Here is a 60948-nt window from a genome sequence, read left to right as displayed (position 1 = left end):
TCACTTTAAGAACAATGTGCATAACTTTTAAATTGTAGCCTAAATAGTTTATACTTATACAAATAAGATATAAGTTTAACGTGAAGGACATGTATCATCCAGTGTCTTACGGTGTATGGTCTTAAGTCACAAATAAATAAAATGTTTGCTAATTTAGTTGTTACAGCACATGTAAAATTATTCAGAGGCCATATGAGTAGGATGGCCCCTACCTGGGGAAACTATGGATGTATAAATTATATCAAAATTATGATTTGTGTAATTGTAAAAGTCATCAATATTAAATAAATTCTATTTAAAATTTTGCATTCCTTTGAAGAATAATTGAATAACTTATGACCGACAACTTATGGCAGAATACCAGATAAAAGAGATTAGTCTGAAAGGTAAATGTATTCCATGATTTATTTACAGACATTTGAATATTTACATATTTTAATTGAAGATATGAAGATAGTAACACCTTAATTCAAATGTAATAATTTCACTCAATTATGCTATGGATTTTATTGAAAAGTGTCTAACATGTACATCTAAGTAATTGATTTATTGATTATATGAAGTATCAAAAAATAAAAAATAAATGACATCTCCACTCTGGGTGAATCCAGGGGGGCATCTTCCCCTTAACGGTCTCATTTGAACTCTAACCCAATGGTTTTCAACACTGTTCCTGGAGGACCTGGCTGTGCATCTAATCTTTCTAATATGTACAATTTCCTAAATAAAATACTAGTGTGATATTATTGTTGTGAAACTCATTCAGGATATTTAAACATCATTTTGATGCTTTTAAAACATTCAAAATCACAAATGCATCGAATATATGACACTTAAAGAATACGTGGCTAATGTAAACATGGGGGCGCAAGCCTGTTAAATCCAGCTGTTTTTTTGTTCTCACCAATGATAGCTCCATGTCATCCCAAATGAAAAACAATCACTTTGTTGCATACAATCATAAAAGCATATAATATATTTGGGCAGGATGAAGGTAACCCGTTTTTCAAGTTTTGGCCTGTAACACACAGCCACAACACTTCACAGCATCACAAATTACTCTATTATAATCTAGCAGCCGCTTGCACAGGATAACGTAAACAACCTAAACACTCCAGACATATGTGGTGTATTTGCAAAACTACAGTGGCCAGGATGGGACATGTTCGATTCACTTAGTTGTGATTTGTGGGGACACAGCATGGGCCACAACATATTAATGTGAGTCGATTGAATGAATGTGGCTGACATTAATTTAATTTGTACTCTTATATTATTCGTATATTACCTAAATATTATTAAATAGCATCAGTAGCCTTGAATCAAATAGTGAAATTTGTGTCAATTTCAGTGTTACCAAATCTGTGGTTTTCCAGTGGAATTGGGTTACTTTAAAATTGTTGCCATGGGTGGGTTATCTCATGGCTACCAGAAAAGAATGTAATTTCCTCAACATAGGCCACCTCATATGAGTGGCTACTACAAAAGTGAACCTAACATGCTCCCTCCCAGTCACCACACTAAACATGTATGCGAAAGGTTGATTACTTTTAACAATAATTTTGATTACTATTAACAATATATTTCGACTTGCTATATCTGGGAATTCAACAGTAACTATATTCTCAGAAGCAGCAATGTTCAATTAATAGCATTAAAGTCTGATAGCATTATATTTAAACCAACTAGTAAATCTTTTTTCTTTCTTTCTTTCTTTCTTTCTTTCTTTCTTTCTTTCTTTCTTTCTTTCTTTCTTTCTTTCTTTCTTTCTTTCTTTCTTTCTTTCTTTCTTTCTTTCGCAAAGCAAACTATGCCCTGTTGAAGACAAGCACTAGGCATTGTGTATTCACCTCTTTTTCATGCTGTAGATTTGTAGTAGCCAAGTGCATTGCATGATTGACAGTGAATTGAATGCTACAATGGTTTTCACCCAATGAAACCAAAACAGACGGCAACATAACCCTCGCATTCACTCAGTTATGAATGACACCATGGCATACAGTCATTCAAGCAAGCCAATGATTAAAACTGTTTAAAAGAACCATTTTTACAACCTACTTTAGCTTGTGAAGTGTGTCCGCAATCTTAGAAAAAGCATGATGCATATTTGCAACACAGATAGTCTCACAATACTTTTACAAATACGCCACAGATATGGCAGGCTCCAAAGAGATGTGCAGTTGTTTACTATGCTTATACTACATATCGCCCTCCATCGGGCCCTCTGGGACCTCGCTTTGCACTTGCATTGGCATTAGTAGAAGTGGTGCTGGTAAACTCCTTGGAAGAAGATTTGTGTTTTCTCCTGGGAGAAGTTGCCATAGGGGGCATGTTTAGGATTCCTCCAGGCTCAACAATAGTGTTGATCACTAAAGTATGGCAAAGACAAAACACAAATGGATATTGGAAAAGCCCCAAAATGCGTAACATTCATTAGGGGTCAAAGTTTAAGATAATGCTAATAAACTCACCCTCCAGTTGTCTCTGGACTCTTCGCAGTTCTTGGAGAATAGATGAGATTTCCTGCTTGCAAAAAAAGGTAAATAGATTACAAAATCTCTATTTTGTAAGACATTGTCTTTAATCAGAACAGAATTTACCTTATTAGATGTCTTAAGGATGGGAACCTCATTTTCAGCATTGATTTTTGCCTCTATTTCCTCCCAGACGTCAGTCTTGTTGTGAAACAGAACTCTAAAAGAAACAATATTTGTGGTACTATACAGACTAAACACCTTGGGCCTCATTTATAAAATGTTGCATAGAAACTGTCCTAAATTTAAATCTAAGATCATTTCTGAAACGTGTGTACGTGTGATTCCAAAAAATGAACGTACGCATCAAAAAGACACGCTCTTTTGCATGTGAAATCTATAAATTGCTAGTTATTTTGAAATTGTGCGCCGCTAAATGGTTTTTAGACCTCCGGCTAGCAAGCGCCAAGATAAAGAATTTGAGCAAGGCCGAAATATGGGTCCAGCTAAATAATGCTGAATCGTTGAACTTTAATGCCCTGTAATTATGCTAACATGTTTTTTAAAAAGCATGCAGGCTGTTTTATTTTGAACAAGTATAGCCTTTAAGGTTTTATTTTAATGTATTAATTTTTTTATACATTTTATTTATGTTTGCTGCATGGTTAAGGTATGCTAAATATCAGTCAAATCTGAATTGAGAACAACAACAAAAAAGAAACTGCTGGTTTACTTTTATATATACACTCACAATAAAAATAAAATATTGTGCTTTAATTAACTTGTGCATTCTACACTTTTTGTTTATGTATTAAAATTTTGTGTAAGCCTATTACATGCACTACACACACACACGCATGCACGCACACACGCACGCACGCACGCACACACACACACACACACACACACCTGGACTTTTGGACTTTTTAAAATGTTTTTAAAGAAGTCTCTTCTCACCAAGGCTGCATTTATGTTATACATAAAAAAGGTTTTTTTTTTTTTTTTTTTTTAAGCTGTAATATTATAAAACTTTTTAGGATTCTTCTATGAATAGAAAGTTCAAAACAACAGTATTTATCTGAAATAGACAGCGTTTGCAACATTCTACTACCCTTCAAATGTTTTGGATCAGTAAGAATGTATTTATTTTTTGGGGGAAAGAACTTAAAGTATTATTTAAGTTTATTTATTTATTCAGCAAGGATACATTATATTTACAAAGCTTTACATTTCATATAAAAGCTGTTTATTTGAACTTCCTAATCCTAAAAAAAATGGTTTTCAACATTGATAATAATCATAAATGTTTGTAGAGCATCAAATCATAATTTTAGAATGATTCCTGAAGGATCATGTGACACTGAAGACTGGAGTAATGATGCTGTACATTCAGCATTACATCACATAAATAAATTACATTTAAACATATATTTAAATAGAAAGTTAAATTGTAAATTAAATGGTTAAACTATTTCACAATAATAATGTTTTTCCTACATTTTGGATCAAATAAATGCATAGAGAATTGAAATAGATTTAGCTGTCAGGATAAATAACTATTAGGGACACTAACTATTATCAGGATAATAGTAATAATAATAATAATAATAATAATAATAATTATTATTATTATTATTATTATTATTATTATTATTATTATTATACTATAATTATTATTTCTGCTTATAGATTTCAAAATACCTGCGTACTCCGACTCTGCCACAGGGAAAAGTGCGTATGTCTGCTCAGACTCTGATGTGGCTGTAAGCACTTTTCCAGGTCAAAGTCAATTTTTATATTTATTATAAACTTTGCCATGTATTTTAGAGTACACACACTCTAAGATCAAATCTGTGCATATGCACGTTTTATAAAGGAGGCCCCTGTACACTTTGTTTGTGCATTTTGATGTTCTTTGTTTTAAAGAACATCATGTTTTTTAAGGTCTATTCACTTTGAAGCTATCTACTGTATATGCTAGTGAATGCCTAAAGGGGGACAAAGTCAATCTTTAGTAGATGCACAGTCTCTTTTGTGTGGTAAAAATCCCTTAATACCCCCTGCAACATCTAACAAGTTCATTATGGTTATGATGTATCTATTATTGACCTTTAAATAGGAAATATTTTACTTCATACTTCATTTTCTCTGCTAGTTGCTCCGTGTTCTCTCTGATAGCCTGGGAGAGCTGGGAGACTGGGTTCAACATAAGATTGTCCAAAATTACCTGTGATTAAATTAAGAGTTAAAGGTTAAAATAAATAAAAAATTATGCAAATGTAGTTTATCTATACCGTATCTGAGAGACACTGCCATTGGCTATGCAGGTTGTAACACCCTGAGCAAATGACTAATGGATCAGTTTATTAGTGTAATGAGCAAAGGATTTGACCAAATTTGACCTCTTCACGGTTCCAGGGACGCCGTCTGGAACTGTCATGGTCGTTCATATTTGAGTCCTGGTCTATTGGACTAGTTGAGCCTGGAGGAACCTTTTGATAGTTCAGACTTGCCTCGGGTATATGCTGTACCAGCTGCAGATTAATATGGGATGGGAAAGCACCAGTAAGAACATGTGGACATGACAATGGCAGGTTAAATTTTAATGCTAACAGATAAACATCTCTGAGCTCAGATTACATTTGAAGCTTCAGAGATAAAACTCTGGGTAAATATCTGTATGATCAAGCCAATTCAATTGTGAATAGCAAATGGTTATATGTTCACAGTCAACATAGCTACTTTGATCCTGATTCCTCCATAATATAACTGGACAATCTCCTTAATATGAACATTTTTGTGAACATACAGCCTTAAGAGTGAGTTTGTAAGTGAGGTTCCATGCATTAAGGAATTCCCTCATGCAAATAAATCAGTGAGACAGCAGTTTCAACAACAGGTTGGCAAAGGTGGACATCAGACAGCTGTTAGTACATTATTGGGTCACAGAGAAAGTATTTTAATTCTGGTCAACACTTGGTGATAATGAGTGATGAGCTCAGCACCTGAGGTAACAGGAACCTCTGTAATGATGCATATGGTCTCTGCACAAAAGAAAACATATACAACAAAACGTATGCAAAAATACAAACAAAAAAACCTTTTACCTTAATCCTTTTTGGACACAGTATAATTATCATGCGGTGTACCATGCTACTACACCATGACTCCAGACCGAGCATGCTTGGTTACTTTTGACTTTAGCATTTTATCTACTATCATTTTATCTTTCTCCTCATTGTGCTAATGAGTGTAACACAAACATTTGCATCATATTCTGCTTCATACCAAAAGGTAGTGGAATGGGCCAGTATATATGATGGGATGTCATTTAACCGAGCAAACAAACTTTAGGAATACCTCCTCTCTGGTTGAGATAGTGGATGCAGGGGTATTTGGCATGGAGCCTGGGGAAGTGGTAGCTCCTAGGCCTGAGGATGTATGGGAGTCACCATCCCCTGCTACATCATGGATTTCACGAGCAAGAATGGCAAGATCTTTGGCCAGGTCTTGACTCAGCCTAAAGGATACAAGTATAAATGGAAAATATTAAAATAAAATGCATCCATAAACACATTACACAATGCATATTGCACCACAACATCAAAAAAAAAAAAAAAAAAAAATCTAATAACCTGGCAATCTCAGCACTATGAGTAGACCAATTCTGGAAGTGTTCATTCTGAGTTTCGTCCTCTTCTGTTTCCAAAGAGCCACATTTTAGCCTCATTTGAACAGTCTTCTGTGGTGTCTGTGTCTGAGTTGAAGCTGAGGCATGGGAGCGTTTTTGCTTGGAGTTGGAAATAGTCTCAAACTCCTCCTCTGAGGTAGAGGAATAGTCTGAATCCTTTTGTCTACGGTGGGAACCTCAAGTTTTAAACGAAAAATAGGGAAATGTTTACATTTCTAATCAAAGTATCCTTTTCGTAATATGAAACAAAGTCACAATATTGTCAGTAATAAGGAGAAATTGCAAAGTTATGCCACTCCAATGATCTTGTCTAGAGGAACAGTATTTAGAGATTGAAGAGTATGGACAGATACTCACCAGCTGTGCTACTGTTTTTAACTTGGTTAGAGCGGGTACGAGTGGAGGAGTGTTTCCCTACTGATGCAGCCCCTTTGCTGGAAGCCTGCCTCACCTCACTTGAAGCCCCTTTCCTTGCACTGCTACTCGCCTCTGTAGGACGATTAGAAATGCCATGCTTGCTTGAGGTGGATTCATTGTCACTTGGAACAGTGAAGGATCTAGTGCGTTTCCGAGGCATGGCAAGAATGTCCAGCCTTGAGAGTTTCTTGCTTTCAGCAGGAGTCTTACTATGGTCGGAGCTCTGCGATGCACGGTCCGTCTCTGCACCCTCATTGTCTGAGGCCTCACCTAGTCGAGCTCGGCGGAGCATGGAGGCACGGGTTGGTCTTGGGGCTGAGAGGCTATTGGATCGGGTCAGCACCTGATGGCTTCCTTTGGTCACCTTACTGGGGTCCTCCTTCTGCACAGGTACAGTGATTTTTTTGCGACTGTTGGGCCGTGAACTTGACTCATGGTCAGAAGCAGCAGATTCATGCCACAGCTGTTGACCATGCTGACTATCCGAAAGGTCTAAAGAACCACGGTTACCAGCACTGCGACGAAGCTGGAGCCGACGACTTATTTCAGCTTTACTGGTATTATCTGCAGAGGCATGATTTCTGCGTTTTTCTGATAGCCGTTCACGGGCTGTAGGTTGCCTTGCTTTGTCTTGAGCAGGTAAACTAGACGATGATTTCTCCTTACGCAGGTCACTTGCAGATGTGCGCTTCTTAATTGCAGTGACAGGAGCATTTTTACTGCTGACCATGCTTACAGTACTGGCAGTATCAACATCTGAATCACCAGACAGGGAGTCCTCTTGTGCAGGAGAGCTTCCTGTTTTTGAGCGTTGACTAGACCCATGTAACTTCTCTTCGGGTGATGAAAATGATTTTTCTGCTTGTTTAGGAAAGGGAAATGTATCTTGGACAGTTTCTTCTGTATCCAAGCTTCTCAAAGCAGGATGACTAGAGATATGTGGTAGTTTCTTGACTTGAATGTTGTCACTTGGCCTATCTTTGGTAAAACTCTCCTGTCGGACAAATGATGTTGAGGTCTCTTTGGTGGGCACCACATCCCGGTTATGCTCCTGAAGGTTCGGGGCTGACGAGTTGGGCTTCACTGGACGCCTTGATTCATGGCCACTCAAATGTCGTATCAAGACTGTGGTTGGAGGTATCTTGGAAGAGCAGTCTCTCTCTGGCTGCGAAAGAATTTGAATTTTGGATGCATCTGACTTGCATGGACCATCTTCAGAACCAATATAAAATGAGGTGGGTTTAGGAGTGGGTGGTGGCATCTCTCTTAAACCTCTAGAATTATTTACATTTTCAGAAGGTGAGGGTGAATATCCTCTCTTTTCTTGGCTCCTTCCACTCCTATCAAGGACAGAGCTGTCATCTGAACGACTGGTGTCACTCAGACTGTCTGGGTCCACATCATCTTGGACACATAGCCTCTGAGTGCAGTCCTGCTGCTGTGCTAATCTGGAACCTTTCTCTGGTGGTTCATTGTCCAAGTTTGTTTCATGCCGAATCAAGATACTGGGTGTTGTGTTCTCCAGTTTTTCTCCTGGTGGAACCTGAGGAAGCAGTCGTCTGGTCCTGGAACCCTGACTGCCCTCTGATTCTGGCATATCCATGCTTTGACTAATCATTAATGTCACTCTATCATCTTCAAAATAGAAAAGAGTGAAAATAGTTATTTTGTTGGCTATTCAAAATAAAATCGAAATTTGTATCGAAATGCCTACTTATTTAAACTCTATTTGTGATTTTCAATGAAAATACCTCTGTCTGCAATACCTCTGTCTGCAGGCAAATTTTGGGGTGGAATTCCCATAGATCCTTGTATAGCCCCAGGATCACTATAAGCATCTGCTAGGCTGGCCCAGCGTGAGACCCATTTAGGACCTCCTACACCAGGATGTGCCTAAATCACAAAGGGCAACAACCAATAATCATAATTGCATTAATTGTTCACTATTCACTGACACTGTAAAGGTGACATTTCAGTAATGAAGGAAAGCACTGTTGTCAGAGCAGTACACAATTACAATACCTGCAGTGAGATGACTTGGTCCCCACCAAGGCACTGTGATGATGTCGACATTACATCAGCTGCCATACTGTGGCTATGACTAAAGAATAGTTGTTCATCTTTCCCATCATCAATCACAGGCCTATAAACTCCAAGAGTCTGACCACTATATTCTGGTGCATCTAAAACGCCAAACACCTGTGAAATGTGAACAAATATAATTTACCATATTCCTCAAACACTACTCAAACATTGTTCAGACCATATTGGTCAAACAGGTAGTGCACCCCAAATTCACACCAGCGGTTGAAACAGAAATTAAAATTTTGGACAACTCGAACATTGTACTCAGTACAATGATTTGAAAGTCAGACAGAGCCACAGCTGTTCACTGTTAAATAATATCTGTATAGTAAACTGGGATAAGAAAATTTTACACCAATAATAATAAACCATCTACATATTTCTTTCCCAAGAAAAAGATTTTAAAAAAGTATTTGTCACCTGGTCAATCATACTTCTAGCTTCCTCCACTTCCTTATCTTGTGACTCTGTCTCAATTGTGTAGGTACCAGCATCACTCAGACTGTCCTCCTCCTCAGTTCGTATCACCCTTGAGCCCTTAGTTTCAACACCACTAGCTAATAGTGGTGACAACTGGGGCATAGGTGACCCAGCTGAGCAAAGTGGTGAGGCACCAGAAACTGGACCCCTTCCAGGTGCTTGAGAAGAGTAGGAGACGGGGGAGGAAACTTGAAGAAGAGACTGGGATAATGCAGGTAGTTGAGAAGGAGAAGATGGGTAAGACACAGATGAGGGTTCAGATGGCTCTGCTGGGGATGGCAAAAAATTGTGTGATGGGGACATCATCACAGCTGGGGCAGACATGGGAGGTGGGGAAGTCTTTCCTGTATCCTTCAAGAACTCTGCAGCAAATTCCTGAGCAAGACTGGACTTCTTGCCCACACTCCCAAAAGGCTTTATGGTGATAGCTGGTGAAGAGCGAGATGAGGTCCCTAATAAAGATGTGCTAGTCCCATTGTCTTCTGTCTTCTCTCTCTTCAGTGAGCTTGATCGCTGTGAACCTCCATGACTTGAACCTTTTAGTGGAACAGTGAGTTGCTGTGTTGGAGGAACATGCCCATGCACAGATGCTGGTCTTTCCCCATGAGCCAGACATTTGCGTCTCTCTAGTTTGGCCTTCAATGCAGAGTAGGAGTCAGCATGTGCAGAGTTGTGGGTAAAGGACTGTGACCGCTTCTTTCTGGGATTATCATCAAAGAATTCAATAATGAAAGCCTGCTGGGTGTAAGGCTCTGGGGGAATGGGCTTAACCTCTGTCTGGTGAGGAGAAGAGGCTTCTTGTACAGGATGAGCTTCACTTTCATCAAGATCACCTTGATGGTGTTTGTGTGGTGAGATTGACTGAGGGTGGTGAGTTTTTTGCATTGAGACAGACTGCTGGGACAGGATTGATTCTGTTGGTTCAGATGTATTTGACTGAGCTGACTGGTGTGACTGTACAGATGATTGTGATTGCATTGAATGATGTGACTTGCTGCGTTTTCCTTTTATTACAGGGTCTTCTGAATCACTCTGGGTTCCATCTTCATGATGGTGTCCTATTAAGAGTACAAATATATAGTGTATGTTATTTCTGTCAATCTAATGCATGTGGTGCAAAAAAAATAAAATTATGTAATGTGTAATAACCCCTGCAATTAATCATTTATTGTAGCCTATATGCCAATTATATAATCAAAAGTTTTGCTAAAATGGTGACAATTAACACTTAATTGAATCTTCATGTTTTTTTTGCGAAGACAGCTAGCTTGCCTTGCTTAGACCTGTATATGCTTATTTCTTTTAATTTTGATGATTATAATTGACAACTTAAGAAAAAATTCAGTATCTCAGAAAATTTGAATATTACTTAAGACCAATAAAAAGAAAGGATTTTTAGAAAGCTTGGCCAACTGGAAAGTATGAACATAAAACGTATCAGCATGTACAGCACTCAATACTTAATTGGAGCTCCTTTGCCTGAATTACTGCAGCAATGCAGCATGGCATGGAGTCAATCAGTCTGTGGCACTGCTCAGGTGTTACGAGAGCCCAGGTGTCTCATAGTGGCCTTCAGCTCTTCTGCATTGTTGGGTCTGGCATAATCATATCTTCCTCTTCACAATACCTCATATATTTTCTATGGGGTTAAAGTCAGGTGAGTTTGCTGGCCAATTAAGAACAGGGATACCATGGTCCTTAAACCAGGTACTGGTTGCTTTGGCAATGTGTGCAGATGCCAAATACTGTGAAAATTATCTCCATCTTCATAAAGTTGGTCAGCATGAAGTGCTCTAAACTGGTATACGGCTGCGTTGACCTTGGACCTCAGAAAACACATTGGACCAACACCAACAGATGACAGGGCACCCCAAGCCATCACTGAATGTGGAAACTTTACACTGGACCTCAAGCAACGTGGATTGTGTGCCTCTCCTCTCTTCCTCCAGACTCTGTGACCCTGATTTTCAAAGGAAAAACTTATTTGTATACGTCTGAGCATAGTGGTCCTTGAAGCACTGACTCCAGCTGCAGTCCACTCTTTGTGAATCTCCCCCACATTTTTGAATGGATTTTGTTTCACAATCCTCTCCAGGGTGCGTTATCCCTATTGCTTTTCACTTTTTCTACCGCATCTTTTCCTTCCCTTTACCTCTCTATTAATGTACTTGGACACAGAGCTCTGTGAACAGTCAGCCTGTTTTGCAATGACCTTTTTTGTCTTGCCCTCCTTGTGCAAGGTATCAATGGTCGTCTTTTGAATTTGGGATTTTCCTTAGTTGTCAGTTATAATCATCAAAATTAAAACTAAATATATAAACTTTTGAAATATATCAGTCTTTATGTAATGAATGAATATAATATAATATAATATAATATATCATTATATGACCAGCACCTGTAATTTTTATGTGACCCGTCACGGAAACCAGTGACACAAGTTGGCACCTCACTTTCGAGCAAAGAATAGACGCAGCAAAGATTATCGAAGACGAGCTGAACCATGGCAGTTACACAGAAAAAATGTTTTTAAGTAAGAAGCTGGATGCTTATGAACAAGCACTCACTGATTCTAAAGACAATCTAAGTGACGATGAAAGTGGCATAAGACTGAATAATATCCATAATCTACAACTGAGCGAAAAAGAGGAATAATATATCGGACTGGCGTCAGATGATTTGGACCGTAAGATATCAGAGGCTATATCGATAGTAACATTTGACAGGGATAAAGACAGAGAAATTAGGAAATCCGTAACTTTGACTGTAAATGCTACACAAGCAGAAAAGAGAACTCTGCATGGGAGACAGCCCTATAGCCAGAAATTTGTCCAGGCATTATGTTTCTTATGGGTAGAGTTTACATAAACATCAAAGTTTGTCATTTTGTGTTCATTCTCTTACATCTCATGTTTAGACCTTCCATACCTACTTATTGTTTTAATTGTAATTGTTAGCATTGTATCACTTGCCAAAAAAAAAACATTACTATAGTGGGCTTTTAGATGGTAATGTTAGTATCTGCTATCCTTTATTATTAATAGCATGCAGTCCAATTTTTCCTGTTGCGTCTGTCGTTGCTATGCAACCATTCAGATTTACAGGGTGGAGCTTAACAGGGGTATGGCTTATCTAATTGAGATGTAAATGAGCCCTATTGAGGGCTCATTTAGAGGCTCATTTAGGCTCATATTAAATGAGCCTCTAAATGAGCCCTCACCCTGTCACTCCCAGCAGGTGAGAACAAAATCTTCAGAGGCCGTTTTCTCGCTTGTAAACTTTTTTAAATGCCTACCTTCAAATGGCCGCAATGATCACATCGTTGGAAAGCTTGGAGACTACACTTTCAGAATCTTGAATAACTCAAAATGCCCTAGAACCGACTTGTGTCCCTACTTTCCGTGATTGGTCACACACACACACACACACACACACACACACACACACACACACACACACACACACACACACACACACACACACACACACACACACACACACACACACACACACACACATACACGTCTATATTACCAAGAGGGGACTATCACTCTACACTATCCAAGAGGGGACCTGTGTTTCTAGTCATTTTGAAGAAACAAAAATCACATACAAAATTTTCTTTTAAGGTCCTTATTCATAATATAACTTCAAATAAGCATTTTTTTATTTTTTTAAAAATATGCCAAGAGGGGACCTGAACGATGTCTACCTATCCAACAGGGGACCTCCATAGACTCTAATGGAGCTGTGTGTGTTTGTGTGTGACCGATGTCTACCTATCCAACAGGGGACCTCCATTAGTCTGCAGTGGAGCTGTGTGTGAATGCGAAGTGAGCTGGCAGTCAAGTCTATATATATATATATATATATATATATATATATATATATATATATATATATATATATATATATATATATATATATATATATATGCATTTGGCATATATATATATGCCATCTCCACCATTACATGTCTTTACAAATAAATAACATAAATGCAGTTAAGCTTCGTACAGACTATATAATGTGTCAAGTAATAATATGTCTTTTTATAATAACTGTGTTCTTTTGAATGTACTGAGAAGTATTTATTTGTAACCTAAAATATACTTTAATACTTTAATTTATTTTTAAATATATTTATTACACAGTCGCAATAAAGTTACAAGATGTAACATCAAGTAACACACTACACTTAGTTAGTCCACAAGACTTCTTGTGCTTTAGTATGTTAGTCAACACATTAAAATAAGTTAACTTGTTTACACAGGCATCTGGTATCACAATAGGCACACACACACACACACACAAACACAATATACCTTAGACATAATACCTAATACATTACAGAAAAGTCATTTCTTTAAGAAATTCATTCTCTGTTGTGTCTTCATAATTACAGTATATGATCAGTCCACATCTCTCATTTAAGATTATTGTCAGGTACACCAATGTATTTACATTATTGAATATTACAGGTCATTATTGAATAGTGATTACGTTACACACACACTGACTCAGGTCCCCTGTTAGATAGTAAATCACGACGCCTGTGTGTTTGCTGTGACATTTCTTATAATCACAAACACACTGTAAAGATTTAGAGTTTTTACAGCAATAACTGAGTTTAAATGGTTAAATCAAGCAGAAATAGCTCTGTAATGTATTAAATGCAGGTCATTATTGAATAGTGATTACGTTACACACACACTGACTCAGGTCCCCTGTTAGATAGTAAATCACGACGCCTGTGTGTTTGCTGTGACATTTCTTATCATCATAAACACACTGCAAAGATTTAGAGTTTTTACAGCAATACCTGGGTTTAAAGGGTTAAATCAAGCAGAAATAGCTCTCTAATGTATTAATTGCAGGTCATTATTGAATAGTGATTGTTACACACACACTCACTCAGGTCCCCTGTTAGATAGTAAATCACGACGCCTGTGTGTTTGCTGTGACATTTCTTATAATCACAAACACACTGGAAAGATTAAGAGTTTTTACAGCAATACCTGAGTTTAAAGGGTTAAATCAAGCAGAAATAGCTCTCTAATGTATTAATTGCAGGTAATTATTGAATAGTGATTATGTTACACACACACACTCACTCAGGTCCCCTGTTAGATAGTAAATCACGACGCCTGTGTGTTTGCTGTGACATTTCTTATAATCACAAACACACTGTAAAGATTTAGAGTTTTTACAGCAATACCTGAGTTTAAAGGGTTAAATCAAGCAGAAATAGCACTCTAATGTATTAATTGCAGGTAATTATTGAATAGTGACTACGTTACACACACACTGACTCAGGTCCCCTGTTAGATAGTAAATCACGACGCCTGTGTGTTTGCTGTGACATTTCTTATCATCACAAACACACTGTAAAGATTTAGAGTTTTTACAGCAATACCTGAGTTTAAAGGGTTAAATCAAGCAGAAATAGCTCTCTAATGTATTAATTGCAGGTCATTATTGAATAGTGATTATGTTACACACACACACACTGACTCAGGTCCCCTGTTAGATAGTAAATCACGACGCCTGTGTGTTTGCTGTGACATTTCTTATCATCACAAACACACTGTAAAGATTTAGAGTTTTTACAGCAATACCTGAGTTTAAAGGGTTAAATCAAGCAGAAATAGCTCTCTAATGTATTAATTGCCGGTCATTATTGAATAGTGAATATGTTACACACACACTGACTCAGGTCCCCTGTTAGATAGTAAATCACGACACTTGTGTGTTTGCTGTGACATTTCTTATAATCACAAACACACTGCAAAGATTTAGAGTTTTTACAGCAATACCTGAGTTTAAAGGGTTAAATCAAGCAGAAATAGCTCTCTAATGTATTAATTGCAGGTCATTATTGAATAGTGACTACGGTACACACACACTGACTCAGGTCCCCTGTTAGATAGTAAATCACGACGCCTGTGTGTTTGCTGTGACATTTCTTATCATCACAAACACACTGTAAAGATTTAGAGTTTTTACAGCAATACCTGAGTTTAAAGGGTTAAATCAAGCAGAAATAGCTCTCTAATGTATTAATTGCAGGTCATTATTAAATAGTGATTATGTTACACACACACACTGACTCAGGTCCCCTGTTAGATAGTAAATCACGACGCCTGTGTGTTTGCTGTGACATTTCTTATTATCACAAACACACTGCAAAGATTTAGAGTTTTTACAGCAATACCTGAGTTTAAAGGGTTAAATCAAGCAGAAATAGCTCTCTAATGTATTAATTGCCGGTCATTATTGAATAGTGAATATGTTACACACACACTGACTCAGGTCCCCTGTTAGATAGTAAATCACGACACCTGTGTGTTTGCTGTGACATTTCTTATCATCACAAACACACTGTAAAGATTTAGAGTTTTTACAGCAATAACTGAGTTTAAAGGGTTAAATCAAGCAGAAATAGCTCTCTAATGTATTAAATGCAGGTCATTATTGAATAGTGAATATGTTACACACACACTGACTCAGGTCCCCTGTTAGATAGTAAATCACGACGCCTGTGTGTTTCTCTCCTCAACCCCCACAACCCCCCACTCACAATTTACATTTCAATAAGGGAGACTTGAAAAACCAGTTTGTGAACCACAGGCCAATAGAGCTCAAACTACCAATGTGGCAGAACCCTTCTCAAATAAACTAGAGAAGATGCTGGGATTTGCCCTGTCAAATTAAATTAAATTACAGTTTTTACAATCGCTAGGCCACATTTCTCAATACTTTGGTCATTTTCAAAATCCTTCACACAGTTCTCCAAACCAACTTTCTGCTTCACATCAGTTATTTCACATTCAAAATCCACAAAAACCAACAAAACACTTCATTCATGTCTCAAATCAAGTGCCAATGATCCACAGTTTAGCTTGCACAGACTGAAGTTGTGATCACTGTGTGAAGAGTTGAAAAATTGAAAAAGTGTGTTTATTATTGAGAAATGTTTTGTAAAAGAACATTTTATATCACAGCTTAACTGTGGATCAACATTGCTTTAGCAAAAAATGCATTCAATGGCAACATCTTTCAATTTACCTGAAATCTTTTCTCACTTTGACACAAACACAATCAAATCTTTGTTCTACAGGCCAATTCGCACATCCTTACATGCTGTTTTCAAAAGTGTTAAACTTATGGACAAAACAATAACATTATACAAAACTGAATGAGACAGCAATTTACAACATGTATACAGTAACACTGTAATGCAATTTATCCTGCTAAAAAATCAAACACTATCAAAGCAACTTTGATGAAACTGAACACCAACACAAGTGTTAGGCCATTACCATCCATTCAAAAGAGGAAACTTAGGAATAATGTTGTACTGTACTGTAAGCATGCAGTGAATTATAAGCAGCAGAGAGTGTCATTCTAGTTTTGTAAAGAAATTTTAATTGTATAATGTTCCTGATGTTAGTGTTGATGTAAACCTGCGCTGCTAGTGCTCTGTAAGAATGAGTTGATTTGTAAAAGTAAAATTAACTGCTGTGAAGCTGAAAGTTGGTTAGCAAATTTATAAACTCCTCACTCAGTTCTCCTAAAGATTGGGAAATATGTCCTAGCGATTGTAATTTCATTTCATCATGTAATTTCAATTTATTTTTGGCAGTGTATTTGGTCTAGGACACAGGTAACAGTAGTGAGCTTCTTTGTATCACCTGTGAGAGTCTTCATGCATTGAAATGTAAATTACTGGTGGGGGGTTGAGCAGCAAACTCAACACACACACTATTCTCTATTCCAATTTCAAGAACATATCTAAACCACTAGCCCAAACACATTACAAGTGAAAGCACAAATAAATACAAAAGATATGATCCACATGAAATAAACAGTGCTTTTCAGGACGGTCTCTCGGTAGTTGTAATATAACACTGTATTGTCCTCACTGTAAAAAAAAAAAATAATTTAAAAAAAAAAAAATATATATATATATATATATTTTTATAAGTTAATAATTTTAAAGTTACTTTTTCTCAAAGTGTATGTTCACTTAACTGAACCTACTATGACATAAGCAACTATGTTTACTGGGATACTTCCTATTTTTTAAAAAATAATTTTGTATTAATTTTAGCATTTTAGTTTAGCATTCGTGGACTGTCAGAGATACAGCTTTTGGGGCGTGTGCTTCAGGTGTTCACCCATATAGCACGTGAGTAATAAAGAGCCTTCTGAAGCAAAGTGGCATGTTTGTGTAAGAACAATGTCCATATTTTAAACTTTATAGACTAAACAAACTATTTTTATTGAAAGAAATTGTGTTTTAGTGTTATTATGAAAAGAGTAACCCCTGACGCTAAGTTTTGTTTAGCTCTATCTTCTCTCTTCTGCGTTTGCCAGTGCACATACGTCAAGGATTCATGGGTGAAGAAGGGTTACTCTTTAAAGGACAACTCCGGTGAGAAATGACCCTTGGGGTAATTAATAGATGGTTACCGAGTAAATCGTTCTCTGGGATGCGTTTTCATGGAAATCAAGTGTAAAGAGTTTTATCTCTAAAAACAGATTTGAGTGACGAACGCTGTGCTAAGTGATGAACTGTGACTTGGAATCTCATATGGGCCATTGTTTCCGGAAGAAAGCACTGAACGCAGTAGAGAAAAAAAAAGAAAAAAAAGTCCATGTTATTAGATTTCACAAACTTAATTCCTATCAATCAGCACACTTAGCACAACGTTCGTGGCTAGACTAGTCGAGACTGTTTTCCAAGATGGCTGCAGTCTGTAGACGTGTAATGGACTGTCTTTATAATGTACCTTCTTATTAAACCGTTTGTACTCTAACAAGTTCTCAATGCTGCGGTTTGCATGTAGGGATCCTCATTATGCTGCCTTGTTAGTGTGAGGTTATTTTGAGCCTTGTTAGCGGTATTAACTAGCGATTTAATTTCACTTATTCCATGCCCCATAGACAAACATTATAAGCTTATCTGTGTTTAGAGATAAAACTCTTTAAATTCGATTTTCATGAAACCGCATCCCAGAGAACGATCTACTCGATAACCATCTGTTAATTACCCCTAGGGTCATTTCTCACCGGAGTTGTCCTTTAAGCGCAATGTGATTCATGTGGCACTGAAAACCGAGAGCTAGTATTTTAGTCTATGGATCAGTTACTGTGAGGATCAGTTATATGATGGTTAGATGCACTTTTATGGACCGACAAGGCACTGGCATTTTAAAGCTGGGAAGAGCCAGGACTTTTTTAATATAAATTTAAATAACTCAGATTTTATTCATTTGAAAAAAGAATGTCATATACACTTGGGATGACTTGAGGGTGAGTAAATCATGGGCTAATTTTCATTTGTAGGTGAACTAACTGCTGTAAACTGGGCCCACAAACACAGTAGATCCACACAACCCCCCACACAATTTACATTTTAATAATAATAAATAAGGGAAGACTTGAAAACCTAGGGCCCTATAATTTCCGCGATCACGGAATCGCGGACGGAATCGCGGAATTGGCATATTAACGCGGAATCTGCATATAAACGCGGAATCTGGTGTTAACGCAGATTTCCCCGGAATTTTACATATTTGTAATGAAATTCTGTGTCGTGTGGGTGGAGAACGTATGTCTGAGGAAAGTGCAGACCGGGGGAAGCAAATCTTCGCGACACAAGCCCTCCCGTCATTTCAGCTCGCCCTTCAAAACAATGAAAGTATGGCGAAGTTGGTCTCCACGGCTCTGCTTTCGGCAGCGAAAAAGTTAAGAAACTCGACGCTAACGGCGGTTTCACACTGCACGCGCAGGCGGCGCAGAAGCTTTCCGTATGGAGAGCGTGAGCCGCGCTCGTGTATTGCACAGACAGACAAATATTGTCCATTCTGTCAGATTTTCCGGTGTTCTGCTCGACCCCTGTCATCTCGTGCTTTGATTTATAATGGGCACATTAGACAGCAATGCATATCTGCTGCAAATGCGACCGTTTTCCCCTCTGTTAGTCTGTTCCAAACATGCATTTAATTTGCTCTATATGGGTAGTTTACATGATAAGTAACCTTAAAGTTAAAATTAAGCATCTAGTTTTAATCATTTAAAGGGGCCTTTGAAGTTGGGGAAAAAAACTTCTGGCAGTGTTGTGTTTTCGTGTATTTTTATTTTTCACAGCTCTGGATATCATAATGGTGATTGTTAAACACACAGAACAATTCACTACATGATTTCATGGTGCAATGTTTTTTTTTAATGTTAATTTTCAAATTTAAATGTTTTACTTAATAGTACTTAAGAGTACTGTAAAATATGATTCTTATGATTTTTTTTTTTTTTAGTTCTTTTTAAAAAAAAATTACTTGAAAGAAAAAGCTAATGGAGCACTTTCATTTTAACTTATATAAACTATTATAATTTATTTTACCGGAAAGTTTAAAGCTAATAACCATTAATATTTGAAGTATTTGAAGTGCAGTGTTATGTCAAATATCATATTTGTCCTAAAAAGTAAATGTGATGTTTGTTACCTCGATAAATTTAAGGTCATTCCTATTTTTTGTTTTATGTTGTATTATATTAACATTAAAAGCAAACTCTTTTTTCACCAAAATTACAGTAAAGGGTAAAAAAACTGAATTACCAAACATTTTAACGGAACAAAAGGAATCTGCAAAAATTAAAACGGAAAAAACGGAATTTGGGAAAAAATAAAACGGATTTTATAGGGCCCTAAAAACCCAGTTTGTGAACCAAAGGCCAACCTAGAGGAAAGGAAAATCAAACCTGAGATCTCCTTCTCAACTCACATCTTTCTCCTAGACAGAAATGAGATCAAGTGAACATCAAATTGAGACTTAAGGCTAAGTCTCCTGCTTCTCACATGTTTATCCTGAGACAAAAAATGACATTCTCTCATGTTTATCTCCACTAAAGTTTCATAAGAGATCTCAACAACATCACATACTGTGCTCTGATTTGTCTCCTTGGCTAGAGAGACTGGATTGCTCATATGTGTCTCCTCTAAAGTTTCAGAAGGGATCTCAACAGTATCGCACGCTGTGCTCAGAATTTTTTCTTCAGCTAGATACTCTGGAACTCTCACTTTTGTCACCTCTAAAAAGTTTCATAAAAGATCTCAATAACATCACACAGTGTGCTCAGAATATTCTCCTTAGTTAAAGTCTCTGGCACTCTCAAATTTGTCAAACAAATGTTGGTCACTTTTTCAAAACTCTTCACACAGTGATCACAACTTCAGTCTGTGCAAGCTAAACTGTGGATCATTGGCACTTGATTTGAGACATGAATTAAGTGTTTTGTTAGTTTTTGTGGATTTTGAATGTGAAATAACTGATGTGAAGCAGAAAGTTGGTTTGGAGAACAAGTTTTGAAAATGACCAAAGTATTGAGAAATGTGGCCTAGTGATTGTAAAAACTGTAATTTAGTTTAATTTGACAGGGCAAATCCCAGCATCTTCTCTAGTTTATTTGAGAAGGGTTCTGCCACATTGGTAGTTTGAGCTCTATTGGCCTGTGGTTCACAAACTGGTTTTTCAAGTCTTCCCTTATTGAAATGTAAATTGTGAGTGGGGGGTTGTGGGGGCTGAGGAGAGAAACACACAGGCGTCGTGATTTACTATCTAACAGGGGACCTGAGTCAGTGTGTGTGTAATGTAATCACTATTCAATAATGACCTGCATTTAATACATTAGAGAGCTATTTCTGCTTGATTTAACCCTTTAAACTCAGTTATTGCTGTAAAAACTCTAAATCTTTGCAGTGTGTTTATGATGATAAGAAATGTCACAGCAAACACACAGGCGTCGTGATTTACTATCTAACAGGGGACCTGAGTCAGTGTGTGTGTGTGTAACGTAATCACTATTCAATAATGACCTGCAATTAATACATTAGAGAGCTATTTCTGCTTGATTTAACCCTTTAAACTCAGGTATTGCTGTAAAAACTCTAAATCTTTGCAGTGTGTTTATGATGATAAGAAATGTCACAGCAAACACACAGGCGTCGTGATTTACTATCTAACAGGGGACCTGAGTCAGTGTGTGTGTAACGTAATCACTATTCAATAATGACCTGCAATTAATACATTAGAGAGCTATTTCTGCTTGATTTAACCATTTAAACTCAGGTATTGCTGTAAAAACTCTAAATCTTTGCAGTGTGTTTATGATGATAAGAAATGTCACAGCAAACACACAGGCGTCGTGATTTACTATCTAACAGGGGACCTGAGTCAGTGTGTGTGTAACGTAATCACTATTCAATAATGACCTGCAATTAATACATTAGAGAGCTATTTCTGCTTGATTTAACCCTTTAAACTCAGGTATTGCTGTAAAACCTCTAAATCTTTACAGTGTGTTTGTGATGATAAGAAATGTCACAGCAAACACACAGGCGTCGTGATTTACTATCTAACAGGGGACCTGAGTGAGTGTGTGTGTAACGTAATCACTATTCAATAATGACCTGCAATTAATACATTAGAGAGCTATTTCTGCTTGATTTAACCCTTTAAACTCAGGTATTGCTGTAAAAACTCTAAATCTTTGCAGTGTGTTTGTGATGATAAGAAATGTCACAGCAAACACACAGGCGTCGTGATTTACTATCTAACGGGACTCGACTCAGTGTGTTTGTGTAACATATTCATTATTCAATAATGACCTGCAATTAATACATTAGAGAGCTATTTCTGCTTGATTTAACCCTTTAAACTCAGGTATTGCTGTAAAAACTCTAAATCTTTACAGAGTGTTTGTGATGATAAGAAATGTCACAGCAAACACACAGGCGTCGTGATTTACTATCTAACAGGGGACCTGAGTGAGTGTGTGTGTAACATAATCACTATTCAATAATGACCTGCAATTAATACATTAGAGAGCTATTTCTGCTTGATTTAACCCTTTAAACTCAGGTATTGCTGTAAAACCTCTAAATCTTTGCAGTGTGTTTGTGATGATAAGAAATGTCACAGCAAACACACAGGCGTCGTGATTTACTATCTAACAGGGGACCTGAGTCAGTGTGTGTGTAACGTAATCACTATTCAATAATGACCTGCAATTAATACATTAGAGAGCTATTTCTGCTTGATTTAACCATTTAAACTCAGGTATTGCTGTAAAAACTCTAAATCTTTGCAGTGTGTTTATGATGATAAGAAATGTCACAGCAAACACACAGGCGTCGTGATTTACTATCTAACAGGGGACCTGAGTGAGTGTGTGTGTAACATAATCACTATTCAATAATGACCTGCAATTAATACATTAGAGAGCTATTTCTGCTTGATTTAACCCTTTAAACTCAGGTTGCTGTAAAACCTCTAAATCTTTGCAGTGTGTTTGTGATGATAAGAAATGTCACAGCAAACACACAGGCGTCGTGAATTACTATCTAACAGGGGACCTGAGTCAGTGTGTGTGTAACATAATCACTATTCAATAATGACCTGCAATTAATACATTAGAGAGCTATTTCTGCTTGATTTAACCCTTTAAACTCAGGTATTGCTGTAAAAACTCTAAATCTTTGCAGTGTGTTTGTGATGATAAGAAATGTCACAGCAAATACACAGGCGTCGTGATTTACTATCTAACAGGGGACCTGAGTCAGTTTGTGTGTAACGTAATCACTATTCAATTATGACCTGCAATTAATACATTAGAGAGCTTTTTCTGCTTGATTTAACCCTTTAAACTCAGTTATTGCTGTTAAAACTCTAAATCTTTGCAGTGTGTTTGTGATGATAAGAAATGTCACAGCAAACACACAGGCGTCGTGATTTACTATCTAACAGGGGACCTGAGTCAGTGTGTGTGTGTATTGTAATCACTATTCAATAATGACCTGCAATTAATACATTAGAGAGCTATTTCTGCTTGATTTAACCCTTTAAACTCAGGTATTGCTGTAAAAACTCTAAATCTTTGCAGTGTGTTTATGATGATAAGAAATGTCACAGCAAACACACAGGCGTCGTGATTTACTATCTAACAGGGGACCTGAGTCAGTGTGTGTGTGTAACGTAATCACTATTCAATAATGACCTGCAATTAATACATTAGAGAGCTATTTCTGCTTGATTTAACCCTTTAAACTCAGGTATTGCTGTAAAAACTCTAAATCTTTGCAGTGTGTTTATGATGATAAGAAATGTCACAGCAAACACACAGGCGTCGTGATTTACTATCTAACAGGGGACCTGAGTCAGTGTGTGTGTGTAACGTAATCACTATTCAATAATGACCTGCAATTAATACATTAGAGAGCTTTTTCTGCTTGATTTAACCCTTTAAACTCAGTTATTGCTGTTAAAACTCTAAATCTTTACAGTGTGTTTGTGATGATAAGAAATGTCACAGCAAACACACAGGCGTCGTGATTTACTATCTAACAGGGGACCTGAGTCAGTGTGTGTGTGTGTAACGTAATCACTATTCAATAATGACCGGCAATTAATACATTAGAGAGCTATTTCTGCTTGATTTAACCCTTTAAACTCAGGTATTGCTGTAAAACCTCTAAATCTTTGCAGAGTGTTTGTGATGATAAGAAATGTCACAGCAAACACACAGGCGTCGTGATTTACTATCTAACAGGGGACCTGAGTCAGTGTGTGTGTGTAACGTAATCACTATTCAATAATGACCTGCAATTAATACATTAGAGAGCTATTTCTGCTTGATTTAACCCTTTAAACTCAGGTATTGCTGTAAAACCTCTAAATCTTTGCAGAGTGTTTGTGATGATAAGAAATGTCACAGCAAACACACAGGCGTCGTGATTTACTATCTAACAGGTGACCTGAGTCAGTTTGTGTGTAACGTAATCACTATTCAATTATGACCTGCAATTAATACATTAGAGAGCTATTTCTGCTTGATTTAACCCTTTAAACTCAGGTATTGCTGTAAAAACTCTAAATCTTTGCAGTGTGTTTATGATGATAAGAAATGTCACAGCAAACACACAGGCGTCGTGATTTACTATCTAACAGGGGACCTGAGTCAGTGTGTGTGTAACGTAATCACTATTCAATAATTACCTGCAATTAATACATTAGAGAGCTATCTCTGCTTGATTTAACCCTTTAAACTCAGTTATTGCTGTAAAAACTCTAAATCTTTGCAGTGTGTTTGTGATGATAAGAAATGTCACAGCAAACACACAGGCGTCGTGATTTACTATCTAACAGGGGACCTGAGTCAGTGTGTGTGTAACGTAATCACTATTCAATAATGACCTGCAATTAATACATTAGAGAGCTATTTCTGCTTGATTTAACCCTTTAAACTCAGGTATTGCTGTAAAAACTCTAAATCTTTGCAGTGTGTTTGTGAAGATAAGAAATGTCACAGCAAACACACAGGCGTCGTGATTTACTATCTAACAGGGGACCTGCATCATTTTGTTAAACATAAATAAATCAAAAGTGGTTAGTTTAAAAAGCTCATAAATGTATAAGGTGGTAAGATGGGCCTTTTATATGGGCCAAAAGTCACACATTATTTTTACAAATACTTGGCTAAAATAAAATGTTTTTAATAATGTCTATGTTAACACTTGTTTAAAAGAACTTTAGATGCAAAGTTTGTCCCATTTACCGTACCTTTTTTTTTTATATAAATAAAATAATGCATTATTTTTCAATAATTATAGGCCACTGTCATTAAAATGTTATATATATATATATATATTCACAGAAACAAAAAATGTTTACAAAAGCATTGAATGAGATTCCTTAATAATTTAATAAAGTTTTACGGTCTGTCCACGGCCCTGATGGATGGTATTTACAATATTTATTTGTAGAAACTGAGGACACACACATTTTGATGGCAGATGTATTTCTAATTACATCCTGGTTGTTTAGATTTTTTAATCGTTTTTTCTTGGATCCTGTAGTATTTAATTTTAAAGTAATGCAAAGTTTGAAACTAGTCAGGGTATTTAGTAAAGAGATATAATCTATATAATGTTTGTTCCTTTAGTAAGCAGCCTGTTAAACAGCAGCTCTAGAGTCAGAGGACAGCAGGCCATTCAAACAATAGAGGAGTGTGTGTGTGTGTGTGAACGACGTGTGTTTAAGGGCTATTACAGTTCCTGCTCCAGCCTACAGGGGAGCTGCTGAGCATGGCCTTAAACACTCACACACTCTTAGGTCCCCTCTTGGTCAAAATTTTTAAAAATTCACCAGAGTGTTGTTTCTTGATTTTAACATGATTTAAACACACACACCTGTAGGTCCTTACTTGGTCAAACATTTAAAAAATCACCAGAGCATTTCTTTAGTTTTTTACTTCATTTTCACATGATTTAATGCATGACCAACAGGGGACTTGAAAAATGTCCCCTCTTGGCTCAGAGGTCCCCTGTTGGTGAGTGTGTAACGACGCCAAGGTCCCCTGTTAGATAGGTAGACAAGTACACACACACACACACACACACACACACATATATATCTTACCTTTGAGTGTCCGAATATTGATTGCTAAGTCACTCTTAGTGCTGTACACATCCTCGCATGGTGGCCGTCTGCACATCATGCTGACATCACTTTGCACAAGCCAATCTGCTACCTTGCTCTCTGCTGACAGAACCTCTGTTGGTGTGGCTGTCAGAGAACCATTGGTCTGTTGCTGCTTGCTACGTTGACGAGAGGAGAACTTAGTCACGTGATCCTTGATTTTAATCTTGCCTGGCATGCAGTCATCAAACTCGATAGTAAAAGAAGCATGACTTTGGACAACTGGAGGTGTAGAAATCAGAGAAACATTGGTGTCTTTGGTTGGGATGTCGATCAAATCCGTCGCTGGGGACTTGGGGTGCATATGGAACTCCTTTGTTGGAATTTCAAAATAGCTGGGCTCTCGGTGGTACAGGTAAGGAGACTTGGTCTGGCCATCACACATCTCTTGAACAGAGATGTTAAATTCATCCTCAGCTGTCGGGGCCTCCTTTGTGAACTCTGTTAACAGACACCCACACCAAACTGTAAATATGGTTAAAAAAAGACATGTCCTTATCAAAAACACATAAAAGTTGGCAGTAAGGGAGGACAAGTTCTTACCTGAATGATTTTCACCTGACCTTTGTACTTCATTGTGTGCTCCCTTGTTCCCAGAGTCCTCTTCACCCCACCATGATGGCTGGCCATACAATGGTGTTGGCCGGGGTACAGGGGACTCTGAAGAGGAACACATATGTAAAGAGAAAGAGAGGATATGAGAGATAAACAGAGATAATTAAGTTAGTTATAAGTAATAAACATGTTATCACTCTCAGAGGGTTGGAGCAGCTCTTATAAGTTTACTATAACACAAAAAGTATAGACTATCATCCTTATTCCAAACACCTAGTATACTGGACAAATTTGTATTATTTTCTAGCATATAACCCATATGACGAATCGGTATATCATATGACTTGAAACACGTTTTCTTGTGATTATGAATTTGATGTCTAGTATACTGGATGTTAAGTAGATTTTTATAGTGAATGTTAACATAATTACAATAGAACAAAACAATATCAATGTGTAAGCTTATCTAGAAATTGAGTACATCATATTAAATCTTTTTAATTACTATTTGCATAGTCTTGCATACATTTTAATGTAACCTAACAAATATTATTATTATTATTATTATTATTATTATTATTATTATTATTATATATACATTTTTATTATTGTTTCACTATTTTATGTAAAAACTCAAATAACCCTCATATTGACTTTCTAATTTCAGTTTCTCTAAAATTAAAACTGATAATATTATTTGTATTAAAAATAGATTCAACATATATAGGATGTCAGACTTTTAGACACCACTTTTATATATTTAATAAACTTTTCAGCACTTGGCTTTACAGGTTGAATGGTCAAGCGTTAACAGCAACAAATGCTCAATGATGTACACTCACCTAAAGGATTATTAGGAACACCATACTAATTGTGTCTAACCCCCTTTCGCCTTCAGAACTGCCTTAATTCTACATAGGATTGATTCAACAAGGTGCTGAAAGCATTCTTTAGAATTGTTGGCCCATATTGATTGGATAGCATTTTGCAGTTGATGGAGATTTGTGGGATGCACATCCAGGGCATAAAGCTTCCATTCCACCACATCCCAAAGATGTTCTATTGTGCTAAGATCTGGTGACTGTGGGGGCCATTTTAGTACAGTGAACTCACTGTCATGTTCAAGAAACCAATTTGAAATGATTCAGCTTTGTGACATTGTGTATCCTGCTGGAAGTAGCCATCAGAGGAGGGGCACATGGTGATCATAAAGGGATGGACATGGGCAGAAACAATGCTTAGGTAGGCAAATGGCATTTAAATGATGCCCAATTGGCACTAAGGGGCCTAAAGTGTGCCAAGATGACATCCCCCACACCATTACACCACCACCAGCCTGCACAGTGGTAACAAGGCATGATGGATCCATGTTCTCATTCTGTTTACGCCAAATTCTGACTCTACCATCTGAATGTCTCAACAGAAATCGAGACTCATCAGACCAGGCAACATTTTTCAAGTCTTCAACTGTCCAAATTTGGTGAGCTTGTGCAAATTGTAGACTCTTTTTTCTATTTGTAGTGGAGATGAGTGGTACCCGGTGGGGTCTTCTGCTATTGTTGTGCGTGTTGTGGCTTCACAAATTTCAGTCAAATTTACACTTCTATCAGCTTGAATCAGTCAGCCCATTCTCCTCTAGCATCAACAAGGCATTTTCGCCCACAGGACTGCCGCATACTTGATGGTTTTCCCTTTCACACCATTCTTTGTAAACCCTAGAAATGGTTGTGCGTGAAAATCCCATTAACTGAGCAGATTGTGAAATGCTCAGACCGGCACATCTGGCACCAACAACCATGCTACACTCAAAATTGCTTAAATCACCTTTCTTTCCCATTCTGACATTCAGTTTGGAGTTCAGGAGATTAGGCTTGTTTGAGATGAGCAAAATCTGTGCAGAACCGATCACCAGTGATCAGCGTGAAATGCATGCCGGTTAGAAATGTGTGCCTTGCTCTGATGTCATGCTGACGTATGTCAAAAATCTCTCGCGATGGCGAGGCGGACGTATCGGATTCTGCAGTCAAGCGCAGTTGCTCTCCACCGACTGCGCTGAGCAAAAGCATAATGGGAAACGACTTGCTGACAACACAGCTTAATGCTCATTGGTTTAAACAACCATGATGGCCTATGGATCTTTTTTTTTTTTATATTTGATTTTAAAACTCTGATATCATGTTTTTATGTGTATAAATTATGTGTGAATATTCTCAAACTCTCGGAGAGTGCAATCTCTCTCTGTTGGTTATGTGATTGTTGTCATATTAATAAAAATATATAAAAACATGTAAGTAATTAAAGTAAAAAGGCTTGATAAACAGGTCTTTCGAATGGAAATAAATAAAAAAAACTTTAGGTGTCTTGTTCATAATATTTATTTTCATATAAAAGCAACAGAACTTAAATTACATCCAGTTCATCAGCAACAAAGTGCACTAGTGTGAATACCGCGATATCTGTAACTGATCTCGCAAGGTGTCTGATCCACTACGAGAAGAGAGAACTGTCCGGCTTGCCTGCACTTTTTCCACTCCTCCCCTCAGCAGCTGCCTAGTCTCACCTTTATTTCAGGCGAGGCAAGGCGCATCTCAAACAAGCCTATGGTCTTGACCAGGACCACACCCCTAAATGCATTGAAGCAACTGCCATGTGGTTGATTAGATAATCGCATTAATGAGAAATTGAACAGGTGTTCCTAATAATCATTTAGGTCGGTGTATGTGCCAATGTTGTGCCAGCAGCTGGTCTAAGGCATAAGGATTATCTTTAGTATCTGTCACCTGACCAAAAGCTTAACTAGGAGCGTTTTACACTGTACTGCAGTGTTACAGATAAACAGAGATTGACAAATGCTCTAGACAAGATACAGAATATTGTTGTTAGATACCCTGTGTATGTTACAAAACTTTTTAAAATTATTTTTATAACTCTCTCACTCTGACTTTTTCTCCTGTCTTTGGTGATTCTTTATCACTCTTACCTGTGAGACTCTTGCGTTCAGAACGCTCTAATTTGACTCTTTCTTCCTGCAGGTTCTGTTGCTTGCCCTCTGCAGATTTTACGCCCATCTGCAGCTGACTGGTGTACTTCTCATGCTGACACAGCAGGGGGCAGTCCACAAAAATATGAATTGCATAAAACATGCATAATTTTTTTTTATGCTTTATATAGAACACAGAAAAGACAAATACACACATAAACAGCTAGAACCATACCTTGAGGGCCTCTTCGGGGACTTTATGCTGACTCTTCTCAAGAATATACACATGTGAATGTGCTCTTTATGTTAAGTCAGTACATTACAACTTCGATGTATACAAATATTAAAGATGAATACCTGTATCTTAAGCAGACATAAAGCAGGCAGCTGATCTGTCTTTTTATGGTGGGTTCATCTGAAATCTAATGATGCCACAATAATATATCAGTTGTATCTCATTTAAATAATGGTAACAGTTTCTTCAACATGTTATACAGTAAAATGCTAAACAAACTGCTTCAACCAAGGTTGCCTGCCTTGGATGCAGGAAATCAGGAAAAAGGATATCATATCCAAAACGAACAATGTCCGACAGCTTGAGGGTTATGTATGTTTGGTCTGGAATTCTCAAGTCATTCACAAAGGTCTGAAATAGGAGAAGAAAAAAAACAAGTAATGTATATGTGCCTGAGATATTGGAATGACACAGTGAATGAGGGAAGGTTATGAGGGAAATGCTTTTGTATTAGAAAATATACATTATATTGCCAAACATTTTGGGACACCTGCTTTAACATGCACATAAACTTTAATGACATCCCATTCTTAATCCATAGTGTTTAATGTGGAGTTGGCCCACCCTTTGAGGCTATAACAGCTTCAACTCTTCTGGGATGGCTTTCCACAAGGTTTAGGAGTCTGTTTATGGGGATTTTTGACCATTATTCTAGAAGCACATTTGTGAGGTAAGGTAATGATTTTGGATGAGAAGGCCTGGCTTGCAGTCTCCACTCTGATTCACCACAAAGGTGTGCTTTGGGTTGAGGTCAGGGGTCTGTGCAAGCCAGTAAAGTTCCTCCACACCAAGGTCGCTCATCCATGTCTTAATGGACCTTTCTTTGTGCACTAGTGCACAGTCATGTTGAAACATTAAAGGGCCATTCCCAAAATTTTCCCACAAAGTTGGGAGCATTAAATTGTCCAAAATGTCTTGGTATGCTGAAGCATTAAGTGTTCATTTCACTGTAACAAAGGTACCATGTCCAACCCCTGAAAAAACAACCACACAACCATAAATCCCCCCTCCACCAAACTTTACACTCGACAAAATGCAGTCAGGCAATTTCAGCTTTAAAATAATTAAAATAATCAGTGTTCTCCTGGCAACCACCAAACCCCAACTTGTCCATTGGATTGCAGCGAGAGAATTGTAATTCATAATTCCAGAGAACACATCTCCACTGCTCTAGAGGCCATGCTTTACACAACTGCATTACACACATCACTTGGTGATGTAGGCATGGATGCAGCTGCTCAGCCATGGAAACATATTCCATGAAGCTCTCTATACACTTATTGACTTTGCATAAGTTGACGATTTCTGTGCACTATGTGCCCCTATCTATGATTTTAGATGGCCTACCACTTCATGGCTGAGTTGCTGTTGCTCCTAATTGTTTCCACTTTATTATAATACCACTAACAGTTAACTGTGTTTGTATTTTATTTAATAGTGAGAAAATTTCACAAATTGACACAGGTGGCAATGGTCACTAGCCTGACAAGCCATACCCACATCAAGATGTTTGGTCTGGAAACTCACCACTGACAGGGCTCAATCTGAGGGGCGGGATAAATTGTTGTCTTTCAGACTCCCTCAGCACGCTATTGGATAGGGCTACAACCAACCAGAGCAAAAAAGCGGAGCTAGTTGACAGATTAAACTTTCACTGTATTCGGTCGGCAAAACTCCGAACACATCTTCCCTTTTTAAGAATGACTTCAATGCCATTCTTTTATCAGAGAAAAGCTTAACTCCAAGTCTTCCAGAGTAGCTGTCAAAGCTGATTCGAAAGAGCGCTGTTCACCAGCTTCTGTGTTTACTAGTAGCACGCAAGCGCAACTCTGCCGTCATTATATTAAGCACTGCCCACCGCTATACACAATGTGATTGGCCTGACCAGAGTGTGGGTTTTACAGCTCATAAGGTATTGAGAGTTGCTAGACGATACTCGCGGCAGATTAGATTTGCTGCTGCATCTAGATTTCTAAGCTAAACAGTCATGGTATAATGCTTGAATTCACTGTGCTCCTGAGAGCAACCCGCCCTGATATACTCATGGAAATATATTGTTATACTGAAGATACTCAGCTATGTATTTCTTCACACCCTGACAAAACTTACAAATTCACAAGATTAAAGAAATGCATAACTGATATAAAAAGTTGGATGACTAGTAATTTCCTGCAACTTAATTCAGAATTTGTATTAAGTCTGTATTTGCAGACTTTGACATTTTATGACATATGTAGGCTACATTAAGGTAAATATTTCGTTCTGCAATTCTCTAATAAAAGGGTATTTCATGCTATTCTGTACTACATGTAGTTGCGCCATCGCCTCCTGTGTTTCCGTTGTGGACAACGTGACTGTAAGGCAGCGCTGATTATTAATATTATTTTTTTAATACATTTTGAATTAAGTTTGGAATTTACTAGGTGCATATAGTCTAAAACAATCAGCACAACAAAACTGTTGGATTTAATCTTCATGATAATGTGGATATAACTTATGAAATTGAGTAAAAATTAAATCTCATTAATTCTTATATTCGTTCTTCGTACATTTATTTACTACAATCTAACTTCAGTTCACAACCTCACCATCTGTGTCGCCAATTCCCTTTGTCTCCAGAATGTGCGTACGCACTGCTCAAAGTTTGCTTAAAGGTGCGTACATTCTCCCGTTAAGTTTGTTTTTTAAAGATCACAACCTTGGGAACTGGCATACATACGTTTCCAGCCCTGTTTTGTGTGTATGCATGGTTTATAAATGAGACCCCAGGTCTTTATTTGAGGAATTACGGTATTTAAAAGGTCCTGGCTAATACAAGCAATATAATTGCAGTTAGTTGTAGCTCTGTTTTTGAAGTCCATAAAAATGCAGCTGTCCGTCAAATAACGTGTTCCACACGGCTCTGGGGGCTTGTGAAGCGAATCGATGTGTTTTTGTAAGAAAATTGTCCCTATTTAAACTTAAAGCTCTGGCCAATCGCCTTCTCTGGACACAGTGTTGAAAGTGCTTTCTCGCGATTCAAGATGCATACACTAGGCCTACATCTGACTACCTTAGGCACTTTGAACACTTTTCGCATAAATTGAAAACGAAAGGCAATTGGCCAAACTTTAATTTAAATAATGTTTGAAATATGGATATTTTTCTTAAACTCATCGATTTGCATCAGAAGGCCTTTATTAATCCCCCAGAGCCGTGTGGAGCACATTGTTTGACGGACAGCTTCATTTTTTTATGGATTTCAAAAACAGAGCTAAAACTACTGCCATTAAAAAGCTTGGATTAGCCAGGACTTTGTAAATATTACTCAGATTTTATTAGTCTGAAAGAAGAATGTCATATATACCTAGGATGACTTGAGGGTGAGTAAATCATGGGCTAATTCACATTTTTGGGTGAACACCTTGAAGTCTTCTTCCATTGTAACTCTTGATTGTTAATTGCTAAGTGTTTCAGTCACATGATGACACCAGACCCCAGCCTGCAGTATCCCTCTCAAGCCCCTTTCACACTGCACGTCGGACCCGCAATATTCCCGGAACATTGCCGGGTCGCCTTCTGTGTGAAAGCAACCACGTCCCGGCATTGATTACCGAATTCGACCCGGGTCGGGGACCTAGTAATATTGCGGGATTCGACCCGGGACGAGCGCTGTGTGAACAAAAGCCGAAACTAATGCCGCAACGTGTACGTAGTTATCGTGCGACTCCAAGAGCTTGTTTCTTCAATAATACAACCCTGCAGTGCCAGAAGAGCTAGTCTGTGTTTTAAACACAGAGAGTGTTCGTATACAAAAGAAACTAAAATTAAACAAGCAGAAATGTGTGCAAACTGGACACAAGTCAAGACCATGGAGCTCCTTACTATCCGCGCTGAAGCTGAGATCGCTCACCATTATGCGTCACAGCCGGATGTCACGTGTCAACTCGACCCGTTAAACGTTGTGTGTGAAAGCGCACATATTACCGTATTTCCCTGGCAGTGTGAATGGACCAAATCTAGCGGCCCAGGAACAAATGCCGGGTCGCATTATCCGTGTATTTGCTGGAATCGCAGTGTGAAAGGGGCTTTAAATACTGAAGATTTCGCACCTCGATCGCCCCCCTGTGACCAGTCCCAGTATAGCCGCCCCTCTGTGTTTTCTAATGGAGCGAGGCAAACTAAACAATAAAATTACACTTCAAATATTTTTCCCCAAAATTTAGTTTATGTCATTGAAGGCAGTTATCATCACAATGATATAATTTCAAGTGTTCGTTTTTAAAATAAGTTTAGTTTTAGTTAGTTATTTGATGCTATAAAAAAAGGGGGGGGGGGTGATGTCATGATTGACAGCTGAGATCGACGTCTTCTCTGAGTGAAGTTGTCACTGAGGCACTAACAGACTTTTTTCGGAATTTTTGGGAGCAGATTGGAGCTTTAGCTTTAATTTCTACATTTCCATAACTGTTTATTTCACACCAACATAATTCATTGTTCTGCATCTGCGAGGGTGTGGGCGTGCTTTTGATATCGCGACTGTACTTCCTGCTCTACTTCCTGCTCTGGGACACCGGTCCCGAAATCTCTACTGCGCAGAGTGGAGATCTGCAAATCTGGCAAGCGGAAACGGATGATGTTGAGTCGTCCATATTTTTTTGCGGTCTATGCACCAGACAGTCAACGACAGTGGAGTGACACGTTAAGTATATAAAGACGGGCGTACACTGTGCGAATTCGGACACTTGGGAGGTCGTGAGATATTGCAGACGCTACGAGTCATTTAATTTGATCATTGCATCAAATCAGCTGGTACACAGCACGACTGTTTGTACCACGAGCCGGCCACGATCACCCGAGCTTTCGTGTTAAACACAGACACCGGAGCTTTCAATGTTGCTGCTTCAGATACAAAAAATATAAAATACAAAAAATAAGATTGGAGAGAAGGAAATGCCAAAATGCCTGAAGTCCAGTGTCAAGTACCCACAGTCAGTGATGGTCTGGGGTGCCATGTCAGCTGCTGGTGTTGGTCCACTGTGTTTTATCAAGGGCAGGGTCAAGCAGCTAGCTATCAGGAGATTTTGGAGCACTTCATGCTTCCATCTGCTGAAAAGCTTTATGGAGATGAAGATTTGGTTTTTCAGCACGACCTGGAACCTGCTCACAGTGCCAAAACCACTGGTAAATGGTTTACTGACCATGGTATTACTGTGCTCAATTGGCATGCCAACTCTCCTGACCTGAACCCCATAGAGAATCTGTGGGATATTGTGAAGAGAAAGTTGAGAGACGCAAGACCCAACACTCTGGATGAGCTTAAGGCCGCTATCGAAGCATCCTGGGCCTCCATAACACCTCAGCAGTGCCACAGGCTGATTGCCTCCATTCTACGCCCCATTCCCGACCAAGTATTGAGTGCATAACTGAACATAATTATTTGAAGGTTTACTTCATTTTTGTATTAAAAACACTTTTCTTTTATTGGTCGGATGAAATATGTTAATTTTTTGAGATTTTGGGTTTTCATGAGCTGTATGCCAAAATCATCAGTAATAAAACAATAAAAGACCTGAAATATTTCAGTTGGTGTGCAATGAATCTAAAATATATGAAAGTTTAATTTTTATTATTACATTATGGAAAATAATTAACTTTATCACAATATGCTAATTTTTTTAGAAGGACCTGTATGTATGTATATATATATATATATATATATATATATATATATATATACACACACACACACACACACACATACTTTATAATAAGAACATTTGTATTTAAAAAAAAAGAAAAGAAAAGAAAATTTAACTCTAAATTTAAGTCTATTTTAACTTCAAAAAACGCAATTCACTAGGATTTTCCCCCCTACATTTCACTGTGCCTACTTCAGAGATCACAACCTCACCTAATTTTCCCACCTAATTTTGCCTACCATCAAATGCCTCTTTAGAAAGCTGAGACCCTGTAGTTTCTTAGGAAACAAGAAGAATAATTGTGTGAAGTACTGGCACAGAGTTATAGCGGCTAGAATATTGTTTTTTATACACAAGCTGCACGATTAAGTCGTTTATCGAAACGAAAATCTGCAATTTCAACATGTTAAAGCATCCAGATTTGTAGCCATGTTAATAACGTTTGTAAGAAACCAAACCGTTTGTAAATCCGTCAATATTTCAGCGTGATAAGAGTATTTTATTTTCGTACAGATCAGTTTCATCAGGTTCCACAGAGCCCGACAGAAAGCTTGCCTGTGACAAGATGGCCGCTGGTGATGACGATGGTGACTCCGCTGTATGACATCTAGCCTTTATTATGGATATCTATGGTGTGAGCGGCGACCATACGAGCATTCACGATGTCCACGCGATTTCTCACGAGAAAAAAAAACGTCTGCGAGTTCGTACGACAGCAAAAAACGCACCGTGTATGTCCGCCTTAAGTAGTACCGGTCAAGATAACTCGTAGTTAACGAATGAGTGGTGTGTTATTTAATATAGGCGGTCGTTATCTGGAAATAACGTACTGCTGGAATGCACAATTGACCAATCAGAATCAAGTGGATCAAGTCAAATATTGATATATTAGGCCTATCAGAAACTTGGTTTAAAGAATCATCCCCTGAAGCTGGTGTTGTTTTCCCTGACTATAATGTGTCCAGAAGGGATAGAGGTAAGCCTATAGGAAGAGGTGGAGGTGTATTGCTGTATGTGAAAAATAATTTGTAGTGAACACACTAAGTGTGCCAAGTGAGGTCAAAAGTGAAAATGTTTCTGTAAAAATGTCCCTCTCTGCAGAGATGATTTTTACTTTGGTTTGCCTTTACCATCCTCCATCAGCCAAAGTGGACTTCTATCAACAATTACAGGTACTACTTAAACATCATACAACACATAAATAAGTCCAATGAAATTATTGTAACTGGAGACTTTAATGTAAACTGGGATGCAAGAAAGATAGGAAAACACTAAAGCATACAATGGACAATTTAAATATTTTCCAACTTGTTCAGCAACCAACAAGGATTACGAAACACTCTAAAACTAAAATAGATCTACTTTTAGTAACATCTGAAAGGATAATTAGTGTCGGGTCTCGTGTCTGATCACCTGTCTTTCTAGCGTTTGCATTGTTTTGTGTGGGTGCGTGGCTTTGTTTTGACAGCTCGCCACGTGCTCGTGTCTCCGCCCCTACCTGTTCCCACTGGTTAGATCATCTGTCCTCTCACCTGGTCTGTGTTATCTAATCATTATCCTCCCTTTATAGATCCTCGTGTTTCGCTGTCTTTTGTCCGACCGTTATCGTTCATGCCTTCGAGTTCGTCGTGACTCCTTTTGTTGTGCTTCACCAGTCTTGCCTTGTCTTGTCGTGAGACTCCAGACTGCAGACTCCAGTGTTTTAGCGTCAAGTCAGCGGTGTTCTCTGTTCTCTCCATCTCTCGCTGAACTTGGTGCTGACCCTCTGCCATTGGATCGCAGCCGTCTCCTGGGAAAGCTCGGGGTCATTCGCGCAGCTCTGTTCTCCCTGTCTGGACTGCTGTTTGGCTGAAGATTTCTTCAGTATATTTTTTGTTCAGTTAATAAAGCCTTTGTTGACCCGCATTTGAATCCAGCCTTTTCCTCCGTGACAGAACCGTGACTGAACGGTCTGACCAGTTATGGATTCAGCGGGTTCGGACACATTGCATTCTGCCCTGGTCCAGCAAGGAGTTTTGCTGGGTCAACATTCTACTCAAATCAACTCCACGGGCTCAGGAGGTGGACGCACTGAATGCTCGCGTAGCAGAACTTCTTTCACGGGTCGATGAGCTTCAGAGAGAAGCTACTAACCGAGCGCCTGTTCCTCGTGCGGTGGTCCAGCCTGAACCCGAGCCCCATGCTAATAATCCCCCGATTTATGATGGCGATCCGAATTCTTGCCAAGCCTTTCTGTCTCAGTGCGCCCTGGTTTTCGCTCTGCAGCCTCGGCGTTATGCCACCGAAGAAGCGAAAGTAGCGTTTGTGTTAACCCTTCTCTCCGGGCGGGCTCGCGAATGGGGAATTGCGGTCTGGAATGCCCGCGCTCCCTGCTGTGCCTCTTTTGAAAACTTTCGTCGTGAGATGGCGAAATTATTTGATCGTTCAGCACAAGGAGATGAGGCGGCAGCTCAGTTATCATGTCTCACGCAGAGAGAGAGTACCGTCACGGACTACTCCATACAGTTCCAAACTTTGGCGGCTGCGTGCGGATGGAATGAGGGGGCCTTGCGCGCTCGCTTCCTAGACAGGCTGGATCCGGACATTGCCGACGAACTGGCTGCCATTGAACTTCCTCGGAGGTTGGATGATATTATTAATCTCGCTCTGCGTGTTGAGAGTCGTCTGAATTGGCGTCGTCAGCTCCGCCTATCCGAGTCTTCATGGCGCCGCCTGGAGGTATCATCCAACAATGCTGAGAATTCTCTGCCAGCTGATTCTGAACCGATGCAGTTGGGTCGTTTAAGATTGACATCACAACAGAAGCAGGAGCGTTTAACCAAGGGGCTGTGCCTGTACTGTGGTAAACCGGGTCACTTTGTTACTCAGTGTCCTTTAAAAGCCAAGGCCCACCAGTGAGTCGGAGAGTCCTGGTGGGCGCTCTTCCTTGTTTTAACTCTCCAGCCAAACGCTCTCAGCTGCCTTTTCTTCTCGTCTGCCGGGGGGAGTCTCACACTGGCCAAGCTCTTCTGGATTCGGGTGCTGAGGGGAACTTCCTGGATGCAGCCACTGCCAGGAGATGGAGGATTCCGCTCATCCGCCTTGCGGAACCCGTTACGGCTTGGTCACTGGCAGGCAATCCTCTCATCACTGTCACCCACATTACACCTCGCGTGAGTCTGATTATTTCTGGCAATCATAGCGAGGAGATTGAACTGTTTATTTTGGACTCTCCTAACAGCCCATTGATATTAGGGCTCCCCTGGTTGCTCAAACACAATCCTCAGATTGACTGGGTCAATAACTCTATTTTAGCCTGGAGTCAGTCTTGTCATGTGTCTTGTCTGGGTGCTGCGTTTTCTCCGGTCTCTGTGTCTTGTGTTTCACAGGTGGATCCTCCTGACGTTACCGGGGTTCCGGCGGAATACTTGGATCTGCGTGCGGTTTTCAGTCGGTCTCGGGCCACCTCGCTACCTCCTCATCGTCCATACGACTGCGCCATAGATCTTCTCCCGGGCACTTCTCCGCCTAGGGGACGTTTATACTCCCTATCTGGTCCAGAAAGAGAGGCTATGGACAAATATATTCGCGAGTCGCTTCAGTCTGGTCTCATCCGTCACTCCTCCTCTCCGGCGGGTGCTGGGTTCTTCTTCGTTCAGAAGAAGGACGGTTCCCTACGGCCCTGTATTGATTATAGAGGCTTGAATGACATTACTGTTAAGAACAGGTATCCCCTACCTTTAATGTCTTCTGCTTTTGAGTTGTTACAGGGAGCTCGGGTCTTCACCAAATTGGACCTCCGCAACGCTTACTACTTGGTGCGTATTCGGGAGGGGGATGAGTGGAAGACGGCATTCAACACTCCTTCGGGGCACTACGAGTATTTGGTTCTTCCGTTTGGGCTAACCAATGCTCCGGCTGTCTTCCAAGGACTCGTCAATGGCGTGTTGGGGAACATGATTAATCAGTTTGTCTTTGTGTATCTGGATGACATTCTTATTTTTTCTCCCTCTTTGAAGGTACACACCCAACATGTTAGACGGGTTCTCCAGCGTTTGTTAGAGAACCAGCTGTTTGTCAAGGCGGAGAAGTGCGAATTCGACGCCGAGTCCGTTACGTTCCTTGGTCATATAATCTCGTCCAGGGGGATCAGACCTGATCCCGCTAAGGTAAAGGCTGTTGCTAAGTGGCCCGTTCCAGACTCCCGCAAAGCTTTGCAGCGTTTCCTGGGGTTCGACAATTTCTACCGTCGTTTCATCAGGAACTTCGGTCAGATCGCTGCACCGCTGAATGCGTTAACATCCTCCAAGGTGGTCTTCTATTGGAATCATGATGCTCAGGTGGCCTTTGATACTTTAAAGTCCCGATTTATCTCTGCACCTGTCTTATGTGTTCCAGATCCGGAGTCCCATTTTATTGTTGAAGTTGACGCATCGGATGTCGGAGTTGGCGCAGTCCTATCTCAGCGTTCCCTCTGCGATGGGAAGGTGCATCCTTGTGCATTCTTTTCTCGCCGACTCAGCCCTGCTGAACGTAACTATGACATCGGCAACAAGGAGCTTCTGGCGGTCAGGTTGGCTTTGGGTGAGTGGCGCCACTGGTTGGAGGGGTCAGCGCAGCCCTTCTTGGTCTGGACGGATCATAAGAATCTGGAATATATCCGTTCGGCCAAGAGGTTGAACTCGCGACAGGCCCGCTGGGCACTCTTCTTTGGCCGGTTTAGCTTCACCCTGTCGTACCGGCCGGGTACCAAAAATACTAAGCCCGACGCTCTCTCACGTCAGTTTGGTGCCCCTGAGGAGGAGCTTACGGCTGATGCCATTCTCCCTGAAGGAGTGGTGGTCGGGGCTCTGTCCTGGGGTATCGAGCGGCGAGTAGAGAAGACCGGTCGGGGGGGTGCAAGTGCCGAGAGAGTGTCCTGTGGGTAGGTTGTTTGTGTCGGCTGCGCTGCGCTCTGATGTCCTTCAGTGGGCCCACTCTTCCAGGCTGGTCTGCATCCAGGGTTTCGGGGAACGTTGTCTGCCATCCGTCAACGTTTCTGGTGGCCATCCATGGCTGCTGATGTCAGACAGTTTGTGTTGGCCTGTCCCACCTGTGGTCAATGTAAGCCTGTTAATCGCCCTCCTGATGGTCTGCTTCGTCCCCTCCCCATACCCTCCCGCCCATGGTCCCACATCGCTCTTGATTTTGTGTCTGGACTCCCCCTCTCTAAGGGCAACACTGTCATCCTTACGGTGGTGGATCGGTTTTCCAAAGCGGCCCATTTCATTCCCCTGGCCAAGTTACCTTCCACCCGAGAGACGGCTCAGCTGGTGGTGGATCACGTCTTCCATCTTCATGGGTTGCCGGTTGACGTGGTTTCTGATAGGGGACCTCAGTTTGTCTCTCGGTTTTGGAAGGAATTTTGTAGACAGATCGGGGCCTCTGCTAGTCTGTCTTCCGGTTTTCATCCCCAGACCAATGGCCAATGTGAGCGGGTCAACCAGGATCTTGAAAGAATGCTCCGCTGTCTGACATCTAATAACCCGAGTTCCTGGTGCCAACAGCTCTCTTGGATCGAGTATGCCCGCAATTCCCTTCCGATGGCGGCTTCAGGTATGTCTCCCTTTGAGTGTTCTATGGGTTATAAGCCACCTTTGTTTCCATCACAGGAACCCGATGCTGCAGTTCCGTCCACCCTGGCTTTCGTCCAGCGTTGTCGGCTCACCTGGGAGAGAGTCAGGAGGGTTTTGGCCCGAACCTCAAGACGAACTAAAGCAGCAGCCGATCATCACCGGTCCTCTCCTCCAACCTATGTGTGTGGTCAAAGGGTATGGCTTTCCACCAAGGATCTGCCTCTCCGGGTGCCCTCTCGTAAGCTGGCACCCAGATTCATTGGTCCATACCGTATCACCAAGGTGGTTAATCCGGTGGTTATCAGGCTCAAACTTCCCCCTACTCTTGGTCGGGTTCACCCTGTGTTTCATGTCTCTAGGGTTAAACCTGTGTTTTCCTCTCCCATTAATCCGGCTTGCGGTCGTCCCAATCCCCCACCTCCTCGTCTTGTGGATGGCTCCCCTACCTACACGGTTAGGAGGATACTCAACGAGTGGCGCCGCGGTAGGGGGTTTCAATATCTTGTGGACTGGGAGGGCTATGGTCCAGAGGAGAGGTGTTGGGTGCCGTCCCGGGACATTCTGGATCCCTCGTTGATCGGGGACTTTCGTCGGAGTCGAGGTAAGCCTCCCTCTGGGACGCCTGGTGGCGTTCCTAGGGGGAGGGGTACTGTCGGGTCTCGTGTCTGATCACCTGTCTTTCTAGCGTTTGCATTGTTTTGTGTGGGTGCGTGGCTTTGTTTTGACTGCTCGCCACGTGCTCGTGTCTCCGCCCCTACCTGTTCCCACTGGTTAGATCATCTGTCCTCTCACCTGGTCTGTGTTATCTAATCATTATCCTCCCTTTATAGATCCTCGTGTTTCGCTGTCTTTTGTCTGACCGTTATCGTTCATGCCTTCGAGTTCGTCGTGACTCCTTTTGTTGCGCTTCACCAGTCTTGCCTTGTCTTGTCGTGTCTGCAGACTCCAGTGTTTTAGCGTCAAGACAGCTGTGTTCTCTGTTCTCTCCATCTCTCGCTGAACTTGGTGCTGACCCTCTGCCATTGGATCGCAGCCGTCTACTGGGAAAGCTCGGGGTCATTCGCGCAGCTCTGTTCTCCCTGTCTGGACTGCTGTTTGGCTGAAGATTTCTTCAGTATATTTTTTGTTCAGTTAATCAATGAATCCAGCCTTTTCCTCCGTGACAGAACCGTGACAAATTAGATCCTATAATTTTCTGACTGGTCTTTCAGATCATAATATTATACTATAATATTATAATAGTCTAGGAAATTGTCCAAGTCAAGGGTTAATAATGATTAATTTTAATTCCACAAATAACAGGTCTCCCTTTGAGTTTATAACATCCAATGACAAAATGTGGCAAAAGCTTTGTCATCACTGGACCGGGATACAATCCTCTCTGGTGATAATCCTGAATTTTGTAGCAGTACATTTATTAATTCTCTGAAGGATGTAATTTCCACCCTTTCGAGCAGAGGGCGATTTAAACGTTAAAAAAAATGGTGCCACTTGCCACGTCTGAATAAAGAATGTACAAATCTGTTGCCAGATTTGTTACATGCCTGTATTCCATGTTTGTTCATTAACATGCACTGTGCCAGTCAAATAAATAAATTAAATAAATAAAGTATTTCACAGAACTGTGTAATAAACCTGCTGTTAAAGCCATTTTTGAAATCAGGTGGCAACAGACCGTTAGAAGTTAACCCACATGCGAAACAAGGTAACACAGGGCCTTTAACTTTTTCATTAAAGTAATAGATTGCAAAAGGATTGCAAACGGCAATGGAAAATTGGTATGGCAAAATTTTAATAAATTTCTTGGCCAACAAACAAATAAAAATAATAAGGAAATGGAGATTAATGATTCGATTATTAAAGATCCACCAATCTAAACAGTTTCTTTATAAATTCTGTGCAAGAGATTACGCAGCATCTCTGTGCTCTGACAATGCTACTGATCCACATCAGTCTTTATTTAAAATCACTGAAATTTCAGACTGTGAAGTAACAAAAATGATTACTGGCATGAAAAATTCAAAAGCCATTGATGCATTTGGTCTTAATATAATTTTTTTGTATACAAGGACAAGGACCCTCTGGTAAACATTCTATAGTCCCTGCAGATTGGAAAGTGGCTGCAATGAAAATTAGCATACTACCCATTATTAGAGCCACTTTATGGTAGAAAAAGCATACTACCCATTATAGACCAATTAGCATACTACACTTTACTATCCATCAAAGATAGCAGAAAAGTCGGTAGTCAGACTGTTGAACACCAGAAAAACTGTGTGCATGTACTTTTCAAAATGTCATTTCGAAGTAACTAAATCAAATGTCTTTCTGAATGGAATGGAACTTGAACTGGTCTCAGAATTTAAATATATTGGGGTAGTCCTTGATCCAACATTTTGCTTCAAAAGTCATGTAAAAAAGTAGCACAGGTAGTCAAATGCAATCTTCATAATTTCAGACATATTCAAAATAATTTAACTGTGGCCAATGGGTGCTGCTAAAACATGTTTTTATGCAATGATTATTTCTCATTTTGACTATTGTTTGACTACCTGGTCTCTTGCATGGCCAACAACACTTCAAACCATAGAAAGTCTCTACAAAAAGGCATTAAAGTATTTGATGAAAAATCGCTATCCCATCACTACTGTCATGTTTTTAAAAAAACATAGACTTTTGGATTTTCATAATATAAATTTGAAAATGGTCTGTCTGATATACAAGGTTTTACATTCCCTCGCTCCTTCACCACTAAAGGAGGACCACGCGAGCCTCCAACAGAGGAGACTTGATATTACCCCACAGGTAAACCACCTTCGGTCAGACAGTCCTGTCTGTCCGAGGTGGTAACGTGGAATAGTGCATATGGATGAGTGTTTGTGAAGCCGATTGAATTTTTGAGGCTTATGTGAATATTGTTTATAAGACAACTTATTGATAAACGTTACACCTTATGTAGATGTACATTTTTATTTCTGTAATGTTTTTGGGACCTGTGTGACCTTAGCCTGAGGGACTAACGATGGAAATTAGCTTAGCTACAATCAGGCATGTTTACATGCCTGTATTCCATGTTTGTTCATTAACATGCACTGTCCCAATCAAATAAATAAATTAAATAAATAAAGTATTTCACAGAACTGTGTAATAAATATATACAGTATATACACAATGGATTGCTTAAAATCAAGCTGCTTTAAACATGAATAACAGTGTCCAAGTCTCATTTTCATCTGTAAGTAATACTTAATTTTCTACCATAAAGTGGCTCTCATGTATGTTCAAGTTTTCACTCCTGGAAGTCTGATTTCAACGAAACTGAACATATGAACTGGAAAAGAATTCCACGTGAAAGAAGGCAGAGCCACCTTGCCCACCCACCAACTAGTGACCAAAGGTGTTCTTTCTGGAAAAGATTGTTTTGGTAAGCTGTTTGAAGTCCCAGAACAAACTCCAAACAAACTTCATTTCAGAATTATTTTGATCGAAATGACATCACCTGGGTGACCATACATCCAGAATTTAAGCCCCCTGTTCGGCGTCCCATACAGCCTCAAGCTGGACACTCATTTGTCCTCCACTCAAAAAAATGACTGCAGGATGCTGTTCACTTTATTTAAGTAACTCATCTTGATTTAACACCATTATATCAGGTTTCTGGTTCAAATGTAACTGCATCATGTTATATTGACAAAACCGTTACTCTTTAACATAACTTGATGTTTTTATTTTCAAATAACATGATTCAATCAAGTAACCCAAACAAACTGGACATTCACTTCCCATCATGCTTTGCAAAGGGGCTGAATTTGAAGAGTAAATGTTTAAATACAGCACTGAAAAAAAACGATTTGTTGGCTCAACATCCATTACTTATAAAGATAAATAGATTTAACTCAAAATATATATATATTTATAACATTTCAAGCTCTACTTAACATATTCTAGCATATGCAACACAAAATTTTAATTAAAAGGGGAACATAAGTGTATCCGTAAAGTAAACAAAAAAACGTAAGTGCCATCAACTAGCATTACAACTTGGTTAAATTTAAGAAACGCCAACATAACATTTTATGTATTTGTGAGCTGCGTGATATTCAAATATTCTATCCAGCCAATGAGAAGAAGCTAGAGCCATTTTGAAGCATGATGTGGTGAAGACTCTGTCAGGTAAGCTGTCTTTTTTAAAAAACAAAGTAAAATATTAGAGTTTAACTTTTTTGAGATTCATTAACACTTTATTGTATTAGTGGAGTTTGTTCCTTAACTGGAAGAAGCACAATGCAATGTTTTCTGAAGCACAATGTGGTGATGATGGTGAAAGGAGGTAAGCTTAAGCTAAATTTATATTAACAAAGTAAAATATTCAATTTTGACTTTTTTAAACATTCACACTCATTAACACTCATTTATTGTGTTTGAGGGGTGCATTCCTAAACTAGAAGTACAATGTAATGTTTTCTGAAGCACAGTGTGGTGAAGATGGTGAAAGGAGATATGCTAAGTTTAGCTTTATATTAACAAAATAAAGTGTGTCATGTCATCTAACATCCACTCGTTTAATGCATTAGTAGTCATGATTCGTTAAAATTATATTTTGAATTTCCGATGAATTCTTCAACAATCAGAATGTTACTTTTGAAAACCTTGTGATAGCTCTAGCTCTATACATCAACTTTATTGCACATGAATAAAGAAACCAGTTTGCACATGTGTATATTTTATAAATGTACATGCTTCTAGCAGACTTATTGTTGAGTGTACATGCTTATGCTTATGTTTACATGTATTCAAGAAAACTGTATAAGGTAAAATTATGGAGTTTGCACAATGCATAATTATGCATTAAGTGCATGCACTGAGCTTTCACACAGCTCTAAAAATATGTAAGAAATTTGAAAACGTTAGCGTAATCATTTGTGTTGTAATACTATTGTTTTTGTCCTTCCAGTGCAAACAGTTATGGTGCAACAATAGCAGGATATGGTGCATCCTCTTAGATCTATTCTTGGAAGTAAAAAATTTATAAATAATAATTTCACACTTGACTATTAATTGTTTTTGACAAATTGGCTTTACCAAATAAAGGTGAACCTGATATGTTCTACATTTTGGATGATTTCTCTGCTTTAAAAATATTTTTTCTCAGTCAGTTTAGATGTAAACAAGTGTGTATCTATGAAAATCAACTTTTTTGTTTCATGTACTTTTCAGCCCAATCCTGTGGAAATACACAGAACTGATTCAATGCAAAGTTGATTCAGTGTTTTATGGTGTACCTCTGACAGTGCTGATAATGTCATCAGGCATTAGGTGAGTGTCTGGAATACATTGAACGCAATATATGGCAGCGGTTTTTAATCCTGGTTTTAAATTGTTTAAAAATACTGTATGGCTGGCTTAAAATTAAACCAAAATAGCTTGAAAATTAAAAATCTGACATAACCAAGCATTTTTTTAGAGTGAAGCCAGTGAAGAGTATTCGACAGTGGCTGTTTCTTATGGGGATCTAAAACATTTTCAACATTTGCAGAGATTTTAGCTTTCTGGTGATGCATCATTTTGAGATAAAATGTAATACAGACAACTTTTTAAACTATAGCACATCTATCTTGTTATTTTTTAAGCAGGAAATTTAAATAATCAAATAATAAATAGGATATTATTGCACATATTAGCATATGAAATTTCATTTACAGCAATCATCCTCCCACAAAACATACTCCATCGTGAATTAAAATCGCCACCCAAATACCGAATAATGATACTGAAGTGCCATGCAAATGTATTTTTACATTTTTACAACAATTACCATCTGAATAGGGCTTTGACATCCCTACTGCTAAGCTCAATAACCAACTTTATAGATGCCAGTAAATCAATTTCACCATAAAACAGAAATGAAACAATAAACTGTAACATTTATTTTATTTATTAAATATATATGTATTTTCTTTCTCAGTACATTCTGTCTCATTTTGTTATTTAATGCATTATATTTTCCCCACTGTGAAACAATCTGAAACTACACCAAGTAATGTTGTAAGTAAATAAACATTTTGCTATTCTTTTCTTTAGGATAGTCATGGTGACCCCGAGGAACTGGAACAGCACACAGACTGACGATTATCATGAAGGTGGCTTCATGGATGTTCCTTAGAGTCAAATTGTCACTCAACATTCTTTACTTAAAAATATATGTAACATGCACGTATGTGCAAGTTCTGTTAACTTAACATTACTTAGTAGATTCTATCGTGTTACATATATTTTTAAGTAAAGAATGTTGAGTGAACTCAAATATTTAAGTAAATATAAAAAAGTTTTTCTTGTTAATTTTAAATAAAATTATTCCAAGTTGGGTTTACTTAAAAAGTATGATGCAAAAAATAGTGCATATATATTTTAAGTAAACCCAACACATCATTTTTACCAGTGAGTGCTATATTATGCATTTTTAACAAGATAAGAAAATGGAGAGACTTTTTAATGTTTATTGTTGGTATTAAAAAGTTTGTGTTATGTTAGTGTTTTTGGAGTTTACCACTGTGGTGAAGTGATGCATGTGTGAGGACCTGCTAATAATAATTAATTAATAGTTTTAATAATATTTTTTTTTAAAAAAAACTACTTTAGACATGCCATGGATGCAACAAAACCATTTTCAAAATCCAAGATTTTGTAAAAAGTTTTCTTGTTTATTGTTCATTTTAGAATAATTTAACTTAATAGTTTTGGACAAAATTAAGAATGTTAACCTGATTCAACTAAATGGCATTGAAATAAACTTAAAAAATGTAAGTTTACTGAAACATTAAATGTTAATTAAATTCAACATAACCCAGTTAAAAAAAACAGTAAATCCAACGTATCATTTTTACTGAATGCCTGCTGAGTGTCCTTTTTGGAGTCGCGCTGACTCAGCCATAAAAAAACAGCTCTAGAATCCTTATTGGGACATAGCAGCATAGCATCTAATGCTATGAGATCTCCGGTCAAACAAATGATTGGCTGAAAGTGGTGTCAAATAAACATGATGTATCATTGGTTAAAAACACAAACAATCATGATGTGCTGGCTATGTCATATCATAATGTTACATGCCAAAACGTCAGAATTCATTTAATCCGAAATGGACAAAAGCTCGTAACTGTAACAAAGTTCGTAGAATAAGGAGGAACAAGGGTTGGCATGACTGGGACTCATGTTTATTCAGAACTCACATGGAACAAACAAAATAAGGTCGCGCTCACAGCGCTCTCAAACAATATAAACGTATTTACGTTATCTTTCTCCAAATCTCTGTTATCATTCAGACCTCGCTAAACCACACCCCCTCCACCACAATCATGTTTCGCTGCAGAGCTTTGTAAATTCATGCAGTCAAGCATCACCAGTCTTAGTATATATAGAGGGTATACTGAAATATGTATTTATTTATTTATCGCTTTCATTATTTGTTTATTTATGTATTTCTGTTATTTCTAGAAGTCCAGAAATATTATGTTTTCAGGCACTGTGCAGTGCACTTTGCAAGAAAGATTCATCTCAGTGGTCAGTTTTTGAAACAGACATCACAATGTCTTGAATAAATATAAATACTGTGAAGATTTTTTTTTTTTTCCTCCAACGCCAACATATAGTCAAGTCAACTTTATTTACATAGCGCCTTTTACAATGGCGATTGTTTCAAAGCAGCTTCACAGTGTTAACAGGAAAATAATGCACTGGAATTTGATTCGGGTGTAAAGCTGCTCTGGAGAAAAAGGTGATGTCACCCAGCGACCGTGTGGGCAGATAAGTAATTTAGTTCAGTACTAAATCTATACATTTATTTGGATATTTGCAAAAAAGTTGGGATGCTGTAAAAACTGTAAATGAAACAATAAACTGTAACATTTATTTTATTTATTAAATATATATGTATTTTCTTTCTCAGTACATTCTGTCTCATTTTGTTATTTAATGCATTATATTTTCCCCACTGTGAAACAATCTGAAACTACACCAAGTAATGTTGTAAGTAAATAAACATTTTGCTATTCTTTTCTTTAGGATAGTCATGGTGACCCCGAGGAACTGGAACAGCACACAGACTGACGATTATCATGAAGGTGGCTTCATGGATGTTCCTTAGAGTCAAATTGTCACTCAACATTCTTTACTTAAAAATATATGTAACATGCACGTATGTGCAAGTTCTGTTAACTTAACATTACTTAGTAGATTCTATCGTGTTACATATATTTTTAAGTAAAGAATGTTGAGTGAACTCAAATATTTAAGTAAATATAAAAAAGTTTTTCTTGTTAATTTTAAATAAAATTATTCCAAGTTGGGTTTACTTAAAAAGTATGATGCAAAAAATAGTGCATATATATTTTAAGTAAACCCAACACATCATTTTTACCAGTGAGTGCTATATTATGCATTTTTAACAAGATAAGAAAATGGAGAGACTTTTTAATGTTTATTGTTGGTATTAAAAAGTTTGTGTTATGTTAGTGTTTTTGGAGTTTACCACTGTGGTGAAGTGATGCATGTGTGAGGACCTGCTAATAATAATTAATTAATAGTTTTAATAATATTTTTTTTAAAAAAAACTACTTTAGACATGCCATGGATGCAACAAAACCATTTTCAAAATCCAAGATTTTGTAAAAAGTTTTCTTGTTTATTGTTCATTTTAGAATAATTTAACTTAATAGTTTTGGACAAAATTAAGAATGTTAACCTGATTCAACTAAATGGCATTGAAATAAACTTAAAAAATGTAAGTTTACTGAAACATTAAATGTTAATTAAATTCAACATAACCCAGTTAAAAAAAACAGTAAATCCAACGTATCATTTTTACTGAATGCCTGCTGAGTGTCCTTTTTGGAGTCGCGCTGACTCAGCCATAAAAAAACAGCTCTAGAATCCTTATTGGGACATAGCAGCATAGCATCTAATGCTATGAGATCTCCGGTCAAACAAATGATTGGCTGAAAGTGGTGTCAAATAAACATGATGTATCATTGGTTAAAAACACAAACAATCATGATGTGCTGGCTATGTCATATCATAATGTTACATGCCAAAACGTCAGAATTCATTTAATCCGAAATGGACAAAAGCTCGTAACTGTAACAAAGTTCGTAGAATAAGGAGGAACAAGGGTTGGCATGACTGGGACTCATGTTTATTCAGAACTCACATGGAACAAACAAAATAAGGTCGCGCTCACAGCGCTCTCAAACAATATAAACGTATTTACGTTATCTTTCTCCAAATCTCTGTTATCATTCAGACCTCGCTAAACCACACCCCCTCCACCACAATCATGTTTCGCTGCAGAGCTTTGTAAATTCATGCAGTCAAGCATCACCAGTCTTAGTATATATAGAGGGTATACTGAAATATGTATTTATTTATTTATCGCTTTCATTATTTGTTTATTTATGTATTTCTGTTATTTCTAGAAGTCCAGAAATATTATGTTTTCAGGCACTGTGCAGTGCACTTTGCAAGAAAGATTCATCTCAGTGGTCAGTTTTTGAAACAGACATCACAATGTCTTGAATAAATATAAATACTGTGAAGATTTTTTTTTTTTTCCTCCAACGCCAACATATAGTCAAGTCAACTTTATTTACATAGCGCCTTTTACAATGGCGATTGTTTCAAAGCAGCTTCACAGTGTTAACAGGAAAATAATGCACTGGAATTTGATTCGGGTGTAAAGCTGCTCTGGAGAAAAAGGTGATGTCACCCAGCGACCGTGTGGGCAGATAAGTAATTTAGTTCAGTACTAAATCTATACATTTATTTGGATATTTGCAAAAAAGTTGGGATGCTGTAAAAACTGTAAATAAAAACAAAACTGTATAAGAACTGTATGAGAAAATGTATAATTTTAAGGGAAAAATAAATTGATTTTAAATTTCATGGCATCAACACATCCCAAAAAAGTTGAGACAAGGCCATGTTTACCACTGTGGGGAATCCCCTCTTCTTTTTATAACAATCTGCAAAAGTCTGGGGACTGAGGAGACGAGTTGCTCAAGTTAAGGTTAGGAATGTTGTCTCATTCTTGTCTAATACAGATTTCTAGTTGCTTAACTGTCTTAGGTCTTCTTTGTAACATCTTCCTCTTTATGATGCACCAAATGTTCTCTATGGGTGAAAGATCTGGACTGCAGGCTGGCCATTTCAGAACCCGGATCCTTCTTCTACGCAGCCATGATGTTGTAATTGATGCAGTATGTGGTATGGCAATGTCATGTTGATTCAAGGTCTTCCCCAAAAGAGAAAACGTCTGGATGGGAGCATATTGTTCTAGAACTAGGATATAGCTTTCAGCATTGATGGTGCCTTTCCATATGTGTAAGCTTTCCATGCCACACACACTCATGCAACTCCATACCATCAGAGATGCAGGCTTCTGAACTGAGCACTGATAACAACTTGGGTTGTCCTCATCCTCTTTTGTCCGGATGACATGGCGTCCCAGTTTTCCAAAGGGAACAAACTTTTTTGATTCATCTGACCACAGAACATTTTTTCACTTTGCCACAGTTCATTTTAAATGAGCCTTGGCCCAGAGAAAAAGCCTGTGCTTCTGGATCATGTTTAGATATGGCTTATTTTTTTGACCTATAGAGTTTTAGCCGGCAACCGCGAATGGCAATTGTATTCACTGACAATGTTTTCTGGAAGTATTTGAGCCCATGAGCCCATTTAACCTGAGCCCATGTTGTGGTTTCCATCACTGTATCAGTATCATATCCATATGTATATCCATCAGTAGCATTCCTGTATGTGATGCAGTGCCGTCCAAGGGCCCAAAGATCACAGGCATCTAGTATGGTTTTCCGGCCTTGACCCTTTCAAACAGAGATTGTTCCAGATTCTCTGAATCTTTGGATGATATTATGCACTGAAGATGATGATAACTTCAAACTCTGAGTAACTCCTTTATGATATTGCTCCATTATTTTTCGCCGCAGCATTGGGGGAATGGGTGCTCCTCTACCCATCTTGACTTCTGAGAGACACTGCCACTGTGAGGCTCTTTTTACTCCCAATCATGTTGCCAATTGACCTAATAAGTTGATAATTGGTCATCCAGCTGTTCCTTATATGTACATTTAACTTTTCAATATTTTCAATATTTTTTTAAATATTTTCCTGTTTCGCACTGTGAAGCTGCTTTAGAAAAATCGTCATTGTAAAAACGTTATATAAATAAAGACTTTTCCGGCCTCTTATTGCTACCTAGCCCAACTTTTTGGAATGTGTAGTTCTCATGAAATCCAAAATGAGCCAATATTTGGCCTGATATTTCAAATTGTCTCACTTTCTACATTTGATATGTTATGTATATTCAATTGTGAATAAAATATGTTTATGAGATTTGTATATTATTGCATTTTTTTATGCATAATTTCATTTTTCATTTTAGTGTCCCAACTTTTTTGGAATCGGTTTCGTAAGTCTATCTCCAACTGAGTAAGCAAAGGCGGCAGTGGCAAGGAACCAAAACTCCATCTGGTGGCATAATGAAGAAAAATAAACATTGGAAGAAACCAGGCTCAGTCGGGGTGCCAGTTCTCTGTTGGCCAACAGTGTATGATTATTATTCTGGCAGTCTTACAGGTCAGAACTAATATTAGATCTGAATATTAGAAAGATCTGAGAATTCACACCAGAGACAGGTTTATTGAGAATGATGTGTCAATTAAACAATTATTAAATAGAAATATTCAAAGGATCGGAGTCATCATGCCATTGCGCTTTGAGTGACCTTTGTTTCTTAATACTTCCCATCCACTCTATACTATCCACTCTATACTTCATTGTCACAATAAAGGCAAAATTGCCAAAATAAATCTTTTTTAAAAATTCACTCGTATTTTTATGACAGTTTTCTGAGCTTTAGTCACAATTGCCATGTTGCTCTTTGTTTCAAAGCTTACCCCATTTAAACTTCCAAGATCCTTGACAAGGTGTTCATCTGTGGAAGGGTTATAGTTGATAACAGCATGCTGTTTATCCACACTACGAGACTAAAGGAGAAAAAAGGCATCAAAATTAGGCATCTTGATGATTCTTTATTTTATTTTTTACAGGATATTTGATTGATGCCAAAATTACAGTAATACTCATAAATAAACATAAATGTTTGAGGACTCCCACCTAATTCAGCTGGAAATTGTAGTGCCTTTTTAGCAAAGTAAACAAGTTGGATCTTTAAAACAATTAAACAGGTCCCACATTTTTGCTTTATGAATCTTGCCTGAGTGTGTCTTGCAAGTATTTTGCAACATCTCAGAATATGGTTTTCTCTCATTCATGGGACACAAAAGGGGGATTTTAGTAAATCCTGGCTACAAGAGCTCAAACTCATTTCAAGATCAAACTTTTGATTGTGATTGCAATGCCAAATTTGTTTACCCCCCTTTGCTCAGTGGATATATGATCAAGTAAACTCTTGAAATGAATTAACACATGTTGCAGATCACTTTTTTTTAAACTTTTTTACACACACACACACACACACACACACACACACACATTAACTCTAAATAAGTCAAGCATTTACTAAGGCATGTTACATTTGAAATGTATGCACAGTTTATCTTTTTTTGTCTTCTAGAAACAATGTTTGAGCAGCATTTGTGAAAACATGCTTGTGTTCAGCCATGAACACTAAGCTGACACTATTGCAACAGTTCCGGATGGATTCACAAATATGGTTGAGACACACTTTTTACACTTCAAGGGATGGAAGGGCACATTAAAACCCTACCTGTAGCATGAGCTCGCAGTCCTCCCGGCCAACAAAGATCATTTCCCGTGGCAGACGGTGACGAGTACCAGAGCTGCTGACCAGGAACCATGATGTCACACTCATCTTTGTTGAGTCAACCCCTTTGCATCCTGTAAAAAAATGGTGTCTTGAGAGGAAATATAGGTTTTATTTAACATTTTAATACTAGAAGGGGAAAAGTCAAGTAATGTCTTATGGTGTAATATTATAGTAGCCTACCTAATTAAACATTGACAGTTTAAAGGAAGGGATAGAGTTAATTTGTTTTCATTGACCAGATTCAGTGTTAATGTCCACAAGGACACATCTTATTCAGTGGTGGAGAATTCATTTTAATGTGTTATTCAATGTAGCATTAGCTAAAACTAGGATATATGTAACATGATATATACTAGGATATTGATATACATATAACATGTTAGGAGTGTATTAGGCTTGATATATAAAGAACACAAAAATTAGTAGTATTTTTGAAGTAACAATAAACTACAGTTTGTGTCCATTAACATTAAATCTCATAGGCTATTTTCTGTCAGTATTATTTGTAACAATATAAATGTGAACGAAATAATCTATAGTCAAATGGGAAACACTTTACAACATGTTATACATTTATTAATATTTTTTAAATAAACACTGTGTATAGTTAAAAGTATAAACTACTGTCTTTGTATTTATTGATATTAAGCATGATCAATAGGCTATGTTTTAAAATGATGATAATTGTAGATCATGCATATGAACAGAAAAGTGACTTTATTCAAAAGTGTTGTTGTTAAATATTGTAGACATCGATCCGATCAAAATCCACGTGAAAACAGCTTATTTTTGACAAAAGAAAATGACACAGTATATGGTGGCACTATGACTGTTTAAGCCCCGCCCCTCACTTCCGGTCCTGAGGATGGGGTTCTGAAACTGGTGTGTTGCGGAGCTGCAGCTGGATACTATTGGAACGAACAGAATTGTGCAAGACCATATAATGTCAAAGAACTATAACCATAATGCGTTCTTGTTTTAACCGAAGTTCAGTTTGTGCACTCAAAATGGAAGCATATTTGCAGACGTGCCCAACACGTTAGGCTAGAACTGTCTAGACAAGTCGGAATATTTTTCAGATTTAGTTTGAAAAGGTAGCCTGTTTCAATAATAAAGGGGCATTTATATTATTTCTAAACAGCATATTAAAAGTGTGGGTTTTAAAGATAGGCTATATATATATATATATATATATATATATATATATATATATATATATATATATATATATATATATATATATATATATATGCCAAAGCCATGTAGGCCTATCTAATAAGCAAAATATATTTAACCAGGCCTGCACAGATAATTTATCTTTCAAATAAGAAACGTTAAGCGTAAAATCAATTAGCCTATATGCCATACACCCGCAATAGATTATTTTCATACTAGTGGACAATATGATTCAGCATGCAAGTATAATTGTGTGTATTTTGTCACATTTGTATTAAATCGGGCCTACATCTGATCCATACGATCATCAAAAGTGACTGAGCAGCAATGATTTGGTGATGGAGGGATCAGCTGCCGTCGCACCATCACGAGAGAGGCGCGTTCTGCAGCCTTCATTTCTTTCTCCTTCTCAGTTACAGACATGAATGTGACATCAGTACATGTGAACCAAATCCAAGAATTTACGGTTATTTGTAACATTTGGTAGCTGAATTAAGACATCTCCGATCGGAATCTATTCGCGAAATTCAACCACATATCAAACTGTCAGTAGCCTATAGATTATGTAGAATAATCGTTATGATGTAGCAAAACATCAACCTGTCTGCAGCGTGAAATAGACCTTAGTGCCCATTTGTCCATTTATCTACAGCCTGTGATGATGCTGAATATCCTCTGACCTTACCTACAATATCCAGATGCGCTGATTTCTCCCAGATAAACAAATTGAAACGTCTTCTTGCTTCCCCTAATAAAGGTGCTTCCCGGGCTACACCGTTATTCCGTGAAATCCAATCTAAAGGTCGTGGAAACTCATCAGTGTTGTAGTTCTATGTAGACTACACCCTCTCTCCCGTGCTGTCATGACATCTGCGTCCAGCGCCGCCACCGGTGCATATTTGTGTACAGCAGATACTGCAACAACACTGAACAAGCGCGCATCCGGGGGATATCTGAATATCTGACGGTGTTTATTGGCAAAATACTTGAACTAACTTCATATTTGGTTTTAACCTTTTTTCAGTCCATATTTGACCACAGATATGAGTTTTCAATGTATTTATTATTATAATTATTATTATTATTATTATTAATAAATAATAATAATACGTTTCTATGTAATTGCATCGGAGGCACTTTCGAAAATGTAAAGGTATAGCCTATAATACTTTCTAATAATTTAAATAAACATTGTTAAGGGTTGATGCAGGAAAAAAAAAACATTTAAAGAGAGAGTTTACCCAAAAATTTACATTCTGTCATCATTAGCTCATGTTCCATAGGCAAATAAGCAACAAAAATAATAATAATAATTTTACATTTATTTCCTTATTTATGTATATATTTATTTTTCCCACATTTATTTATTTATTTATTTATTTATTTTTATTCATTTATAATTTTATTAATTCCTACATTTATTTATTTTTACATTTAAGTATTTATTTATTCTTACATTTATTTGTCAGTATGGTAATGAGGAGGACATGGCTTACCTCAGACATAGCAGAGATAAGAGTAGGCAAGGGCAAGGCCAAAATAATTTCTAAAGCCTTTATATACCTTTTACCATTCATATAGTGCCTTCCAAAACATGCAAGCTGCCCATATCGTTTGCATTTATGCACCCGCATACATTAGAGATGCTGGCTTTTTAAATGAACACTGATAACACACTGGAAGGTCTCCCTCCTCTTTAGCCTGGAAGACACGATTTCCGTGATTTCATACAAGAATGTCACATTTGGACTCGTCTGATCATAGAACACTTTTCCAATTTGAAATAGTCAATTTTAAAGAGGTGGTTGCATGCAAATTCACTTTTTTAACTTTAGTTAGTGTGTAATGTTGCTGCCTGAGCATAAACAGTATCTGCAAAGTTACAGCGCTGAAAGTTCAATGCAAACAGAGATATTGTCTTTTAAAGTTATGGAAGTTTATTGCCTACAAAAACGGCTGGTTTGGACTACATCGAGCTTCTTTTCCGGGTTGGTGACATCATAAACCCTTGCTATTAACATAAACACTGCCCCCGCGAGCACGCAACAAAGTGGGCGACGCCACGTCGCAGTCATAACGGAAGAGAGAGCTGTTTTAGTAGGCTAGAGTGTTGCAGACATGCCATAGAAACAATGTTATTTTCACCCCAAGTGCAGGACTTCTGTGTTCAGCCCTCCTCAGGATGCTGGACGTCAGGAACAATGGTTACAATTTGTGTTTAATTCAGTTCCTGCTAATTACAATGTAAATTTAGCCATCTGTGCTGCACATTTCATGGACGACAGCTTCAAGAAACTTAACGAGTTCAATACTGGATTTGCTCAAAGGCTCATTCTAAAATATGAAGCAGTTCCCACTTTAAAGGCAGAAGCTGCTGTTTAGGGGCCTAAACCTATGTCTTTTAAATGTGTAGTTTCTGTGTGTGTTTTGGTTGCATCAAGACCAATGCGGTTTGGCTACGCTAGGCAGTTAACTCCAACAAACGGCTACAAACACCCACGGACTTATATGTAATCACACCCGCAAACATTGTTTATTTATTTATTTTTTGACATTTCTGTTATTAGTGTACAACATTTATTGTGTTTGACCATGCTATTTCAGCTACAGTTATGCAAAACACGGTTTTGTTTCAATTGGCCAGTGCAGTAGACTAGAGGCATGGTTAGGTTTTGTAACAGGCTCATAATTTTTTATTTTTTGCTAAACATATTTGGTTATATTCATTCTACAATAACAACAATTGGTATGGCAATATTGATGCCATTATTTACACCACAGGTGTGACTTCTGCCCGTAATGCCAAGGGGCGTGGTGTTTCCGGACAACCTGTGCTTAGCACTTCAGCCAATAAAAATACATGAAACTACATTTGGCCATCTAACCAATCTAAGACCATTGCGTTTTTCAGAGGGATGGGCTTCATGGGTCCTTTGAATGAGCTGCTTCTGGACATGCTCCTGGACCATGTTCACATATGGCTTTTTGCACGCACTAACGTCAGTATGAAGCACAGGACCATTTGCTGAGCCTGGTGTCTATAAAAGCTTTTCTTTGACTAACAAGGAAGTTTTCAGCTCTGAAACTTACAGGATATTCTTACATTACCATGACCTTTTATATATCAAATGCTCAAGGGAAAGTTGATTCCTCAATTCATCACCACTTTAAGAATCGGTCATTGTAAATTTGTTTCGTCCTTGGTAAAAGTGTTTGCCCATGTAATTGTGTTTTATGAGAGGTAAAAATGTTTTCCAAGATGTATATTTGTCTCGAGCTTCATAAAAGTGTTTCTCACTTTGTAATGTTGTTTTGCAGTTCTCGGCGACTGTCCTTATATGCTCCCCAGATTTATATGACAAATAATTACCTAGTGACAATGTAGACATTAGAAGTCAAGTTAAGTCAACTTTATTTATATAGCGCTTTTACATGACAATTGTTTCAAAGCACACTGTAAAAAAAAGTATGTAAAAATAGGGCCAATGTAAGCTACTGTATAAGTATGAAATTTTACTGCTCAGCCAAATCCCAGCGTATAGAGACTCTTTTACCTCTTATCACATAGAGACTGTGTCTGTTCCCCGAATTAGTAAATACAAAAAACAATCAAAACCATTCAACAGTAAACATTTAATTGATGTCCAACAAATAAACAAGAGATATAATACAGATAAACAAATGATAAAGCTTGGTTTGCTGAATATTCGATCAGTTTTTCCCAAAGCATTATTATTGTTATTGATATGATTATATCATAACCAGATGTGCTGTGTTTGACAGAAATCTTGCTAAAACCTGACTACATTACTTTAAATGAGCCCACCCCCAAGGTTATTTTTATAAACACGAGCCGCGTCTAAAATGTAAAGGGGGAGGTGTTGCTGTAATTTATAATATCTTCAGTATTACTCAGAAGTCTAGTTTCGAATATAATTCCTTTAAATGTTGGTGGTTTGTGAAATGTTGTGTAATGTAAATGATAAATCCCATTTGACATTTGTGTTGCGTGTCTAATCCAGTAGCTGTGCCCACCGACTCATGGAGGGCTTGTGCTAGCTGGTCAACAACAATTTCATGCCAAGGAAGCTTAAGATATTGCGCTATTCTTGGTTGTGGAAGAACACAATATAGGAATGAGTGGTTAAACTTTATTTTTAATGAAATTCCAGCTCACGTGGGGAAGACAGTGGTGTTCACTTCAGTTCAATACGGGATCGTTTGTAAACAAATATCCGGTCGATGCTGGATTTGGATCCTAGAGGAATGGTTCAACACACGTGTAAAACGTGTTTTTATATGTAATAGTATTGCATTGTTATAGATCGTTTTGCTTATGTGTATGTGTCTAACAGAACATACATCAGCACGCTGGACTCGCAAAGCCCGGTGAATCTCATTATATTCCGTTCTTGTTCTGCTATTCTCTCTCTCTCTCTCTCTCTCTCTCTCTCTCTCTCTCTCTCTCTCTCTCTCTCTCTCTCTCTCTCTCTCTCTCTCTCTCTCTCTCTCTCACTTTTTTCTAGTTTTTTTTTACTTTAATTCAACAATTGACACCTTCAGGATACTCTCAACGCCACTGTAAAGAACTTTAATACAATTTATAAAATTTTGACAAAACCCAAAGGCCTCTAAAACTCTCCACAAATAGCAATGTTCAATACGGTCAAATGCTTTCTCCTGATCTAATGAGATTAACCCACAATCCAAATTTAACATCTTGGAGACCTCACGAACCAATGAAACATTGTCATTGACCTGCTAGGAACACAGTAGGTCTGGTCAGGATGAATGACCCCATCCATCACTCCTGCTAGCCTATTAGCCAGGGTTTTCGAAAGCAGTTTATAATCGCTACAGAGCAGTGATACCAGGTCGCCAGCACTTTATGTCTGTAAGGTCGCCTTTCTTGGGCAGGAGGGTTAAAACTGCTCTACGGCAGCTCAGAGGCAGCTGGCCTTCACCCAAGCTTTCATTCAACACCTCCAGTAGGTCCTATCTCAGCTCTGACCAGAACGACTTGTAAAAGTCTACTGGCAGGCCGTCGATGCCTGGCGCCTTTCCAGACTCCATTCCTTGGAGGGCCTTGTACAGTTCGCCCATATTCAAAGCACCAGAGATAACAGCATTGACTTCCTCAGACACCTGGGGTAAGTCATTGAAAAATTCTCTGTCACTCCTGTATTCCACCCCAAGTTCATTTTTATACAGGTTTTCATAAAACACAACTGCTCTCCTACGAATGTCTGCAGGGTCTGTCAATAATCCTCCAGACACAGAACGCAGAGCATGGATGACTCTGCTCTGGCCGTTCTTCCTCTCCAAATTAAAAAATAACCTGGATGGAGCATCCATCTGATCCACACTCTGGAACCTGGACCTGACCAGAGCCCCCTGTGTTTTAATACCCAGCAAATCAGCCAACTGTGACCTTTTATGTGACAAAGAATCCAAATAACTTTGGCCACCAGTTGACTCAACAAAATCTTGAAGTTTTAAAATGTCGTTCTCCAAGGTGTTCATACTCAATGTTGTCTCTCTAGTAACGTTTTGAGTATACTGCAAACAGAATTGTTTTATTTGGGCTTTCCCAAAATCCCACCACTGTCGTAGAGACTTAAAAGATCCCTTTGTGGTCTTAAAAAAAAACTTAAAACATGTTTTTAAAATACCTGTAATTTAACAAAGTAGTGTTTAACTGCCAGTAAGCACTCCTTGGCTTAATGGAGTTTAAAAATACCGAACACTGCACCATACTGTGATCTGAAAAACTCAGTGGGGTAATTAAACATTTTCGTACAATGTTACAGTGATGCTTGAAAAAGTAGAACCTGTCCAATCTTGCCAACAAAATCACACTGTCTCGAACATGAGTCCAATATTGTTTCTGTGTCTCATATAACTGCCTCCAAACATCACATAACTCTGTGGTTCAATATGATTTCTGTCTAAATTCGACAATGTACAATTAAAATCCCCAGCCAAGATTAAATATTCTTCTACACAGGATTTTTGTAGAACAGAAGACAACGTATTTAAAAACAACATTCTTTCTATTGGTGCAGTTGGAATGTACACACAAATAAAAACAAAAATAAAAGTCCCAAAATTGGCTCTTACTTTTAA

The 60948-nt window shown here is 38.2% G+C and overlaps 1 protein-coding gene across 5 annotated transcripts; it reads right to left on the bottom strand.

Moving 5' to 3' along the window:
- Positions 1-380: 380 nt before the first annotated feature.
- Positions 381-55732, bottom strand: cep170bb (centrosomal protein 170Bb). 5 transcript variants are annotated; one of them, XM_067417414.1, is made up of 20 exons: positions 55508-55732; positions 53587-53734; positions 52754-52843; positions 29788-29866; positions 29456-29514; positions 29221-29335; positions 26229-26345; positions 25626-26126; positions 9088-10205; positions 8605-8781; positions 8334-8475; positions 6523-8217; positions 6110-6341; positions 5835-5994; positions 5480-5518; positions 4877-5008; positions 4613-4701; positions 2601-2694; positions 2472-2523; positions 381-2369 (listed from the first exon to the last, which is right to left on the bottom strand). In XM_067417414.1, the coding sequence occupies exons 2-20, from the start codon at positions 53689-53691 to the stop codon at positions 2194-2196; spliced, it is 5172 nt and encodes a 1723-aa protein (XP_067273515.1). In that variant the 5' UTR covers positions 53692-53734; positions 55508-55732; the 3' UTR covers positions 381-2193. The 5 variants fall into 5 exon arrangements, with proteins under 5 accessions (XP_067273515.1, XP_067273514.1, XP_067273516.1 ...); XM_067417413.1 differs by having other exon boundaries at positions 53587-53717; XM_067417415.1 differs by having other exon boundaries at positions 8349-8475; positions 53587-53717.
- Positions 55733-60948: the final 5216 nt, after the last annotated feature.

Source organism: Pseudorasbora parva, chromosome 15 (assembly GCF_024679245.1).
Source record: "Pseudorasbora parva isolate DD20220531a chromosome 15, ASM2467924v1, whole genome shotgun sequence".
In the NCBI taxonomy this organism is placed as follows: Eukaryota; Metazoa; Chordata; class Actinopteri; order Cypriniformes; family Gobionidae; genus Pseudorasbora; species Pseudorasbora parva.
The sequence above is the reverse complement of the archived record's forward strand: the minus strand, read 5'-3'. Positions and strand labels throughout refer to the sequence as shown.

Excerpts from the sequence above, each read along its gene's own strand:
- cep170bb (XM_067417414.1), bottom strand. The coding sequence starts at position 53,691 with ATGAGTGTGACATCATGGTTCCTGGTCAGCAGCTCTGGTACTCGTCAC. Across the intron at positions 52,844-53,586 it reads ACTGCGAGCTCATGCTACAG|TCTCGTAGTGTGGATAAACA; the intron begins GTAGGGTTTTAA and ends TTTCTCCTTTAG. Across the intron at positions 8,218-8,333 it reads CAGAGGTATTGCAGACAGAG|ATGATAGAGTGACATTAATG; the intron begins GTATTTTCATTG and ends TCTATTTTGAAG.